This window comes from Zingiber officinale, chromosome 2B, assembly GCF_018446385.1.
Source record: "Zingiber officinale cultivar Zhangliang chromosome 2B, Zo_v1.1, whole genome shotgun sequence".
Classification (NCBI taxonomy): Eukaryota; Viridiplantae; Streptophyta; class Magnoliopsida; order Zingiberales; family Zingiberaceae; genus Zingiber; species Zingiber officinale.
The window spans coordinates 29,161,075-29,233,163 of record NC_055989.1 but is presented as its reverse complement, the minus strand read 5'-3'; the positions used below and the strand labels follow the sequence as shown (position 1 = coordinate 29,233,163).

Genomic DNA, 72,089 nt, shown 5'->3' with positions numbered 1-72,089 from the left:
CTTAGTCCGCTGTCCCAAAAGGATTTGGGGTGAAACCTTGCCGTTTCGGAAATATCTTCTCGGTAGTCGAAGCCTACAAGTGTCTAAACACTTGTGCTTCGCTTCTACGAGAAAATTACCCATAAAATCAATAAAAATCATAAAAATACAGAAACTTACAAATCTGTAGAATTTCATAAAATTCAAAATAAAACATGTATACGCTTCGCATATGGCTCTGATACCACCGTTGGATTTTTCGGGCCGCAAAAACCGCTTTTTGCGTTGCGGAAACCCCGAAACCCCCATGCCACGGATCCGTGCGAAGAAATAAAATTATGTAAAATTTTTATATACATGTTTTCTACTCCTAGATCTACATTAGATCGACAAAATAAAAAGGTTACCCTTGATGCGAAGCCCTTCGCAATCCCTCTCGTCCAAGGTTCGTCGCCGGATCTCGAGAGTATCAAAGTAGTTACTCCTCTATGTGTATCCACACGAACAACTCGATGGAGAGAACCTCTAAGGATGTGCTAGCAACCTTAGAAGATCAGTAATGGTGGAGGAGAGGGAGAGAAGAGAAGAGCTTGAGGAAGAAGAAGGAGTTACTCACCAAGCACACAAAATGCACTAACTACCTCATCTAAAGTGGTCGGCCACTTTAAGAGAGAATGTAACCTCCATGGGATGCCAAGAGTCACAACTCTTGGTAACTCCCATGAGGTGGCATCTCACTTAAGCAACCATGATGATGTGGAGCATCATCATTGGTCCACTTCTTGCCAATTCACCAATGAGGTGGCAAATGGTCAAGTCAAACTTGACTCTTCATCTTCCTCTCAAGTCAAATCAAACTTGACCACTTCTCTCCCATGGTTGATCAAATCTAACCATTGGTTCAAGTCAATTTTAATTTAATGAATACCTATTCATTGAATTAAATTGATTCAATGAGTCTAAGTCCAAATTAGACTCATTTAATACATGAACCAAATTGAGTCCAACTCAATTAGCCTAATTTGGATTACTCTTAATCCAATTTGGTTCATCACATGAACCTAATCCTTTAGGTTCATCAAATGAATCTAATCTCCATTTAATTGCCCTTTGTGTGTGACCCTATAGGTTCTTATAACGTTGGCAATGCTCCTAAACCCATTTAGAAGCATAAGTAATGAGCGGTATCTAGCAACACATCATTACTACCCAAGTTATAAGAATGTTGAGATCCAACATCACCTTGTGACTACTAATTGTGACTCTTCACAATATATGACAAGTGCCCTTCTATCCTTAACATCTAGATTGATCAATGTGAGGCATAGACCGTGTCATCCTCTAATCAATCTAAATCTTGAACTTCAAGTAGACTCACTCAATCAAATGAGCTCAATATCTCATATTGACTCATTTGGGCATGGCCATGCACTTAGTGGTCTCACTCTATCAAGAATATCGATGTCACTCCCGTCATATAGGAGGGATAGATCTCATCTACATCACTCACATCCCTCCGCATAATTTGTTACATACCCAGTAATCGCCTTTATAGTCCACCCAGTTACGGGTGACGTTTGACAAAGCCAAAGTACGTAACTCCTTATGTAGGGTACCATGGTGACTTCAGGTCCAAGGACTAGTAGTCATACTAATAGTCACATGAGAAAGTATATGACACTCATATAATGATCCATGATATTTTCTCATGGCGGGTCATTCAGTATGCATTCTCTAATGCATACCCATGTGTCAACTTGATATCTCCATATCCATGACTTGTGAGATCAAGTCATCGAGTTAACCTACATGCTAGTCTCGTCACATTAACATTGTCCTTGAATGTTAATACTCGACTAGGAATGATTAAGAGTAGTGTTCTCTATATCATCTCACTATCGGTTCAACTAACCGAATGATATAGGTAAGAACCCTCTACTCAAGGATGCTATTATACTTAGTTATTTGGCTCCAATACAAGTAAGTATAATAACCAAAACAAATGCCTTTATTTATATACAAGAATATGATACAATGAGTCCATACAACAATCATCAAATGATTGACTCTAGGGCTCTAACTAACAAAGCCTAGCATTCTTGTCAAAAGAAGATGAAATTTGGACATACCAGGGGGCAATTGCTTCTTCAGCCATAGACAGAAGTAAAGGTTAGCATAACAACAAGTTACTTACTGAAGTTAAGAAAGGAGATCACTAGAAAGCGGTGAGCGCGAGGATTGATCAAAGACTGCAGCAAAGGAAGAACGCTAAGACAAGACAAGAAAGGGACAAAGTCGACAAGAAGACGAAGGGTTTAGGGTTGAGAAGACACACAACCGTCGTTACATTCTCTTACCATTGAAAAGCCAATCATGATCAAGGAAATTCTGAAGAAAAAGGCATGGTTTACTGTGCGTAATAAAGAAGGATGGATTGAGTTTGACAGAACCCGGATCGAAGACAGAAAACAAAAAATAATGAGAGTCATTTAAGTGTAAAGCACTGTCTGAATTAACATTATTGCAAAGCATGAGTTAATATCGGTCGGGATAACCTTGTCTGCAATAGACAGGTTAATATCAGTCGGGATAACCTTGTCTACAATAAACAGGCTAACATCGGTCGGGATAACCTCGTCTGCAATAGGCAGGCTAATATCGGTCAGGACAACCTTATCTATAATATACAGGCTAACATCTGCCGGGATAACATGTCTACTATAGATGGGTCAGTACCGGCTAAGTTAATATGTTTATGAAGGATAGGTTAATATTAACCGAAGTCAAAAAGCATTATTTAATTTTAGTTTTAATGTTTTTTCAGAAAGTTAATTAAACATTTTATTTCAATATTTCAGCTTCCAGGTCATGGCGAGGCACTAGGCCTTCTTAGTTATTGGAGCAACAACCACTTCCTTAGATAAAGATTCATAAAGAAATTTTAACGTTTAATTTTTCTTCTAAAAGCCTTAAAAAAATTTTAATCTAGCAAGGATTTTAGAATCCAGTATAGATTCCTTCCTACTGGGTTATTCAAAAATTTAGGGGGTACATAATTTATGGGGACTTTCCTAAGTTATCCCTGATGTTTTCTAATATACCAATTCAATTTTCCATAAATTCTTAATTTTGATTTTGAAAATTTATTTAAGCATGCATCATTATTCTTCAATTTCTCAATTTCAACTTTTAATTTTTCATTTTCTAATTTTAGATTATCATACATTTCTAGTGGGCATGCTTTTGCTAAGTTCAATTTCAATTCAACATTTCTTTTTCTAATTTGAATAAATCTTTAGAAAGAGACTTAATAAATTGAAACGATTGAGTAGGGGTTAGATTACATACCTGACTTACCTGACTCGGTGATGCTCCCCCTTCATCGTTGCTTTCTTCATCTAAAGTTCCTCCCCCTTCATCTATGCTCATTTATGAGTTTGACTCTTCTTCCAGCTGATGGTTAGCCATTAGTGCTAACCCAGAGAAGGCTTCGACGTCTGATTCGGAAGAAGACGAATCTGACCAAGTGGCCTTCAGGTTCTTCTGCTTGGAGGATTTGGGTTTCTTGTACTTTGTCTTTTCCTTCTCTTTCTCCTTTTTCTTTAATTTTGGGCAGTCATCTTTGATGTGCCCTTCTTCGTTGCAGTTGTAACAACGAATCGTTCTTTTTCTTTGTTGATGCCTCTTTGTCTGTAACCTAAATTTATTAGAATTAAAAAACTTATTGAAACGCTTTACCAGTAGTGCTACTTCTGATTGGTCGATAGAGGCTTCAGAGTCAGAATCATTTGATCTTGCCTTTAGGGCAATGTTCTGACTAATCTTCACTACTCCATTGGGCTCTGCAACTCGTGATTCGTGAAGTTCAAAAGTTGAAAATAAATTTTCTAAAGTGCTTACCTTGAAGTCCTTGGAGATGTAGTATGCATCTACGGAGTTTGATTGAGTCTAACATATTGATTGCATTTAAAGTGTTTAGTCTCACATAGCTTGAAATATATCATCACTTAAGTAAAAGAACAAGATAGGATTTACATATACTCAATAGGCAAAGCCTGATTAAACACGTGATATTACCTAAACTAGGTAATTCAACTAAACATGAATTTATACACCTTCTTCAGATAGACTTGAATAGAAACTGGCTGAAGCAGGAGCTCTCATACTTCTTAGAAAACTTCAACCCAACTAAGGGTAAGCCCGACCAAGCTACAGAAGTGAAAATATTTTGCCTGGCACAAAGGAAGCTTGCCCAGGCTGCAGAAGTGGCAATATTTTACTTGGGACGAAGAAAACTATGAAGCAGGGTGGTCTCATGAACAAGGAAGGGCAAACTTATTTATACCCCGGTGGAAAGGTGACTGAAGAGTCCCTTTCCTACTTGAACCTTTGAGCCCTGCTTCCAAAGTATCCGCCTTAGCCGGTAGATAACCTGGGCTATGCCTTCGTCGGGACATCCATGGGCTATTTAGTTGACCCTCCATGATTAGTGTGAACCCCTCTGAAGCCTGTTGGGTCTGCGGAGCAGTAATGTCTTTAGCTTGAGACTCTAGATCTCGAGGAACTTTGTTCTTCAAGACAGTTTCTCGGATCAAAGAGTTAACTAAAGCCAAAGCCTGAGCAAACTCATATATAGATTTCACCTTGTTCAACAAGAATTACCCCCAGAAAGAGGGATCTAAAGCCATACTCTAGATAAGAAGAGGCGAACAAGAAGGAAGAAGAACTGAGACGAGTGGAGAATGAAGAGAGTGTCATAGCCCTATTTAAAGGATCAAAAGGGTTTACGGATCACTGTACTTGGGTTCACGGGATCACTGTACTTGGGTTCATGGGATTGCTGTACCAGAAGTCACGAGGGCTACTATAAAGAAGATCACGAGGCCACTACGATACCCATGGCAGAGTCACGGGTGAAGATATGCAAAGAGACAAAAATAGACTTGTGTCTAGTCAGTCGGCTACACCTCCTTTGACTAGACTTGAAGGGAAGGCTAGTGATATGGGTCAGGTTTAGTAGGTCCTGGTTAAAAGGAGAAAGAAGATAGCAGAATTAAGAAAATAGATCAGTATCGACCGGGATATACCTTAAGAGAGGTAAGTCAATCCTGACCGGGTAATACCTTGAGAAGTATAGTCCAATATCGGCCGGGATATACCTTGAGAGAGGTAAGCCAATCCCGAACGAGTAATACCTTGAGAAGCATAGTCCAATATCGGTCGGGATATACCTTGAGAGAGGTAAGCCAATCCCGACCGGGTAATACCTTGAGAAGTATAGTCCAATATCGGCCGGGATATACCTTGAGAGAGGTAGGCCAATCCCAACCGGGTAATACCTTGAGAGGTATAGGCCAATATCGGTCGGGATATAGCTTGAGAGAAGTAGGCCAATCCCGACCGGGTAATACCTTGAGAAATATAGGTCAACATAGACCAAGATAACACGCTTAAGAAAAGAAAGGCCAACATCGGGCGGGATTGTCTGAGCTAGCGCATGCGAATATAGATTAATATCGGGCGGATGTATATGATCGCCCGGGAATGAGCAAATACAAGACCATACGAGATTTATAATATATTATCGGACAATGAGGACCTGTGTTAAATAAAAATAATAACCCGCCTATACGAAATCTTGGATCAATCCCAACCAAAACAAAACATAGTATAATATCTGGTTGTCCATGACATAGTGAAGACAGGATAACCAGGCAAGGGTGATAAAATATAACTCATAGAATAGGGCAAGAATAAACATTTTGGGGATATTTATGAATAGCTTATGAAAATATCTGCTTCATACGATTGTATAACAGGTTGACTAATTTGGCGGGAAGAATGCTTCTAGAATTTTCTACAGATACTAGACGACAAAGAGGATACATCTGGGGTACCAAGAAGATTCCTTAAAAGTTATTTTATGCAAGTACATGGCTTACGTCATCTCATAACAAACTCTAAAAAATCGGGGTCCACTTCATGACTACGGAGGTTATATAAAGTGGTATAAAAAGGGGAATCCTCTCCGTTGGCCAGGTATGCACACATTGCTGCTCGCACTCACAACCCTAATTTTCAACTACTGTTCATCTTCTTCTTCCTTCTTCCACACTAAGAGAGATCACTGACTTGAGAGTTGGAGGGCCTAGCCAGGGATTCCCACCCCGATCTTAGGTCACTAACGACAGTGTTGGTTGGTCTCTTGTGCGCAGGAAGTCTTGGAAGCTCCAGATCTCGGTTTTCTTCATTCAAGCTCTTCTCTCGTCTTGGGATCTTCACACGAGAAGGGCATCCTGTGACTTTATTCTCTCGGATCGGTATTCTACAGGTATTATTCTTCATTAGTAGTAGGTTTTTCTCCTAGCTTTTCGTTTTGTCTAGCTTCTCAGATAGGATCAGTAGTTAAAAGAAAGATTTTAATTTTTTATAAAACTTTCCTTTTTTAACCATCCTCATAATTTTAAAAGAGAGTTTTAAAATTTAAATCTTTCCTTTTATAGTTTCTACAAAAGATTAAGAAAAGATTTGATATCTTTCCTTATTTGTAGATTGAAAGGAAGATTTTAATTTTAAAGAAAACTTTCCTTTTTGTAAATCATCCACATGTTTTAATAGAGAGATTTTAATTTATAAAAGTTTCCTTTTATGACCAACCATGAAGGGAATTTTTAAAAGATAAATTTTATTTAAAAATTTCCGGAAACAAATTAGGAAGTTTTAATTTTGTGTTTAAAACTTTCCTTCCTTGGAGGATTAGATATGGACGGCCACATTAATAGAGAAAAGGATTTTTAATTAGTTAAAAATTCCTTTTCAATGGCAAGGAAAATAAGGAAGTTTTTATTAAAACTTTCCTTATTTTCCAAGACCAAGGAATATAAAAGAGATGGTAGAGGTGTCTCACCCCATAAGAATATACATCTAGTATTCCTCTCTTTTCTTCCTTGGTGTGGTCGGCCCTCTTCCTTCCCCTCTCTTCTTCTTGTGGCCAAACCTCATCTTCTCTTAGAGTTCTTGTGGTGGCCGGATCTTGCTTGGAGAAGAAGGAGAGAAAGGAGACTTTGTTTCTAGCATCCCTTGGAGCTTAGTGGTGGTGGCCGAACCTCATCTTCTCTTGGAGTTCTTGTGGTGGTCGAAACTTGCTTGGAGAAGAAGGAAGCTTGGGTGGATTCTCGTCTCGATAGATCGTCGCCCACACGATGTCCGAGATAAGAAGAGGAATACGACAGAAGATCGTGAGGTCTATAAGCTATAAAAGGTATAACTAGTTATTAATTTCCGCATCATAACTAGTTCATCCTTTTATTTAGATCTTGAAATACCAAACACAAGAGGCTAATGAATCTAGGTAATCGAATTTATGTTTCTGATTTTATGTTTCTTTTGTTTTCTGAATTTGTGATTCGATTGTTCTTTTTGGTTAAACCTAGAGTTACTATAAGGAAATTAAATATTAAATTTCATTGAAAGACTTTGTCTAGGAAGTGGTGGATGCTCCCATACCCAAGAAGGCCTAGTGCCTCGCCATGTTTAACCTGGAAGCCAATCTCTGAAATTAATATTTAATTGAATTTGTAACATGGGTGGATTTGGATCAATAATGTTAAGCATCGTTTGCGATCCAATTCCAAACCACTAAGAACAGATAAGTTGAATTTGGAATCAATAATGTTAAGTTTTGTTTGCGATTCCAAATTTAATTTCTAAAGAACACAATAGGTTGTTAAGAATGGTTCAGGACTTGTATAAAATTTTTATACAGGGGAACCGGTATGATATTCCTAGTAGCAACCAACATTTCTAAAGATAGTTTATAATTTTTAACATCAATTAGTACTCCTGTAGTGACAAGGAAGGGTCTTCCAAGAATTATAGGAATCTTAGGGTCGTCTTCCATGTCTAGTGCAACAAAATCAGTAGGGATGATACATCCCTCTACTTCCACCAGTACATTCTCAATGATACTAAATGGGTATTGACATGAATGATCAGTAAGTTAAAGTGCCATGGTGCTCAATTTTAATTCACCAAGTTCCAGCTTATTACAAATTGATAATAAAATGAGACTAACATTAGCCCCTAAATCATAAAAAGCTTTAGTATAAAATATCATTCCTATCTTTTAAGGAATTGAAAAGCTTCCCAAATCCTTGAGCTATAGAGGTAATGAGTCCATCAGAAGGGCACTACACTCCTCAGTTAATACCACAGTCTCAAATCCATCCTTTTTTCATTTGTTTGGCATCAACTCCTTCATAAATTTTGTGAATTTTAGCATTTGTTATAACACATCCATCAAAGGGATCTCGATACAAAGTGACTTAACTTTCTCCAAAAACTTGCCAAATTCTTCATCTTTCTTTGTGTTGATTAGTATTTGAAGGAAAGTGATTGGCTATGTTGTTGGTTTAGTGGGAGAACGCCCTGTTGGAGTGTATACTGAAAGCCTAAGCTTTGTAAACATTCATTATGAATAAAGAATCACATTTGGTCAAATTGTCTACATTTGTTTGTAGTTGTTCATTTAATTTATATTGTAGATAACATAGTATGTGGTGTCACATACAGAAGATGATGTTATCAGTACCTTATAAATTATAAACAGTAGCTCACGACTAAAATGGAAAGGAACAAACCATTAGAAGGTCGTAGTGTAATTAGGTATTAGTTTATCTTGACTATATAATTACACTAGTACACTTAGAGTGTATTAAGTAGGACCATTAGAGGTCGTTTCTTTTATACTGACTTTATAAAGGAACAAAGACCTCAGTTATTATGGAAGTGTGTGCTCTTAATCCTAATATAATAACAAGCACATATGTTTGATATTTATTTCTTTAATTTATCAATGGGTGAGATTTAGTTCGATGAATCAATAAACTCGATAAGTTGGGAAATGGTATCACTTATAGTGTGTATTGTTGATTATAGAAGGAAACTGTGTCCTAGAGATACTAGGTTGATAATGTCCTCAAGAGGAACTCATAAAGATTGTCATGTTAAACCCTACAGGTGGACTTAGTCCGACATGATAATAAGGTTGAGTGGTACTACTCTTGGACTTAGATATTAATTAAATGAGTTGTCAGTAACTCACTTAATTAGTGGACATTCGATATCTTAAACACAGGGAGACTAACACACTCATAATAAGAAGGAGCCTAAAAATGTAATTTGGGATTGGTGCGGTAGTTCAATGATAGTTCTCTAGTGGAATGAATTATCATTGATAAAATTAAGTTGTGTGTTCAATGATAGATGCTTAATTTTATCGGGAGACCAAAATCAATTCCTCCTCTCGTTCCCTATCGTAGCCTCTTATTTATAGAGTTCTATACCCACCTATACCCACCTTCTATACCCACCCAATAGGGCCCGGCCAAGCTAGCTTGGGAACAAGCTAGGGCCGGCCTAGGTATAAGATTGGGTGGCCGACCCTAGCTTGAACCCAAGCTAGTAGGGCCGGCCAAAATAAATTTAAAAGAATTTTAATTTTAATTTTTATTATGTAGAAGAAATAATTTATTAAAGAGAATTTGAATTAAATTATCTCTCTTGTAAAATTTACAAAAGATTAAAGAAAGAGATTAGATCTCTTTCCTTATTTGTAGATTGGTGAGATATTTTATTTTCTCTTTAAAAATTATTCACATGTTGTAAAATTAAAATTATGGAAATTTCTTTTTATTAACCATGAAGAGATTTTTTGAAGAGAAATTTTATTTTTAAAATTTTCGGAAACAAATAAGGAAAGTTTTAATTGTTGATTGAAACTTGTCCAATTTGCTTCCCATTGATGTGGCCGGCCATTAGAGATTAATTGAGGAAATATTATTTTATTTTTCTCAATTAAATCATGTCAAGGGAATTAAGGAAATTTTATTGTAATTAAATTTCCTAATTTGCCTAGGCCAAGGAATATAAAAGAAGGGGTGAGGGTGCCTTCACAAGACACAACCTCTATTGTTTTCTCTCCCTCTTTTGTTCCTTGGTGTGGCCGGCCATCCTCTCTTTCTCTTCCTCTTGTGGTGTCCGAATCTCCTTCTTCCATTGGAGCTCTTGTGGTGGCCGGATACTATTCGGAGAAGAAGAAGAAGAAGAAGGAGAGAAAGTTAGCATCTCTTGGAGCTTGGTTAGTATTTTGGTTTTTCTTCTTGGTGAAGTTTTCCTTTGTGGCCGAACCTTGCTTGGAGGAGAAGAAGGTGGTTGGTGGTTTCTCATCTCGGTAGATCATTGCCCACACAACGTCCGAGGTTAGAAGAGGAATACGGTAGAAGATCAAGAGGTTTTTCTACAAGGTATAACTAGTAATTTTTCTTTCCGCATCATGCTAGTTATTTATGGAAATAATACCAAATACAAGAGGCTTACGTTCTAGAATTTCGAATATGTTTTTCGAAGTTGTGTTCTTTTGTTTTTTCTTTTCCTTGTGATTTGATTGTTCTCTTTGGTTAACCTAAAGTTATTTTAGGAAATTAAATATTATCTTTCTATAAAAGGTTTTGTCTAGTCGGTGGTGGTTGCTCCCATATCCAAGAAGGTCATGTGCCTCGCCACGTCAGTACTGGGAACCAATTATGGAAAATAATATTTAATGGAATTAATAACTTAAGGAGACTTGGGTCGAACGTGTTAAGTTCCGCAGGAGATCCAAGTCAAAACCTAAAAGAACAAATAGATTAAGTTTTGGATCAAACGTGTTAAGTTCCGCAGGCGATCCAAAATTTAATTTAAAAGAACACATGGTAGCTAGGAAAAGGTTCAGACCTTTGTACAAAATTTTTGTACAGTGGAACCTATAGGTTTTCCGAGTAGCAACCAACACGCCCTTCAACCACAATGGTACTCTCCTCCTCCTCTTGGGTTCCACCATTATGAGAGGAGGATGGAGAAGGATCTTCATTAATTTCTAGTCCCTTTCTTGAAATAGTCACTTGGGGTTTTTGAGCTCAACTCTATTGCAATGCTCAACTGGGTTTACATCCGATTTTCTTGGAAATGACCGTGGTGCTCTAGAGGATGATGTAGCTATTTGGGCAACTTATCTATCCAACATCTTCATATATTTCTCAAAGTTCTCCATCCTTTGGCTTAGTTGCTTGATGTAGTTCTTCATTTCAAGTTGATTTGCTAAGATCTTGTCAAGAAACTTTTCGGTCCTTGATGGTAGGTAACTCTATTATTGTTGTGGCTAGAAGCTTTGTTGTTGCCCCGCTTGATAACTCATTTGTTGGCCTAGTTGATAGCTTTACTCTTGATTATTCTTATAGGAGAAGTTAGGATTATTTCTCCACCCAGGATTGTAGGTGTTAGAGTAAGGATTGTTTTACCTCAAATTGAAGTTTCCTATTGTGTCGCACTATTCAATTTAAGCTAGTTGTGCTGTAATAGCTCCAAGAAGGCAAACTTCTTGAGTATGTTTCATCCCTCCACAGGAGTTACAAACTCCCATAATTGTGTTCACCAAGTTGGAACCCATTAATTCAAACTTTTTAGAGAAAGCATCAACCTTCACAGATATCAAATTCAAAGTATCAAGGTCATATTTATCGGGCATTTTGAATTGTAATCGAATTTCTAGGATAAATAGTTCCACTTCTTTCTGATGCCCATTGATGGTGATTAAACACCACACTCTCTATTATCTCTTCCGCTTCATCTAGACTTTTGTTTATAAGTGCTCCACCAGATGCGAAGTCAAGAGACACTTTAGTCTGATAATTGATTCCATTGTAGAAAGTGTGGATTACTAACCATTTTTCCAATCGATGATGTGGACACGATCTAAGCATACTTTGGAATCTATCCCACACTTCATAAAGAGATTCCATATTAGTCTGTTTAAAGTTAATAATCTGATTTTTCATGTACGATGTTTTGCTCGGTGGGTAAAATTTGTCTAGAAATACTTGCTCACATTACACCCAAAATGTAATACTATTTGTTGGTAAAGAAGTGAGCCAGAGTTTTGCTATATCTCTCAAAGAAAAACTACATAGGAGTAGTCTTACTACATCATCTAGTAAGACCTTCAAGTGTTGGTTCGGATCCTCATGTATACCTCCACTAAATTGATGTTGTTGGACCATTGTGATCAATACAAACTTAATCTTAAAATTGTTGGCTCCAATGGTTGATCTAGTGATACTAGATTATTGACCTCAAGCATATGGTGTTGCGTAATCTTTGAGATGTTTATTTTCCATGTTTTGTTTTGTTTACTCTTCTTGTTGCTTTTGTAGAATTTTCCTTCTTCTGAAAATCCTTTCAATCTCAGGGTCTATAGGTAATAGTTCTCCTATAGAATTAGACCTTCACATACAAGAGCAAGATAATTCAAGATAAGTTTGTTTGTAGTTTTTGAATATAAAAGAATATAGGCACAGAAATTATAATTGCAAGAATTAAATGTGTAGAAATTAAAGGAATAAAAGTGCAACCTATATACAAAAAGAAAATGAAATGCAAAAAGAAATATTTATAATGTCTAGTCTAACTTAAGCGTTTGTCACTAATGTCAAATAATCTTTGGTAATAGTGTCAAAAACTTGTTGCAAAATTACAAGTGCATGATTACATCATCAGTAATAAAATATTGATCCCATAGGAATTGATGAGCACTAGTGAGTTCACACGACTAGCTATCTAGATGATTGAAATATTGGTCGAAGTCTTACGAACTAAAGTTGAGAAAGAAAAAGAGAGAGAAAGAGAGTTTTGAGGAAAACAGGTAAAGATGAGTGTTCTAGGTGTTCGGTTTTATTGTAATATTAATCAATGTGTTATGGATTGCTTATTTTCTATCCTCTATCCTTATGTTACATAGGAAGTCTAACTAAATCCTGACACTCTCATGCGATGGTCATGTCAAAGTGTTGCTCCCTTGATTACCCGATGTCCCTAGGTAGTAAAGATGACCTATGATGTCCGATTTAAGGATTACCCTTTGTCACCTAGGGTTCCTTGATCATACAATCCTAGATGATACAATACACCTATTAACATAGAATAAGAAACAACTCATTAAGCCTAATCAGGATCTTCTATGTATAGAATTACCTTCCCTTTCAAGGTGATACCCTTGAAAGCCCAATTAAAGGGATACCCTTATCACACCCCCCTCCCCCGGTCATACAATTTAGGGTACTCCCTCTATGGGCCAAGCGATCTATACATTCAATTAATTAAACATGGAAATTAAGCACAAACACATTACACACATATTTAATCAAATTGATACAAGGCATAAACATGTCATTATAAGGGAAATTGACAAATCCATAGAGTTCACATCAATCTTACATTATAATTAATCCTAGAACAAGTGGATCTACTCCATGACAAGGGCAATTGAATCTAAATGCATTAAGATTATAAGCTTCCTAAGCAATTCAAGAGAGAAGGAAAGCTTATCCAAGCGTGATGTCGGATCTTCAGATCCAATCCTTGTGTCCAAAGAAGATAGAAACATCGGAAAATGGCCGCGGATCAACAAGTGTGCCATAGATGAAGCATAGATCTTGACCTTGAGCCCCCCCCCCCGGCAAAGGGAGAAAAACTCCCCTATTTATAGGTGAGGCATGGCCATATGAGACATGGGTTGTGTCATGGTTGTGCCAACTTAGCACGACCGAGTCTCAGGAGTTCAGATTTGCAGAAGTATGATCATGTCCCTAAACACAACCTTGTCTTAAAATTTTGGGCTAGAGAAGGCACGGCCATGCCTTTGGCACGACCGTGCCTTTGACCACAGTCATGCCCTCATTCTTCAGGAAAAGGGAGGCATGACCATGTAGATCCACATGGCCACCTCCCTACTGGCTTCTGTTAGGTCTAGTTCTTTACTCATTGAGAGACACGGTTGTGCCATGGGGCATGACTATGTTATGTCTTCTTCACAGCATGGGAGGCACAACCATATAAATCCACATGATCATGCCCCTTTTGGAATCTAGATGGTATAGGACTCACGGATGTAGGGGATACAGTCATGCTGGGGGGCATGACCATGTCTTAGCTTCTGACTCTAGGGAGGCATGGTCATGTCAAGAGGTATGGCCAGCTTGTACTTCTTCTTGGTGTAGCTCTGAGGTGCGTTTTGTCTCTGTTTCTTCTCCAAATCATAACTTATCAATCAAAAAATGGTAAAGAGCAAATCTTTAACAAAGAGAGCAATAATACTAAAATAATGATAAAATAGGGTATAACAACATAAAATATAATCAAGAAATATAAGTAGATGTGTATTAAAATATGGATAAAAATGTATACAAACTACACACATCACACTTCTTAATACAAAGATAACTTAAGAATCTAGAGCTAAATTAACTTTAATACAATATCTTGGTCTAACTGGTTTAGAGTGAGGTGAGATAACTTCTACTAGTTCCACTTGACTAGATACACCAGGTAGGGTAACCCAGCTAGACATGTCACTATCCAAGCTTTTCTAGTTTTTATCAGCTCAACCCCCTCTGATACCAATTTATAAGATCAAACTAGACACTAGAGGGGGTGAATGGTATTATAAATTTGAAAAATGAGCATATAGTAATTAAAGTAGCTGAATCAATTAGAGTAAGCATAGCGAAAATAAATTAAATTTAGACTAATTCAATCAAATAAGATAAAGACAATAAAAACATGCAATAGATTTAGCTAATAGTTTAAGCATACAAGTTGATCAATCAAACTAGAAATATAGATACATTCTAGTTATAAAATATGATCATTATTTCTAATTTCTCTTAGGTGGAAAACTTTACAGAAAAAGAATTTAAAAAGTTTAAGCACAATAAAACAAATAAGACAATACTAAAATAAATAAAAATATTACTCTTAGTGTTACAATTAGAAATGAAACACATGTTGTAGGGTGTCGCAGAACAAAAGACAAAGGAGTACTTAGAGCACGAGAACAAGAATGAATTTGTGTGAATGAGTGATTTTCAAGATCTACCTCAAAACTCCTTATATAGGACTCTTCCGATCACCTAGAGCCTTCCTAGTACCTATAGATGTGTTGATGTGGTTACACCTTCTATTTGTAAGATAACGTTAACGAATCTCTCTGATCACTCGTACGCCTTCCAATCGGCTAGATAAATGGCAAACTTCATCTTGATCGTCTTGTTTAGATTATTGATAACATCATCTCCTGGAAACTGCTCTAATCGCCTGTACCTTATACAATCTCATGGACCCTTCGAAATCCCTTTTTCGAGATTTATCACCAGCCAGTCATCCCTGGACTCCATCTGGTTTCCTAAAATCATTGAACATGCTTCCTTGTAATTGTTACATGTAATGCGTAGGATATTAAATGTAAAGTTACTCACACTTACGTTGGGTCGAGATGTTCATCCTCCAGCTAACTCATCTAAATTGAGGTGTCAAGTAGTAATTCTCAACTGCTTCTACTTGGACTTATTTGTCAAACTTTTAACTCCCAACTGACTCCACTTGGACATGATTCACTTAATATCGAGCTAGGAATTTGTTTGTCAAGTCTTAATCACTTGAACTTGATTCACCTAGCCTCTAGCTAGGAATTATCTACCAAGCCTTAATCACTTGGACTTGATTATCTACCAAGCCTTAATCCTTCTAGCCAAGAATTTATCTGCCAAATCTTAATTACTTGGACTTGATGTACCTAGCCTCTAACTAGAAATTTATTGCTTGATCCAACTAAGACTTAGCTCATGCCTGATTTCTAATTAGGACTTTAGATGCCTAGATCCACTAGGACTTAGTCACTGTCTGGTTCACAACCAAGACTTTAACACATGTCAAGTATCTTGCACCTACAAACTCGACACAATTGGTAGATCACAACTAACCTAACTTTAACCTTAATCATATATCAAAATTTTGGATTAAATATTGTGCACCCAACACCAACACTAAACATTATAGACAATGTATCTATGATGATGATTTGAGAACATTCAAACCAAGTGATACCTATGGGATGAGTGTCAACATCCAATTTCAAGGTTTGATGATGAGCCTATAATAATGTTTGATAAAAACTATGTTTTATTGAAGGAAATATAGGTTTACTTGGGTTGTGGTGTGATTGAACCATCATCTCACATTATGTCTAATTTTCAAAACTTAGGTTTCAAGCACTAGTACCCTCTACCCTACTTTACATGAGCTCCTCTCTACGTGTAGTCGTATCTTCAAATATTTATTCGTACAATCTACCTCTAGAGTTTTAAGGTTTGTTTGTGAATATGTTTAATGGAGTTTGGTCAAGGTTTACCTAACCAAGAAGAAGTCCTAATTGGAGATTAGGCAAGGAAAAGTGCTAATTAGAGGTTTAGTAGTAGTGAGTAGTCTACCGAGTGAATAGCAAGTCTAAGTGGTCAAGATGATTGAAGGCGTGCAGTGATGAAAAGTCTACTGATTGACTAGTCTTAACTAGAGGTTAGGCAGATGAGAAATCTTGGAGGAGTAAACTCCAAGCAAATGTAATTGAATGGTTTTTGATCAGTCACACACAGTCAACCGGACCAACTAATCTTGAATGTTACTAACATTTCTTTACTTTACTATTTTATATCTATTGTGCTAACTCAATGTTGCAGTAAAGTCTTAGTCGATCAGGTTGATTAGACAATAAGTAGGACCAGAGAAAGTCTAAACAGGTCTAGAGTAGCAGGTAAGTTAAGGTAAACTCCTAGAGAAGAGTGCAGTGATGTCATGTCCTGGTTGGGCAAACTTTAGGCATTGATCTGAATGAAGAAACCAAAGGTCATTTTAAAGTCGAGATTAGACAGTCTCATCTGTCTCTTTCTTATACTTGCATATTACATCTAACTCTATTTTGCAAGATCATCATTATTATTATACTATGCTAACTTTATTTTACAAAAAAATAAAGTTCGGCATTATCCAAATATTTGGTCGACCGAACCAAGTGGTTCAGTCGACCAATCCCCAGTGATGAGATCAGATCATATTCAAATTGGGCAGAAGAAGGAAATGTTGTCTCAGTAGACCAATCCTATTTTCGTAACCGAAGTTCAAATAAAATTGGATCAAACAACAAAGAAAAAAAACAAAGTTCAATCGACCGAACATAGGGGCAGTTGATCAAACACATTTGGTAAGAGCAGATTGGATAAGATCAAGTCGAGAAGCAAAAGGAAATTTAGAGGTTTAGTTTACCAAACAAGGAGTCGGTCGACTGATAAAGACAGATTTCATGAAAGATACAATCTAGGCAAATTGTGAACTTGGACATGATGTCAGGTAAATTCTGGAGATTAGTCGACCGAAAAAGGATTAGTCGATCGAATAAAAAGACTATAAAAGGAGCCTCGAAATCAAAGATTGTACAATAATTATCTCCACATCTCATACTCTTCCTATTGATCAAATTGTACAAGTGCTACTGTTACGACATTGAGAGGCTCTCTAACAATCAACACTTAATCTTCTACTTCTTTTATTGTCGGTACATTTTTTTATTACTTTGTATTTATTTAAGATGATAGTACTTTGTTATTATCCACCTTCATTCATTATATGAGTTTACTTCGTCTCTGAATGTTTTCAAAGAGAAGAACTATATTGGATTGACCATCGAAGCGGTCAAAGATCATGGGTCTTGGACTAATAGTCGGCTGGGCTACGAACTAAGTAAAAATGATTATATTTTTGTCTTTTATTTTTATTCCGTTGCTAATATACTTTGATTCAGTTTTATGAAGATAAAGGGAAAAAAAATAAATCAAATGAACGATACACCCCCCCCCCCCCCCCCCGCATCCTTCTATTATGTTTTTCGATTCTACAATATTATCATCTATCCCCACGAATAGCATAATTGGTAGTTGGGTGGTAGATTTGTTGGGTTGGGTATGGGTAGATTCTCGAGGATTTTATCACCCTGAGTTATACCCTCCCACCTAGGAGACCGCTACGTACCGTAATATACTTATTTATATTTTACCATAAAATTAATGATATTAGATCATTTGGAATGAACAAAATCATCTTTTGCCATATTCAAATATGATCATCCACTAGAAAACACTTTCAGTGATTCTCCTTTATATGGTATTCAATATGTTATTATTAGCTCTAACTATTTATGGTACTCTATATAATATCATTTGCAATTTTTTCTCCATAAATAATATTTCATCGGGAGTAAGTTATACTATGGTACTGAAAGGTGAAATTCGTCACCTTAGTGGTCCTATACAAACGATCCTAGATCATATGTAAAAAAATAAATCAAAAAATTATAATTAAAAGAAGACTTTTATCCTCAATTTTATCGAGATTCAAACTCTTACTTATTATAATAATTCTATCCTACACTAACTGAAGTCCGAGTAAGTTATGCTATCTCATACACAATATTGCTAGCTCTAGCTATTTAATGAATTTATTGCACTCTGATATTAAAAACAAGTGATCATGTAATCAGTGAGCTTGGTATCCACACCTTTTTATTTAGGGAAAAAAAAAACATATTAAGAACCACTTGAGGAAGCAAACAGGCGTCCAGCTCTCCCGTGTCCAACCCGACCCCGAAGAATAAAGTATAGGATACAACAGCCGTCGGCTTCGGCGGGCCCACTACTTTCTTCAAATTCTAGCCCTCCAATCGACCGACAGCTGCAAGAGAAGAAATCGAAGGAGTGTTAATCGCTTCCCGTCCCTCTCTGCCTTTCTTCTTGTTTGCTTCTCCCGAACTTTCCCAAACTCCCTCCCTCCCTCCAATCGCTCATCGATCCAAGTTCATGGCACGCACGTCTTCCTCTGGAAGGTCGATCTGAGCGCAAAACGCAGGTGTTGTTTTGTCCTGGCAGCGCTTTGTTTCCTTCGTCTGAGCATCAAATGTCTCTCTGTTCCTTCTTCTTCTGCGGGCGGTGTTCTAACTGGTACGCCTTCTCCCTTAATTTGATGTGACTTGCGGTTTGTATAAGATATAGAACACTTTGTTTGGGAGACGAGCAAAAAGCTTGAACCTTTGTTGGTTTCGTTAGAATCAGTTTTCGGGTTTTGTAGGGCGGAGCAGAGGAGGAAGGATTCGAGCTCGTGGAGAATTTTCTCTCTGAAAGAACTACGATCTGCAACGAACAACTTCAATTACGATAACAAGCTCGGGGAAGGGGGCTTTGGCAGCGTCTATTGGGGCCAACTCTGGGATGGTTCTCAGGTGTCGTTTTGCCTTCCATCTTATATTATTTATTAGTATTTATGCTCTTATCTTGAATTCATAGATATGGAGGATTATAGGGAGTATCTATCTACGCATCTCTTTTTGGTTCCTTCTTTCCTCCTGCGTATGTCCTATGATCTTCAATTATAATATTAGCAAAGATAATTCCCAATGCTCTATATACAACTTAGAATATGCACAGGTGGGATTGATCCGATGATCTTCCTTATTCATTAACAAGGAAGGCATTTACCAATTGAGCTAGTTGACACATGTTATACAGTATATATTGGAAATAGCCCAACTCAGTGGTATAGTTTCCAGGGCATCTCCTCAATTTAACTTTCATGTTTTATTTGTTTTTCTGATACGTTTGGTGTTAGTTTTGACTATTAATTTCTTTTAGAGCTATAATTAAATGCTTAGCTTCTTTCTATGACAGTCCTTTTCAGTTTGAATGGTGAACTGAACTGTAACTAGCGGTTCTCGACCTTGAACATAATCAGATTAACAGGTAAGGCTAAGGGTTGAAATTTTTTAAACTTGCAAATTGACGGTTCCAAATTATCATCGATTCTGAACCAAGGTTAGATCTACTAACAAGTCTAACATTTTTTTCTAAAAAAAAAATTTATAGAAACTAGCAATGCTATTATATCTCATAATTTACAAAATAATGATCGATGATTTATATAATAATTTTAGGGATATATGCAAATACAAAATCTTTTCCCACATATTTTATGAAGTGGATAAAATGACATTAAAGTTGGAAATGATAACCAAGAGTGTATTCGGTGGAATGAGAAAGTGAAAAAAAAAAAACGAACAACCTATAGTTATTATACACTTGTAAGAATGGGAAAATTTTAAAAAATATATAGGAGCCAAGAAATAAGCAAAAAAAAAAGGTGAGTAAAGTCAAAAATGAAACTTTTTAATGCTTATATCGATAGCTAGATACTAAAGAATGAAAAAATGACATTTATAGAATATCTAACGTTAAATAGAGGAAGACGGGAGATCTTGTTGGTGCAGCGGAGACCGGCAAGAGGGGGATGAATTGCTTAAAACAAAAACGAAAATACCCTCCTCGGATTTCAACTCAGAATAAAATGCAGTAGTAAAATAATAAAGACAGAAACTAAAAGCAGAAACAGGAATTTAACCGTGTTACAACCAAGGAGGTTGTTAATCCAGGGCAGTGAAAAGCGCACTAAGAAAACTCTCCTTCTTTGAAGGCGGAGAAGCCTTTTACACTCTAATTGCTCAGAACTACTGCTAGGAATTGCTTACAGATTGATTGCTTGAGTTGTTTAATTCCTAGCTCCAGGGGCCTTTAAATAGCCTTTGGAAATTCTATCTCGAGGGTCCAAGGCGCCTCCAACAAGGTTCAAGGCGCCTCCACAGCTCGATCAGTGGATAGAACTCTATCCGAACGCAAACGGTCATTTTGACCTGTTGAAGGCGCCTCCAATCAGGCTGAAGGCGCCTCCAGCCTGGCTGAAGGCGCCTCCAGCCTGGCTGAAGGCGCCTTCAACCTGGTTGAAGGCGCCTTCAAGCTGGAGGCGCCTCCAGTCAGGTTGGAGGCGCCTCCAAGCTGGCAGCTCAGCTCTTTTGACTTCGTTTCCAGCTTGTTGCGACTTCCGATGCTCCGATCTTTTGGGTGATTTTGGCCAACCGAAATAGGGCTCACCCGAACCCAATTTCCGGCCTTCCTCGAGCAGCCTTCCGTCCCGGCTTAACTTCCCTCGAACGCCGCGCACGCTCTTCACGCCGCGCACGCTCTTCACGCCCACCGGAGTACTCTTCCGCAGCTCTCTCGTCCTTCGGACGCACCGAGCCCGTCGGCTCTTTTCCCGTGCCGTCCTTCTCGCTAGCTGCGTCTTCCGCTCGACTTCCTGTGCTCCTAAGCTCCTGCACACTCAGACACAGATCAAATACAACGCAGGACCTAACCAACTTGGTTGATCACATCAAAACTACCACGGGGTCCAACAATCTCCCCCTTTTTGATGTGCATCAACCCAAGTTTAAGTTAGGGTTAAAATAGACATAAAAAGTAATTTTTAAAGAAAAATTACTAAACTAACAAGTTAAGCATAATTTTTGCAATTAGTAAAATTGCAACACTTTTTATAAAAGAAATTTTAAATTTTTCTAACTCCCCTTAAACATTTATAAAAATAATAAAAGAAATTTTAAATTTGTCTTACTCCCCCTAAACTTGTACTTGTCTCTCCCCCTTTGATCACAGCAAAAATGGGGTCTTTACTTGAAAAAAAATTTCTAAGTAAAAATTTCTAAGTTAAACTGAATTTTTTAAAATAAAATTCTAAGCAAGAATGAATATTTAGAAAAAATTTCTAACTTAAACTGAATTTTTAAAATAAAATTCTAAGCAAGAATGAATTTTTAGAAATTAAAAAAAAACAATTTCTAAGTTAACATGGATTTTCAGTATTTTAAAAAAAAATGAATTTTTGAATTTTCCAAAAAAAATTAAAAAAAAAAATTTCTAAGGAACTGTTTAATAACTTTTCAAAGCATTATTTTATTCTTGATTTTAATGCTTTTTCAGAAAATTAATTAAATATTTTCTTTCAATATTTTAGCTTCCAGGTCGTGGCGAGGCACTAGACCTTCTTGGTTATTGGAGCAACAACCACTTCCTTAGACAAAGCTTCTATAAAGAATTTCAATGTTTAATTTTCTCACTGTAAGCTTTTAATTTTTGAAAAATTAATTAAGCACAGATTTTGGAACCCAATAGAGGTTCCTCCCTACAGGATTATTCAAAAATCTAGGGGGTACATAGTTTTTTGGTATTTTCCTAAGTTGTCCTTGATGCTTCCTTATATACCAATTTAATTTACCATAAATTCTAATTTTTTACTTTGGAAATTTCTTTAAGCATGCATCATTTTTCAATTTTTCAATTTCTAATTTTAAATTTTCATTTTCTGATTTCAAATTTTCATTTTCTTTTTCTAATTTATCTAATTCTCTAGAAAGAGCTTTAATAAATCTAAAAGATTGATTCGGGGTAAGATTGCGTACCTTACTTACCTGTTCTGGTGACGCTCCCCCTCTTTCTTCTGACGTTCCTTCCCCTTCGTCGATGCTCATCACTGAGCTGGACGTTTCTTCTTGCTGATGGTTGGCCATCAGTGCTAGTCCCGAGAATTCTTCGACTTCCGATTCGGAGGATGACGAATCATCCCACGTAGCCTTTAGGTTCTTGTGTTTGGAGGGTTCTGGCTTCTTGTATTTTGACTTTTCCCTTTCTTTCTCTTTTCTCTTTAGTTTTGGGCAGTCATCTTTGATGTGCCCCTCTTCGTTGCAGTTGTAGCAGCGAACCATCCTCTTCTTTCGATGATGCCTCTGCGATTTAAATTTATTAGTACTGAAAAACTTATTGAAGCGTCTTACCAGTAGTGCCGCTTCGGATTCATCGACTGAGGCTTCGGAGTCAGAACTGTTCATCTTTGCCTTTAAGGCAATGTTCTGACTTGTCTTTTCTGCTCCGTTGGGTTCTAAAACTCGAGATTCGTGAAGTTCAAAAGGTGAAAATAATTGTTCTAAAGTACTTACCTCGAGGTCCTTAGAGATGTAATACGCATCTACTAAGGAGGCCCATTCTGGAGTTCTCGGGAAGGCATTGAGCGCGCATCGGATGGAATCCCGGTTGGTTACCTCTTCTCCAAGGTTCGTTAGTTGCGTTATCAGCTCCTTGATTCTCGCTTGGAGTTACGCTACCTTCTCGCCTTGGTTCATCCGGAGGTTCGTTAACTGGTTCCGGAGGATATCGCGCTTCGCCAGCTTCGCTTCGGAAGTACCTTCGTGAAGCTCCAGGAATTTTTCCCAGAGATCTTTCGCGGAGTCGTAGCTTCCGATCCGATTTACCTCCTGCGGTGGTAGAACGCTGAGTAGGTGGAACTCAGCCTTTCCGTTGGCGACGAAATCTGCTTGCTCCTTTTTCGTCCAGGTATTTTTCTCCTTATCTTTTGGAACTGTATAGTCATATTTCATTATTAAAAGAATATCAAATTCGATTTTAAAAAATACCTCCATTTTGCGCTTCCATGTGGCGAAGTCTCCGTCGAACTTCGGGGGATGAATGTTCGCTCCGGCCATCGTCTTGATCGTAGTGCTTCAGTTGGCGATTAGTCCTTCTGAGGCGATCAGGCTCTGATACCACTTGTTGGTGCAGCGGAGACCGGCAAGAGGGGGGTGAATTGCTGAAAACAAAAACGAAAATACCCTCCTCGTATTTCAACTCAGAATAAAACGCAGTAGTAAAATAATAAAGACAGAAACTAAAAGCAGAAACAGGAATTTAACCTGGTTACAACCAAGGAGGTTGTTAATCCAGGGCAGTGAAAAGCGCACTAAGAAAATTCTCCTTCTTTGAAGGCGGAGAAGCCTTTTACACTCTAATTGCTCAGAACTACTGCTAGGAATTGCTTACAGATTGATTGCTTGAGTTGTTGTTTAATTCCTAGCTCCAGGGGCCTTTAAATAGCCTCTGGAAATTCTATCCCGAGGGTCCAAGGCGCCTCCAACAAGGTTCAAGGCGCCTCCACAGCTCGGTCAGCGGATAGAACTCTATCCGAACGCAAACGGTCATTTTGACCTGTTGAAGGCACCTCCAATCAGGTTGGAGGCGCCTCCAAGCTGGCAGCTCAGCTCTTTTGACTTCGTTTCCAGCTTGTTGCGACTTCCGATGCTCCGATCTTTTGGGTGATTGTGGCCAACCGAAATAGGGCTCACCCGAACCCAATTTCCTGCCTTCCTCGAGCAGCCTTCCGTCCCGGCTTAACGTCCCTCGAACGCCGCGCACGCTCTTCACGCCCACCGGAGTACTCTTCCGCAGCTCTCTCGTCCTTCGGACGCACCGAGCCCATCGGCTCCCTTCCCGTGCCGTCCTTCTCGCTAGCTGCGTCTTCCGCTCGACTTCCTGTGCTCCTAAGCTCCTGCACACTCAGACACAGGGATCAAATACAACGCTGGACCTAACCAACTTGGTTGATCACATCAAAACTACCACGGGCTCCAACAGATCTTACTCAAATAAGATACATTAAAGATGAATATAATATGATACTATTGAAGAATGAGGAAATAAAAAAGTGATGGAAAGAATATTTTTATTAACTTTTTAATGAAGGTTTAAGGGACCAATTTAACTTAAGTAATTTAAATAGGTTAGAGGAGTATACAAATTTATATTTTATTATATAATTCAAACTTCATAAGTAGAAATGACTTTAAATGGAATGCAAAATGACAAAGTAGTTGGATATTCCGATAAATGTATGGAAGTACCTATGAAACTAGGGTATTGAAGGACTTATGAAGTTATTCAACTTGAAATTAAAAATGAAAAAAAAATATATAATTAGTGGAGGGTTAGTATTCTCTAGTCTTCTTATATAAAAACAAAAGAGGTGTATAAAATTGTGTGAATTATAGGGGGTATTAAGCTAATGAGTCATACTATGAAACTTTGAAAGAGTGATAGAAAAAAGACTAAGAAAGGAGACCATACATACAAATCAATTTGGATTCATGCTTGAAAGGTCAACAATAGAAGCTATACATCTTCTTAGATGTATCGTCGACCTTGAACATGAAAAATTAATTGAAAAATATCAAGAATAAAAGTAAACTTATACATGGTATTCGTCGACTTAGAAAAAAACTTATGATAGAGTTATTAAGAAAATTATGTGAAGAATTTTAGAAAAGAAAGGTATTAGCACAACATATATTGAAACAATTAGGATATGTATAAAAATGTAATGATAAGAGTGAAAACTCCAAACAGACTAACAGAAGTGTTTCTCATAAAGATAGGGTTACATCAACGATCAATTATGATCTCTATCTTTTTTCACTAATTATAGATGAACTCACAAGACACATTCAAGATATTGTACCATGGTGCATATTGTTTGCGGGTGATATTGTTTTAGTAAATGCTAAACTTAAATCTTGGCCTGAAAGTGAAAGGTTTTAAGCTTAGCAGAGTAAAGACAAAATATATATCGAATTTAAGTTTAGAGATATTAAACATAATGAGATAATTGTTAAAATAGGAGATGATGAGTTGTCTATAATTGAGAGATTTAAGTATTTATGATTATTTTTGTAAAATGATGAAGGAATTGAGAGATGTTTTAAATAGAATACAAGAAGAATAGTTGAAAAGGAGGAGAGTGTAAGTGCTCTTTGTAATCGTAAAGCACCTCAAAAACTTAAAGGAAGGTTCCACAAAATGATGATTAGACCTGATATATTATATAGAGTTAAATGTTGGGCTATGATTCAAATACAAAAGCAGAAGATGAGAGTTGTTGAGATGAAGATGTTAAGGTGGAGGTGTGGACATACGAGGATGGATAGAATAAGAAATGAGAACATTATAGAGAAAGTTGGAGTTTCACCTATTAAGGGAAAACTCCGAGAGATGCATTTAAAATGGTACAGATATGTACTTAAACGACCAATAAATGTGTACAAATGATGATGTGAAATTATCATAAATAGGAAGAAACCTTAGTTAGTAATAATAAAATAAAATAAAATTTAATTAAATATAGATAATGTTGTAGTAGAGGATAGAGTCTAATGGTGTAGAAGGATCCATATAGCCAACCCTACCTAGTGAGATAAGGCTTGGTTGATATTCTATGATATTATTTCTCTTGTGTATCATTTGTTTTAATAATTATGTCAAACTTGTGCACACATTGATTTTTTAACATTGCCAAAAAAAAAAGGGTAGGATTGTAATCTTCGATTAGGCCTCAGGCATTCAATTCTTTCATAATGGTTTTGTTATTGTGATCCCAACTAAAGAATGCAAGACTAAGGAAATTTATATTAGAGAAAATTATCTTGAAGTGCTCCGAAGTTCTTATTAATTCAAATAAGGGAGTTGACAAGCCCGTGTATGGCCACTTCATTGTGGAACCCACCTTTACCACCCAATAGAAGTCTAGTGGATTGGTTCAACAAAACAAGAAATATAAACAATACACCTTGTGTGTTCAGCATGTATCTGATCAAGTTGTCAAAGTGTGAAAAATATACAATGGAAATAAATAAACAATTAACCACAACGTTAACATGACGATGTAGCGTAGTTTTGAGGTTCTTGCCTTTATTTTCATGACCCTCATCATTATAAGGAACTATGGTGCTAAATACGTTGAAGCACAGTGGAAAACTTCTAGTTCCTCCAAGAGATTCATGCGAAAGGAAAGAAAATAACTTATATTAGGTTGTATGATAATGGTTATACCTTTGATGTGTGCTCACGAACTCCAGACAGCTTGGATCTCAGCACGATCACACGTTCGCGCCTCTACAGTATCCACACGAACAAGTCTTGCCTTCGTTTGTCTCACAAACTCACAAGATAGAGATGGAAACCACCTAAGGTTGTGCTAGCAACCACAAGAAGGGGTTTTGGCCAAGAGAGGGAAGGAAGAAGAAGAAGAAGACTAAAGGTTTTTCACATGATGAAAATATCATCCAAAATGATATATATATCCATCTCATGAATACCAAAGGGTTTTACCCTTTCATCTTCCAATCCAATGGCTCAAAATTGACCATTCAATCCAATGGTTCAATTTTGACCATTCAACTTCCTTGGTGAACTCCAGTCCACCCAATGAGTCTAACTCATTGATTCTCATGTAATTTCGAATTCAATGAATCACTATTCCAATCATTCGAATTGATTCAATGAGTCTAGTTTGAATTAGACTTAATCTAATAATTAGATCCAATTGAGTCTTACTCAATAAGTCCAATTCGGATTAGACTTAATCCAATGATTCATTATATGAACTCATCTCCATATCTACTTGTTCTTTGTGTGTGACCCAATGATTCTCGTAACGTTGGTAATGTACCCAAATCAACATTTATATACATAAGCAATGAGTGGCATCTAGCAAGGCATCATTGCTACCCAAGTGACAAGAAAGTCGAGATCCGACCTAACCTGTCCATGGCTATTATCTTGTATGACTTGGTCCCTCTATCCTTGATATCTGGATTGATCAATGAGGCATAGATCGTGTCATCCTCTTATCAACCTTTATGTTTCTCGATCTCTAAGTAGACACACTCAATCAAATAAGCTCAATATCTCATATTGACTCATTTGCGCATGGTTATGCTTTCTTGTGTTCTACTAATCAAGGGGCCCACAGATATCGCTTCCGTCATATGAAAGGGATAGATCTCATCTACATCACTCACATCCCTCTGCATAATTCATTACATACCCAGTGATCGACTTTATTGTCCACCTTGTTACAGGTGACGTTTGTTAGACCCCGTGATTGTTTTGATGTGATCAACCAAGTTTAGGTTAGGTCCTGTTTGTCTAATCCCTGTGTCTAAGTGTGCAGGAACTTAGGAGCGCAGGAAGTCGAACGAAATACGCAGCTAGCGAGAAGGACGGCGCGGGAAGGGAGCCGACGGGTTCGGTGTGTCCGAAGGATGAGAGGCTACGGAAGAGTACATCGGTGGGTGAGAAGAACTTACGCGGCGTTCGAGGAGCGTAAAGCCGGGATGGAAGACTGCTCGAGGAGAAGGCCGGGAACTGGGTTCGAGTGAGCCCTATTCCGGATGGCCGAAATCACCCAAGTGAGCAGAACCAGAGCAAGTCAACCTGGACGTTGACTTGACAAGTGTTCGGTCGACCGAATGCCCTTATCGGTCGATCGAACCCCTATCATCAGAAAGCCAGCTGTTGGTGACACGTTAGAAGCCACGACAAGCAGCCAGCCGTTGGTGAAGTGATCGGTCAACCGAACTTTCTGATCGGTCGACCGAACCGAAGATAATCAGAGACTTGGTCGAGCAATTTGATAGGGTAAGATCGAGTAGAGATTGTTAGCTGATCGGTCGACCGAACACAAGGATCAGTCGACTGAACTTAAGCTCGATCCACAGAGCTTGCATCCAAATGGAAAACTGGGAAAGTTCATCAGGTTCGGTCGACCAAACCTGGGGATCGGTCGACCGATCCCTCTCGAGTCAAATCCTGATCCCGAAGATCAGGTGATCTGGATAAGTGTTGGAACCCCTATATAAAGGGGTCTCGAACAACTATTTGTGGACAACGAAAAGAAACTCTGTACTTTCATTCTTAGCAACTTCTGTGCTCTCAAAGTGTAAAAGGCTTCTCCGCCTTCAAAGAAGGAGATGTTTCTAGTGTGCTTTCCAACCGCCTTGGATTAACAACCGTCTCGGTTGTAACCAAGTCAAATAGATGAGTCGTCTCTCTTTTTGTTTCTGTTATTTAATTTATAATACTCTTGTTGCTCTTATTTTGAGTTAAAGTTCTTTGAGGAGGGTATACTCTTTGATTGCAGGCAATTCACCCCCCTCTTACCGGCCCCGCTGCACCAACAAATGGTATCAGAGCCCAATAGCCTCAGAAGGACTAACCGCCGTCTGAAGCACAAAGATAAGGACAATGGCCGGCGCGAACATTCATCCCCCAAAGTTCGACGGAGACTTCTCTACATGGAAGCGAAAAATGGAGATATATTTTAAAACTGAATTTGATATACTCTTAATAATGAAATATGGATATGAAGTGCCAAAAGACAAAGAAGAGTACAATTGCACGAAGAAGGAACAAGCAGACTTCGTCGCCAATGGAAAGGCTGAGTTCCACTTGCTCAGTGTTCTGCCGCATCAGGAGGTAAGTCGGATCGGAAGCTACGACTCCGCGAAAGACCTTTGGGAAAAATTCCTGGAGCTTCATGAAGGTACCTCCGAAGCGAAGCTTGCAAGATGCGACATCCTCCGGACTCAGCTTACGAACCTCCGGATGAACAATGGCGAGAAGGTAGCGCAACTCCAAGCAAAGATTAAGGAGCTAATAACTCAACTAAGCAACCTTGGAGAAGAAGTAACGAACCAGGACTCGATTCGGTACACACTCAACGCCTTCCCTAGAACTCCAGAATGGGCGTCCTTAGTAGATGCATACTACATCTCTAAGGACTTGAAGGTAAGTACTTTAGAAATTTTGTTTTCTACTTTTGAACTTCACGAATCTCGAGTTGCAGAGCCCAATGGAGTAGAGAAGACAAGTCAGAATATTGCCTTAAAGGAAAGAATAAACGGTTTTGACTCCGAAGTCTCGATCGACGAATCCAAAGCGGCTCTATTGGTAAGTCGTTTCAATAAATTTTTTAATACTAATAAATTTAGATCGCAGACAAAGAGGCTTCAGCGAAATAAAAGGGCGATTCGTTGCTACAACTGCAACGAAGAAGGGCACATCAAAGATGACTGTCCAAAATTGAAGAAAAGGGAAAAAGGAAAGGAAAAGCGACAATCTTCCTCCAAACAGAAGAACCTGAAGGCCACATGGTCAGACTCATCCTCCGAATTAGACGTCGAAGAATTCTCGGGGCTAGCGCTAATAGCTAACCATCAGCTGGAAGAAGAGTCGAGCTCAGAAATGAGCATAGATGAAGGGGGAGGAACATCAGAAGAAGAAAGCTGCGATGATAATCTAACTCTCAAGTTATCCTTTAAGTTTATTAAATCTCTTTCTAAAGATTTACTTAAATTAGAAAATGAGAACACTGATAAGTAAATTGCTAGATAATTTAAAATCAAAAAATGATCATTTAAAAATGCAAATTGAAAAGTTGAAATCTGTTGCATGTTCAAATGTTTTTCAAAAATCTAAATTAAGAATTTTTGGTAAATTAAACTGGTATATTAGAAAGCATCAAGGTCAACTTAGGAAAATTCCTAAAACTTATGTACCTCCCAAATTTTTGATTAATCCTGTAGGAAAGAACCTCTATTGGGTTCCAAAATTTGTGCTAAATTAAAATTGTTATTAAGGCTGTCAGAAAAGAAATTAAATGTTTACAATTTCTTTATGAAGCTTTGTCTAAGGAAGTGGTTGTTGCTCCAAAACCAAGAAGGCCTAGTGCCTCGCCACGACCTGGAAGCCGAAATATCGAAATAAAATGTTTAATTTCTGATAAAATCATTAAAATTAAAATTATATAATGCTTTGAAAAGTTTTTAAACATTTCCTTGGAAAATCATTTTCTTTACTTAGAAAATTTCTTTTCCCCGTTTTTGCTGTGATCAAAGGGGGAGAGTTAAGTAACAAGTTTAGGGAGAGTCAGGAAAATTAATTTTTTTTTGTTTTTTGTGCTTAAAATGTTAGTTTAGTAATTTTCTTAAAATTACTATTTGTTTGTTTTTACCCTAACTTAAACTTGGATTAATGCACATCATCAAAAAGGCAGAGATTGTTGGACCCCGTGGTTGTTTTGATGTGATCAACCAAGTTTAGGTTAGGTCATGTTTGTCTGATCCCTGTGTTTAAGTGTGCAGGAGCTTAGGAGCGTAGGAATCCGAGCGGAAGACGCAGCTAGCGAGAAGGACGGCACGGGAAGGGAGCCGACGGCTCGGTACGTCCGAAGGACGAGAGAGCTGCGGAAGAGTACACCGGTGGGCGAGAAGAACGTGCGCGGCGTTCGAGGGACGTAAAGCCGGGATGGAAGACTGCTCGAGGAGAAGGCTGGGAACTAGGTTCAGGTGAGCCCTATTCCGGATGGCCGAAATCACCCAAGTGAGCAGAACCAAAGCAAGTCAACCCGGACGTTGACTTGATAAGTGTTCGGTCGACCAAACACTGTTATCGGTCGACCAAACCCCTATCATCAGAAAGCCAGCTGTTGGTGACACGTCAGAAGCCACGACAAGCAGCCAGTCGTTGGTGAAGTGATTGGTCGACCGAACCTTCTGATCGGTTGACCGAACCGAAGATAATCAGAGACTTGGTCGAGCGATTTGATCGGGTCAGATCGAGTAGGGACCGTTGGCTGATCGGTCGACCGAACACAAGGATCGGTCGACCGAACCTAAGCTCGATCCACAGAGCCTGCATCTAGATGGAAAACTGGGAAAGTTCATCAGATTCGGTCGACCGAACCTAGGGATCGGTCGACCGATCCCTCTCAAGTTAAATCCTGATCCTGAAGATCAGGTGATCTGGATAAGTGTTGGAACCTCTATATGAAGGGGTCTCGAACAGCTATTTGTGGACAACGAAAAGAAACTCTGTACTTTTATTCTTAGCAACTTCTGTACTCTCAAAGTGTAAAATGCTTCTTCGCCTTCAAAGAAGGAGATGTTTCTAGCGCGCTTTCCAACCGCCTTGGATTAACAACCATCTCGGTTGTAACCAAGTCAAATAGGAGTCGTCTCTCTTTTTGTTTCTGTTATTTAATTTATAACACTCTTGTTGCTTTTATTTTGAGTTAAAGTTCTTAGAGGAGGGTATACTCTTTGATTGCAGGCAATTCACCCCCCTCTTGCCAGCCCTGCTGCACCAACAACGTTTGCCAATACCAAATATACAACTTCTTATGTAGGGAACCGTAGTGACTTCAGGTCTAAAGACTATTCATACCAATAGTAACATGAGAATGTTTATGACACTCATATAACGATCCATGAAACATTCTCATGACGAGTCATTCAGTATATATTCTCTAATATATACTCATGTGTCAACCTGATATCTCATATCCATGACTTGTGAGATTAAGGGGGTGTTTGGTTCTCTCTTAGGAATCGGAATGGGAATGAGTATCATAGTATTATGGAATGGGAATGAGTATGAGCTTGGGTATCATTCTTAAAAATGATGTTTGGTTAGTTAAATATTTTCAATCGGAATGAACCTAAATTTCCTTTTATACCCTTATAGGAAAATAAGAGAAAAAATTAGATGGGAAAGAAAGTTGAATGTGAGAGAAACATATGATGAGAGAAAATGATGAGAGATAAAGTGTGATGAGAGAGAGTATGTTGGGAAAAAATAAAGAGAGAGAAAGTATAATGAGAGAAAATGAGGAGAGAGTGCATGATAGGAGAGATTGAGAAGAGAAAAAGTATAATGAGAGAGAAAGTGTGCTGAAAGAGAAAAAGTGATGGGAAAAAATAAAGAGAGAGAAAGTATTATGAGAGAAAATGAAAGAGTGAGGAGAGAGAAAGTACGATGAGAGAGAAAGTGGATTGAGAGAGAGAGTGATCGAAAAAAATGAAGAGAGAGAAAGTTTAATGAGAGAAAATGAGAGACTGGGAGAGAGAAAGTATGTTGAGAGAGAAAGAGTGATGGAAAAAATAAAGAGAGAGAAAGTATTATGAGAGAAAATGAAAAAGTGAGGAGAGAGAAAGTGTGATGAGAGAAAAAGTGAGTTGAGAGAGAAAGAGTGATAGGGAAAAATGAAGAGAGAGAAAGTGTGATTAGAGAAAATGAGAGACTGGGGAGAGAGAAAGTATGATGAGAGAGAAAGTGCGCTGAGAGAGAAAGTATGATTAGAGAAAATAAAGAGAGAGTCTGTGATGAGAGAGAATAAAGAGAGAGAAAATGTGATAAGAGAAAATGAGGAGAGAGTATGATAAGAGAGATTGAGGAGAGAGAAAGCGCGATGAGAGAGAACACATGATGAGAGAGAAAGTGCGATGAAAAAATAAGGAGAAAATGTGTAATGGGAGAGAAAGTGTGATGGAAGAGAATGAAGAGAGAGAAAATGAGGAGAGAGAGTGTATGATGGGAGAGAATATAGAGGGAAAATGGTAGAGAATGTGTGATGAGAGAGAATGAGGAGAGAGAAAGTGTGATGATAAAATAAGGAGAGAGAAAATATGATGAGAGAAAACAAAGAGAGAGAGTGTGAAATTTAAAAAAAATTGAACAAATATACTAAGGGTATTTTTATCTTAAATTTAATTCACATTCCTATTTCATCAAAACCCAAGGGAGGGGGTGGTTTCATCCATACCCAAATTTTTGGATTTTATTCCAAAATCTTGATTCTATTCCCATCAATCAAACACAAGGTTTGGGAATAAATCCTTTCTCTTATTCCCAAACTCATAAACCAAACGCCACCTAAGTCATCCGTTGACCTACATGCTAGTCTCAACGCATTAATATTGTCCTTATATATTAATGCTTGATTAGGAATAATTAAGAGTAGTGTTCTATGTATATTTACAATATCTCATTATCAATTCAACTAATTGATATGTTGTAGATAAGAATCTACTATCCAAGGACATTATTATACTTATTCATTCGACACTGAATTGAAATAAATATAATAACCAACTTTGCCTTTTATTAGTAATGAAATATAATACAAAATGAGCCCTTTACAATTATCTTATAATTGATACTATGGCTAATACTGACAATCATGTCTGATGCAACACTACCAAAATAAATCCACTAAACACTCCTTTAAATAAGGTAAGGGAGTAAATTGCTAGGAATATGAATATGATGCTATTGTCTTCTCACAACAATCAGGCTTTGAGCTACTGAATGCAACCTTCTTTGACTTGACTTCCTAGTTGAGACATCCTTTGATATATACTTTCCCAAATCAAGACATGCCTTTAGTCTAGACTTTTTATGGTCGATCTAACCGTTGAGTTTTCTTTTTCGATAAAGGTAAATATATATCCGAGTAAAACTTTACAATCATGATTGAGCTAGCTCAATCAAGTTCATACAGCCATACAATCCATCACCCACAACTAATGCACCTTAACCTCTTCATATACACTCAACCACTTATCCAAACAAAGCAAACAGAAGTGTCATGTGGTGTGTTCATGAATTGTAGCACCTTCGGCTTCAATCTAGATTGGGTAGCCTAGTTTGTGATATAGTAGGTAAGGCTCATCAACATCCAAGGCCCATCAGCCTAGCTTGAAACTGAACTATTAATGACCCCCAAAGGGAGAGCAAGTCATTCCTTAGCAGCCCGATCTTCTTTGGGCTTTTGTCACAGCCTAGCCTGATCAAATCTAGCAAGCATTCAGACATTGAATCAATGCCCCTAAATCTAAGCAAATCTTAAAGCTCCAATTCGATATGGTCGACCCAAAACTGTAGTCCACAATCCACTGGTTTTAGTTCCAAGAATGCAGCTGTTGTGGAGTTTCAATTTTGAATTTGAAATTAGAATTTACTTGCTTCCCCGACCTGTCTTGTTGTCCGTGCGTGTGCTCAACATATTGTTGGAACAATCTCAATGGTCCGTGCGACCATGTGTTTTGGTGTTTGTACAAAGGGGTTAAGTTAGGTTCACCCTTATTATTTGATATGTGTATATGAGTGTGCAGGTTTGCAGGATACACATGTGACTCAGGTTGATGGCTTCAAGTCTGGTGAAGGATGGAGCATCCGAGGGACCGTGGACAAGGCATCAAGGATAAGGGCTGAGGGAAGCGACTTTGAGGTATAGGCGAAGAATGGCATTGGGGACGATCCGTGGGCTTGAATGCATCTGAGGGACAAGAGCCAAAGGAAGTAGGTTTGAAGGCAAGAGGTCAAGGCTGCAAAGAAGCGTCAAGTGAGTCGTAAGGGAGAGGGTCCGAGTGCTGAGTGAATATACTCGGGTACCAGTCGACTGATGGTTTCACCAGTCAACTGGTGTAGTTGACTGTATAGTCGATTGGGAGCGAACAGAATGCTTCTGTTCGCTCAGTCAGTGTGGAGCAGTCGACTGATACTTTTACCAGTCAACTGGTAAATAGTCGTTGGGATGTAACGGTCGAATTTCCACAGAGGACAGTCGACTGGTAGGCCGGGTTTTCCATCCCATGACCTATATAACCAAGGCTTGGGAGCTTGGTTATAGTTGACGAAATTAGTGGTGGTAAACCCTAATTAGTAGTCTACTAGTTCTCAAGTGTTTGTGAGTATTGTGGCGAGGTTTCTCCATCCACAAGGAGGGACTTGAGATAACCGGAGTTTGTCGGGTTTAGGGTTTAGGGTTTAGGGTTTAGGGTTTAGGGTTTAGGGTTTAGGGTTTCCCCCGACGGATAAGGATCATCCACCTTACGGACAACAGTGGAGTAGGAGCCTTAATCTCCGAACCACGTTAAACGTCGCGTATTGGCGTGCTTGTTCTCTTTCATTGTCTTTAGCTTTCGTATTTATATTAGTATTTGTATTTTCGCTTGCGCACTAACGAATACGTAGGAAGAGATTATTTGGAGGTGTCGTCTATCCAACCCCCCTTCAAGTCGGCCACCGATCCCTTACAAGTGGTATCAAAGCCGAGGTCGCACTTCATTGGACTAATCATCGAGAACAGCAAATATGAGAAGATGACCGGCTTGATTGAACCGCCGAAGTTTGAAGGCGGAGGCTTATGGGACATCACGTATTGGATGATGAAGATGGAGGTCTTCTTCAATACGAATTGGGACACCATGATGCTGATCAAGGAGTCGTTCGAAGTCTCGAAAGACAAGAAAGGGAAGAAGCTCCGACCACGATATTAGACGGAGGAGCAAACCGCACGATCGAAGGTAAATGATAAGGTAATATCAATTTTAATATATATGTTGCCTTCTAATGTGATGAGTTGTGTAGGTCAATACGAGAACACCCACGATTTATGGAGCAAGATAAAGAAGGTCTCTTGGGAAGAACCTATGTCTACACAAGAAGAAGAAGAGCCCAAGGAAATGGGTCTAATTGCTCAAGGAGAGGAGATGGGGCAACCGGAAGTCGACTCATGCTCAACTTCCGAGGAGGAGAAGGATGAAGAAAGGTCATCTACAAGTGTGGATGAGGAAGATAAGACATCATCTACATCCTCAAGGATTGAAGAAGAATCCAAGACAAGTAAAGAGAATGAAGAAGAGGTCTTGGAAGTGGTCAACCTAGCAAGCACATCCACCGAAGTGAAGTCAAAGGACCACATAATATGCTTCGGATGCAATGCGAAGGGGCACTACAAGAGTAAATGTCCTATGGGTAAGAAAAAGGTAACTCCTAAACTCAATCAAGTTATTTTAGATACTAATGTGGGTTGTAAGAATGATGGTGCCAAGAAGAAGAAGGAGAAGAAATGGCACATAGTGTGCTTCACATGTGGTGAGAGGGGTCATTATCACACCAAATGCCCAAAGAAGAAAGAAATCAAGAAGTTGGTGCATTTGAAGGAGGAGAAGAAGTGGAAGAAGAATGGAGTCTCATGTCAAGGGGGAGCTCCAAAGGTAAAGGGTAAGGTAAACCCTAGTTTAAATTTGAAGTCAAATTTAAATTCCTCCCTGCACGCTAGGAAAAATAATGATAATCATTATGTAGCAATGAAAAATTTCGAATTTAGATACAATGATAGAAGTAGGGTTAATGTAGATCAAAACCCTAAGGTATCTATTCATGATAACTCTAGAAATGGTATATCTAAAGAGACCCAAGACATTAATCCCAAGAAGGGGAGACATATGCCTAGAAAGGGTAGGTCTAGGAATGTCCATGATGGACATGTTGACTCTAGGGTTAGGAACCTAGAAAAGGAAAATCAAGCTTTGAAGTCAAAGCTTGATAAGTTGGAGAAAACCCTAGAAAAATTCAAGGTTGGATCTAAGGGTTTAGGTATGGTGTTGGGTAGCTAAACACCCAACAATGATAGATCGGGTTTAGGATATTGATCTAGTGTCTCCAAAGATAAGAGAAAGTCGTATGCTAGAGTTGCATATAACTATAGCAAGGAGAAGTCAATAAATGGCAAGGGAAAGTCATTTAAATATAAGAAGAAGTTAACCAAGGATAAGGTGTCCAAGGTTAAGAAGGTTAGGTTTGTAGGCCAAGTGTCACCGGAGGTGCACCGATGTGGCCTAGCCATTGTGGATGAGTCACCTAGGGAGATGGCTAAGGTTAAGAGCTCTAGGGGGAGCTCAAAGAGTCAAGTTGGGACCCATGGCAAATGGATCTCAAGTGGGTTTTTCTTGGGAGTCTAGATTGGGTCGTGGAGTGTGCCAAATGGTTTGGAGACAGACTTGAGTCTCAAACTTAGGGTTTTGGCTCAATTGGCTTGAGTTTCATGCTTAAAAATATGACATTGGGGTCATATATCATGATAATTGATTTTGGATGTATAGATGTCATATAAACCAATGCTAGAGATGCATTGTGGGTTAGTATGGGCAAATACATCAAGAGGAGGCCAAAACTAGGACTTTAAGTCAAGGTTCAATTAAACCATTTAGCTAGTTTTGGGTTTTATGTCAATCTTGAGATTGATGATAGATACATTTTTTAATGTATTTTTCCCAAGTAGATATGGGTAAAACAGACCTCTCCATAAAATTTGAAGATTTTTGGATGTTTGTGGAATTATTGGCGCATTTCTAAAATTGGGTTCAGAATGCAAGATAGACTGAAAACAGTGTGTCAGTCGGCTGGTAACAGTGTGTATCGAACACAGAATAGTTCTGTGTGTTGATTTCGATAAGGGCAATCGACTGATGTCAGTCTGAATTTGTTTTCAGCATTGGTTTGGGACCGGGTTAGCTCATGTAAGTGTATGAGATCCATGAGGGATTAATACACGAGTTTAGGGTCATCTTGGATGATAAGTTTTCAGCAATAGGGATATTGTTGGAGAACGTTTTGGATGTTAGCCAAAGGGGAAGAAGTAACATTTAGTTGGGAAAACCTTAGTGTCTTTGCGTAGGGGGAGCATTGTGATAGGTTCTTAAATATCCCTGTAGGAAAATCCTAGCTCATTGGGGAGCATAGGTGTAGGGGGAGCCTTGGGATAGGTTCAAATGCATGTTTCATTGTTTTCCATTTGGCAGTGTAAGTCCAAGTGTGTAGCCTTGGAAACGTAAGTCAATTCGGCAGTGTAAGTCCAAGTGTGTAGCTTTGGCAACGTAAGTCCATTCGACGGTGTAAGTCCAAGTGTGTAGCCTTGGCAACGTAAGTCCATTTGTTTTAGCATGTTTATTTGCTATTATGTTTTTCCTAACTTAAACGTATTACCAAACATCAAAAAGGAGGAGATTGTTGGATCAATCCCAATGGTCCGTGTGACCATGTGTTTTGGTGTTTGTGCAAAGGGTTTAAGTTAGGTTCACCCTTGTTATTTGATATATGTATATGAGTGTGCAGGTTTGCAGGATACACATGTAACTCAGGTTGATGGCTTCAGGTCCGGTGAAGGATGGAGCATCCGAGGGACCGTGGACAAGGCAGCGAGGACAAGGGCCGAGGGAAGCGACTTCGAGGCATACGCGAAGGAAGGCATTGGGGACGAGCCGCGAGCTTGAATGCATCCGAGGGATGAGAGCCAAAGGAAGTAGGCTTGAAGGCAAGAAGTCAAGGCTGCAAAGAAGCGTCAAGTGAGTCGTAAGGATGAGGGTCTGAGTGCTGAGTGAATATACTTAGGTACCAGTCAACTTGTGTAGTCGACTGTGCAGTCGACTGGGAGCGAACAGAATGCTTCTATTCGCTCGGCCAGTGTGGAGCAGTCGATTGGTACTTTTACTAGTCGACTGGTAATAGCCGTTGGGATGTAACGATCGAATTTTCACAGAGGGTAGTTGACTGATGGTTTTGGCAGTCAACTGGTAGGCGGAGTTTTCCAACCCGTAGCCTATATATCCAAGGCTTGGGAGCTTGGTTATAGTTGACGAAATTAGTGGTAGTAAACCCTAATTAGTAGTCTACTAGTTCTCAAGTGTTTGTGAGTATTATAGTGAGGTTTCTCCATCCACAAGGAGCGACTTGAGATAACCGGAGTTTGTCGAGGGCTAATCCGCCAACGGATAGGGATCGTCCACCTTACGGACAACCGTGGAGTGGGAGCCCTAATCTCTGAACCACGTTAAACGACATGTATTGGTTTGCTTGTTCTCTTTCATTGTCTTTAGCTTTCGTATTCATATTAGTATTTGTATTTCCGCTTGCGCACTAATGAATACGTAGGAAGCGATTATTTGGGGGCGCCGTCTATCCAACCCCCATTCAAGCCGTCCACCGATCCCTTACACATATGATAGTCATCTTTCTCAACTCTGACAAGCTATCAAAGCTCTGATCACCGTCCGACAAGCAAGGTAGCAGCCTGGGCATCACTAGGCCACACTGGCAGTCCCCAGTTGTTGCACCTTACTTCCCCTCTAATCGACAAACTCTCAGGACACCCTAACTAGAGTTCTCCTCTCCTTACTACCAGTCACGGGGGCTCCCCGACAATCTCGGAGCAATTAGAGAGGCTCTCGTCAACATCAGCATGGCAGGTCAACCAACAACAGCAGTGGCTGACAGTAGTAACCTAGGGAAGAAGAACAAGCTGAGTTGGTTTCCACTCCTCTATTCCTTTCGTCCAACAGAAGACTCTGACATCTTCATCACTGAAGCTTGCTACTAGGTTGTTGTGTCCAGACTAGAGGCCATGGGGGAGGCAAGGAACCCCCATGCTACTTCTTCACGCTATTGTCCATGACAGACCGTTGGCGTGTGGCTATCCATCTCCCCCGCCGACCGGAGATGGCAATTGTTTATAGTTCCTAGTTCCAGGTAGGTCGGCTAAGGGAGGGAGGTGAATAGCCCTGAAAAGAAAGTTAACAATCCTCTCGCTATATAACTTAGCAAGGACAAAAAGATTAGTTAACAAATATAATTAACATAAAAACAATAATGTAAAAGAAAGTAAGAAGGCTAAGGATTTTCTTGGTTACAACCTAGATGATTGTTAATCCAAGACAGTTTAAAGCTTCATTAAAAGAATCTCCTTCAAGCAAGAGGAGTAGCATCTTATAGACGTTAATAGTGCAGACTTGAAAATAGAAAAGAAATTCAAGTACGATGATTGTTGTATTGAACTTCGAGAACCAGGGCTCTATTTATAGTCTATTGGTCGAAGTTAGTCATTGACTGACATGACACCTCCTTGGCTCCTAAACCTGGTCGACTCGATCCACTCTACAACGACTTCTTTCCAAAGGTTATCGGCTTCCAAGCGCCTGGACTCGGCCTGAGCACATGGAGTCAGCTGATGTGGACTCCGTGCTGATCCTCTTTGCCATAATGGCTCGATGATATGGCGGTACAGTCTGGGTGCCTAGACTTGGTCCAGGCACCTGGACACGATTAACTCAGAGTTGATCTTGGGTGATTCTTCGGTAGTCCAGAGTTGAGCTCACTCAAATCCAACTATGGTCTTCTCCTCGAGTAGTCTTCCTCCTTGGCTTCTCGTTCCTCGGAAGCGCCGCGTACGTTCTTCTCGTCCGCCGGTGTACTCTTTCGTAACTCCTCTTTCCTTGGATGCACCGAGCCCATCAACTTGCCTCTCCTGCCATCCTTCTCGCTCCTTACATCTTCTGCTAGACTTCTTGTGTTCATAAGTCCCTACACACTTAGACACAAGACATCAAAACAATACAAGACCTAACTTAACTCGGTTGATCACATCAAAAACAACCTGGAGTACTTACAATCTCTCCCTTTTTAATATGTATCAACCCGAATTAAGGTTAGGGTTAAACAAATGATAAAATAATGTATGTTTAAAAACAAACATGAAATATTGCAATTTAGTACAATCAAATAATGCAAACACAATTTTTATACTTCTATCTCCCCTTAATTTAATCCCTAATTCCTTAATTTCTCCCCCTTTAATCACATAAAAAAATATTAGAAAAAATATGCAAAATGTTAGAAAAATATTAGGAAAGTTTTCCTGGGGTTTTAAACAGAGTATTCTAAAATATGTCTTTTTACTAAAATTATTTTTCAAAGATAGTAATTGTTACCAATTAATTCTCTTTTTTTCCAAAAATAATTTGATAATTATTTTTAAGTTTTGAAAAATCATTAAAATTTTTGTCAACATTAAGCATAAGCATTCAAACTAAGAGAAAATTTTTCACAAACATATTATTTTTCTTTTATCTAGAATAAATAACTTTTTAACAGAATAGTGATTTTCAAATTTAAATGCTTTTCTTGTTGATTTTTTAAAACATCCAAAATATAATAATCTTCAGTAAAAAAAAAATCAAGTTTTTCAAAATTACTCTCCAAAAAAAAAATTAAATTTAAAAATTACATTTTTTGATAAAAATTCATAAAAAATTATATAAGTGTCGAGAAATCTTGAAAAGTTTTAATCTAACCGAAAATATGATTCAATTATGACAAAAAAAAAAAAAATTAAGTTTCCCAACCATTAATTTTGGAAACATTTTTGATCATTAAAATTCATTCGAAAGAAAAAAAATTAGAAAATAATATATTGGTCAAAAAATTATGAAAATTTTTCTGTTAGCAGATAATAGCTTCATTTTTCATAAAAAAAAATAAAAAAAATATGAACAAAAGGTTTACGAAATAATTACTTTTACCAAAAATGATATTAAATCAAAACAATTTAAATTCCTAACAAAATATATAAAAATCTAACATGTCAGGATTTCATAACCCAAAATAGGTCCCTACCTATTGGATTTCTCAAGTATTTTTTAGGAATGTAATTTCTAGCCAGTTTTGCAATTTGACCCTTATGATTTTTCAAATAACAACTAAGTCCTTGATAATTTCTAAAATTTGACCCATAACCAAAGTGAATTTCCACATGCAGAATTCTTTTCTAATAGTTCTATTTTGTCTTTTAATTTTGCATTTTTTATTTGAATTTTATCAATGCGTTCTAGTGGGCATGCATTGATTAAGTTAACTTTTAATTCAATGTTATTCTTTTTTAAATTAACATATTTGGTTCGTAATTGACATAAAGATCTAGATAACATCTATATTACATCATAAAGTTGATCAAGAGGTAAGAGCCATACCTCACTGTGTCAGACTCATAGTTTCCGCCCCCGCCCTCATCAATTCTCTCGATGCTCATCTCAGGCGAGCTTTTGTCGTTTTCTTCTTCTTAGTGACTTACGATTAATGCAAGTCTGGCGTATTCTTCGACTTCGAATTCTGACGACATTTCATCCCACGTAGCTTTTAGGTTCCTGCTTTGATCATTTTGGTCCTTTGCTTTTTTTTCTTTTGCCTTACTTTTCAATTTTGGCTAGTAGTCTTTAATATGTCCTTCTTCTTGGCAATTGTAGCATCGAACATTCCTTTTGCTTCTTTATCCTATACATCGAGACTCATGTAATTCAAAAGTAGAGAATAAATTTTCTAAACTACTTACCTCAAGGTCCTTGGAAATATAGTAGTAGTCTACTATAGACGTCCATTCCGATTTTCTCGGGAACCCATTTAACGCATACTTTAGCGAATCCTAATTTCTTACCGATTCTTCGAGGTTCATGAGTTCGTTGATTAGCTCCTTAATCCTTGCATATAAAAGAGCTACGATCTCTTCCTTTTCCATCCGGAGATTGCTAAGTTGGTTCCGGAGCAGGTCTCGTCTTACGAGTTTAACCTCCGAGCTTCCGTAGTATAGTTCCAAGAACTTCTCACAAAGCTCTTTTGCGGAGTCGTAGGCGTAGATCCAGTTAACTTCTTGAGGTGGAAGTACGCTTAATAGATGAAACTCTGCTTTACCATTGGTTACGAAGTCACTCTGCTTTTTCTTGTTCCAGAGGTGTTCTTCCATTTTATCTCCGTTATGATCTTTGGGTGCTACAACCCCGTATTTAATAGTTAGAAGAATTTCAAAATCAGTTTTAAAAAATACCTCGATTTTCTTTTTCCAAATCGCAAAATCCCCTTTGAACTTCGGTGGGTGAATGCTCAATCCGACCATCATCTTCTTGCTTTAGCTAGCGGTTAGTCCTTCTAAAATGGTTTGGCTTTGATACCATTTATAGGTTCAGATAGGGCCAACTAGGGGGGAGTGAATAGCCTTAAAAAGAAAGTTAACAATTCTCTCGCTATAGAACTTAGCAAGGACACAAAGATTAGTTAACAGATATAATTAACATAAAAACAATAATATAAAAGAAAGTAAGAAGGCTAAGGATTTACTTGGTTATAACATATAAGGTTGTTAATCCAAGGCAGTTTAAAGCTCCACTAAAAGAATCTCCTTCGAGTAGGCAGAGTAGTCTCTTACAGACGTTGACGGTGCAAACTTGAAAATAGAAAACAAATTCGAGTATATTGATTGTTGTATTGAACTTTGAGCACCAGGACTCTATTTATAGCCTACTGATTGAAGTTAGCCGTTGGCTGGAGTGAGATCTCCTGAGCGCCTGGACTTGGTCAACTTCATTCACTTTGTAACTGCTTCTTTCCAAAGTTTATCGACTTTTCGGGCACCTAGACTCGGTCCGGGTGCCTAGAGTCGGCTGATGTGGACTCTGTGCTAATCCTCTTCGTCACAATGGCTCACTGATGTGGCGATACATTCCAGGTGACAAGAGATGGTCCGGGTGCCTAGAGTCCGGGTGCCTGGACCAGGAGCTTGGACACGGTCAACTCAGAGTTGACCTTAGATGATTCTCTGGCCATCCGGAGTTGAGCTCACCCAAACCTAACTCCAGTCTTCTCCTCAAGCAGTCTTCCTTCTCAGCTTCTTGTCCCTTTAAAGTGCCACGTGCATCCTTCTTGTCCGTCGGTGTACTCTTTCGTAGCTCCTCGTCCCTCGGATGCACAAATTTCGTTGACTCGCTTCTCGTGCCATCCTTCTATTCGCTGTGTCTTCCTCTCTACTTCTTGTATTCCTAAGTCCTACACACTTAGACACAAGATATCAAAATGACACAGGACCTAACTTAACTCGATTGATTACATCAAAATCAATTTGGGTACTTACACTGTTGTAGTCTCATACTACAACGTCTCTTAGCTAAGGTTTAGTTGTTGCCAAGGCCTCACACCTTAGTGTTTCCCAACAACCTTTCCTATAAACTCCATCATCATATTCGCAGCAGCCATGGAAAGGATTTGGAACTCCTTGCAGTGACAACACAATCCTAGAACTCCAACAATGTAACTGGACAACTGCACACTCTCTCCCTCGGCGGGGTTGTGCTCCTATAGGCCCTTCGCCATCACTAGTGGCAGTGCCTCCTTCAAGGTCTCCACTTTCCCACCAGAGAGGCTACCTCCCCTTGTCGATTCTGAGTTCTCGCTACAAAGATCACCGGCGAAGGAGCTCCGACAACCCTCCTTCATAGCCTATTCACCTTCTCTAGAGAGAAGGGAGAATTTCTCTCTCTAAACGGGCAGCAAGAGAACTGTAGCCACTGAGTTTCCTAGCTTGAACCTCCCATGGCCCTCCTTAGTCATTCTGAACAAACTATCATTGCTAGAGGCTTTCTAGTGAAGGATACAACATATACTGATTGCCTATAGATCCATGTGGAAGCAATCTCAAGATGATATGCAATAAGTGTAAGATAAGTTATATCTCTATCTTACCTTATGGATGAAAATTTAACCTTTAGTTGAGAAGAGGGTTACCAATATAGCTTCCAAAAATAACTATAAAATCTTGAATTTTTCTTCTCCAAGCTTTCTGTGATTTTTTGGCACTTCAACAATAATACAGAAATAATAAAGATATTTCTTGTGAGCTTTAATTGCAAAAGAACCACCAAATTCACTTTTCAATAAAACTCTAGTTCGGCCTACAAAAATTTGTGGGCTGGCCTTACCTAGATTTATGACTTTGAAATCCAACAGATACTTTAGGCCGACCTAGAAAAAAATCTTAGATCGTCTCACCTAACCTAGGTCGACCAACCAACACTTGTAGGTCAACATAACTTATGTTTTGTAAGTTAGGTTGTTAGACTATCATCTTAGATCAATGTAGACTTTTTCTTAGGTCAACATAGTTGTAGGTGGAAGGGGAGCTTTGGCGCAATGGTAATATTGTTGTCATGTGACCAAAAAGGTCACGGGTTCGAGTCCTGGAAACAACCTCTTGCAAAAAAACAAGATAAGACTGCGTGCAATGGATCCTTCCCCGGGACCCCGTATGACGGGAGCTTCGTGCACCGAGCTGCCCCTTTTTTTTTTAACATAGTTGTAGGTGGCCTAACAATAAGTACTAAAATGAAGCTCACTGGATAACTCTCCCTATCTAAAATCTTAATCCAGTCTTTACATTCATCTTACATCAACAAACTTAAAATCCATTACAATTATAGCACAATGGGTCTTCAGGTCCAATTGGTGTACCTTAAGCTTGATGTCAATCCTTGAGCCTAAGGCTCGCTCTACACAACTTCACTCTTGATCCACTAAGCACATCATCTAAGCTTGATCACTCCAATCTCCTGAATCAACATGGATGATCTGCATGCTAACCAACATGAGTGATCGGCATGCTTGAGGAGATTATCAAATACAAACTCTTAAAACATTTTGCCAAAAAAACAAAACTCTATGGATAAACGTAAAGGAACCAATGTCCTAACCAATGACACATGCATTTGTCCCTATTATTTAAAAAACCCATATTTAACTACAAATATTTAAAAATAAACGATATTCAAATAGAAAAAAAAAACCATGATTTTTTATTTTAGATAAAATATAAAAATAACAAACTGTTGTTGACTGTTAATTAAATTGGGAAAATGAGGTAAATGTTGTATTTTTAACTGGAGACTAATTCAGTTCGATTATGGTCGATTAAATCAAAATTCATTTGCAAAGTCACAAGTAAGCAACGAGGATGTAGGGTTGTATTGTATAAGAGGGGTGATTGATAAGACTACTAGTGGTAGGACTTGGAGCACTTGGAAGAAGAGAATCTGGTGAAAGATGGCTCCACATGGTTGTTACTGGGGTGTGGAGCCTTAGATGTTGAGGTGCCACAAGTTTCCCTACATGTGGTAGAGTTTCCATTGGGATCGACAAGGCCAGGAAGTGCCTTGTGGGCAATGGTTTTGTTGAAGCAGGAAGATGGCCCATTAGCTGCAGGGGAGGGTGCTGTCGAACTGATACAATTAAAGTGGTGGAAGATGCATTTGCGTCTTCTTAGTTCTGCAGACTGTTAGCTCTATGCTGGGGCTGGACCTACATGGGTGCAGGACTAGCCATCGATCTCGAAGCTGATACTGAAAGAGCTAATGACTCCACTGATCAAAGGGTCTTGCTGGTACAGGAGGTGGTGGGTATTGTGCTGGATGGTTGTCGGAGACTTCAGTCTGTAGGTGTTGTGGCTGGTGGAGAGTTTACTTTGTAGTGTGTAGGTGGTTTCATTCAGGAAGGTTTGTAGTGGCTGTGAAGATTGTGGTCCAGGACCATTGGAAAAAGTTCATGGTGGAGATGGTGTGGAAGGAACCGGGAGCCTCTTTTCCTCCTGGTTGAACTGAAAGGAACATACTTGGGACTATCAAATGACTGATTATTTACTTTTGAAAATAGTTATTACAAAGTTGGTTTATATTTTTACTACAAAGTTTGTTTCTAAACTGACTGTCACATTTCTTTCTGAAATGTGCTTGAGACTCCTAGTGCTGCCATCTTTTGAGCTGCACAGGACATGACTTTTTGGTTTTACTATTGATTCCCATTTTAATTTAAAAAAAAAATTGCTCATTCCTTGTTCAGATTGCTGTCAAGAGATTGAAAGTCTGGAGTAACTCTGAGCAAGAAAAATTTGCTGCAGAAGTTGAAAAATTGGGTGCAGTGAGGCATAAAAACCTTTTAAGTTTCCGAGGATATTGTGCTGAAGGGCAGGAGCATCTCATTGTGTATGACTATATGCCAAACTTGAGTTTGCATTCACATCTTCATGGCTATCACTCAGATGAATGCTTCCTCGACTGGGGCAGGCGAATGTCAATTGTCATTGGAACATCTGAGGGAATCACGTATGTTTATGAAATTAACTAGATTGCTCTTGAAATCTCTGTACATTTCAATTGATACGTAAAACTCTACTTTTTTCAGACATCTTCACCAACAGACAACACCTCCGATCATCCACCAGGACATTAAAGCAAGCAATGTTCTGTTAGACTCTGACTTCCAGGCTCGAGTTGCTGACTTTGGATTTGTGAAGATAATTCCTGGTGGCTTGAATCTTCAGACAACTACTGCTAAGAGTACTCTTGGCTATCTCACACCTGAGTACATCAAATCTGGTAAAGCCTCAGAGAGTTGCGATGTATATAGTTTTGGAATACTCCTTTTAGAGCTTGTCTCTGGAAAAAGACCAATACATAAAAATCTGCCAATCACAGATTGGGCTTTACCTCTTGTGAGGGAGGAGAAATATGAAGAGATTGCAGATCCCAAGCTCAATGGAGACTATATACAAGAAGAATTGAAGAGCGTTGTGATTATTGCGCTTATTTGTGCAGAGAAAAACCCTGAAAGAAGACCCAAGATGCCTGAGGTTACTGGTTTACTTAAAGGAGTCTCTAAAGAGAAGTTATCAAGTCTGGAAAATGAAGTGTGCAGACTAGAACCAACTGTTAGCTATCAAGGAACATCTACTCCCATTGAAGTATCTGAGGATGTTGCACAACGGGAAACTGTTTTATGATAGAAGATCAAGTTATGAGTGCACCCACAATAAAATCATTGGTAATGCTCTTTTACGAGTGCCAATACTTGCCCTTTTTTCAACTTCATTTGAGGTCAAGATTTGCTGTCAAAAGGGTAGTGGTAGACTATGATTGTTTAATACATAGAATTCAATTTTTTATGTACGTCGGAGCCATAAATGATTGAGCTTGGTTAAAGATGTAAAAAAGATTGTTTGTAAATCAGTCGCACAGCGGTGAGATTAAATTCAAGAGGATGTCAGGTTTTGTATCAATTGCAAGTTTGATGATGTATTTTGCACAAGGCCGTGTGATTAAATATTCTAGAGATTGTGATTTTTTGTATCAATATTGCATGTTTGATAATGAAATGGCAATGATGTTGTAGCAGTCATTGTTACATATGGCTGCTATGCTTGCTATTGTATTGTGATCCTTTTTGTAAATTTGATTAGGGTTGCCATTTGCTTCTAGACTTTAACGTTAAAATATCCTTTATTGTGAAAGTAACTTGATTCCTTTGAATCATCAAATTGCTTCGTGAGCACGTTAGTGATAGAAAATGAGAGATAAATAACCATTTAATTTTATGAGTAAAAATAATTTTAATTTTAAAAGTTAATTTTAGCTAGTTAAATTATTTAGTGAAACATCATTGTTATTTGTGATAATACATTTTTTAAAAAAATAAAATAATTGATTAAGATGTTCTAATTTTTTATAAAAATAAAAATATTTATTTTAATATACAATAATAATCAAGTTTTATCCCACTAAATGATGTTGACTATATGAATACTTCTATGTTATTAGACTTTATTTCCCACTATATCATCAGTTATGCATTCATAAATTTTATCTTATGTTATTATTACATATAAAAAAAAAATTGCCTTCATCTTTCTCATTTGATATGTGTATTTGTCATAGTTTCACATCATTTAACTGGAGTATTTATTGATCGTCTAAGTATATATCTGCATCATCTTAAACATGTAGTCTTTCGGAGTTTTCTCTTAATAGATGTAATTCCGATTTTTTTTTCTAATTCTCTCATTTTTATTCTGTCTCTTCTCGTACGTCTACACATCTACCTTAACATCTTTATCTCTGCAATGTTCATCTTCTACTCATGTGTTTGAATCATAACCCAACATTCAGCATCATATACATAGTAGGTTTAACCGCTATTTTTAGAACTTCTTAAGTTTTAGAGGTGTTTTACGACCACATAAAATATTAGACAGACTCCTCCATTTCAACCATCATGCTTGAATTTTACATAAGACATTTCTCTCAATTCCTCCATCATTTTATAAAAATAATCCTAAATAATTAAAGCTCTCAGATCCAAACAATTCGTCATCTCTTATATCTTAACAATTATCTCATTACGTCTAATATTGCTAAACTTAAATTCTATATATTTCAATCTTTACTTTATTAAATATAAAATCTTTCACTTCTAGTATTTACTACCAAAATTCTAGTTTAGCATTTACTCCTCACATGTCTCATTTACCAAAATAATATCATTTGTAAAAAACATACACCACAGTACTGTCTTAAATGTATCTAGTGAGTTTGTCCATGATTAGTTTAAAAAGATAAGAACTTAGAGTTGATCCTTAATATAACCATATTTTTATTGAAAATGCTTTAATTAATCCATCTGAAGTTATCACTCTGATCATTACATCCTCATACATATTATTAATTAGTTCAATATATTTATGCTAATACCTCTCTTTTTTAGTCTTCATATAATTTGTCTTACAATTCTATCATAAGTTTTTTTCAAAGTCAATGATAATGAATATCATGTATAGATCTTGCTTTTGCTCCCAATACTTTTCAACTAGTTTCCTAAGAAAATATATGGCATCCATCGTCGACATTTGATGTGTGTGTTTCTTAGATTTTTTTGTTTTTTAGCATTGTTTAGCATGCATTATGTGGCATTTCATTAGCATATTTCACATTTTCACATTTTCCTTTTTGTTTGTTTTACTCTTTACTTTTTTAGTTTGGAAAACTATTGTTTGCTTATTTTCATTAAAATACGTGTTTTATGAGAAAAATCAAGTCATTTAGGCCTTGGAATGAGAAGTTACAATAAGGAACATGTTCTGGTCGTGTCCTATGACATGGGTGTGTTCCTTGGACAAAAATAACTAAAGAATGGAGCAGAAACAGAGCTTTTGGCACTTAACACACTTCGATTGTGCCTCCTAGGAAATGTTGTGCCTCAACTAGAGTCTCCAACAGCCATGTCTCCTTCTACCGAGCCGAACATGCCCCGATCAAACTTGGGAGGCACGGTCATGTCCGACCCAAACTCATCACAGAACTAAATAGATAGGGATGGTTGTGCCTCCATCATCCGACCAGACAAGCCCAAATCGTGCCTCTAAGGCACGAGCATTTATGTCCTTGACTCAATAGCTAAGCTAGGCACGATGAGGTTGTGCCTCCTAAGCCTTGTCGTGTCTAGTCCCGAGAGCAACACAACCATGTGACATGGATTGTTTCCCGACAACTTGAGGTCCCCAACAAATTTTGATAGTCGGGAGAGATATAAAAGCCCAAAAAGCCTCCTAACTCAGGGGTTTCCCTATCTAGGGAAACCCTAGAGTAGCCTGATGTGAGCCCGTAAGTATACATATATCATCAAGTAATAAAAATATCGATCCCACAAGAACTAGACATAAGCACTAGAATCTAAGCACAGTGAATTAGCTAAACTGTTGAAAGGTTGAAAATCGTAATCATAAATGTAAAGGAAAGTACTAAGAGAAAGAGAAATAGTGTTGAGGAACTTGGTTAGGGAAATATTCTAGGGGTTCGATTTTATTATGATGCTAAGCAATGTATCATGGATCACCTATCATCCATCCTCTATTCCTATGCACTTGTAGGAAGTTAGATTCATTATCAACTCTTTCCCGTGGAGATCAAGCCGGAATGCTATCTTAATCCATATCCTATGCTACTAAATTGAAGTGATTCCTATGAAGTTCGATAATAGGATACTCCTGTCACTAGAGCTCCTTGATCATATATCACAAAAACACACTAACACTCAATAACATAGAGATAGAAATAATAATTATATCTAATTCCCTACTTTCTTGTGGAGAATTACTTTTCCTTTCAAGACAATGCCTTAGATATCCGAAAACGGGATACCCTTGTCACTAGGGTCCCTCAGTCATATGATCTAGGACATTCACCCAACAAGATTTGCAATTCAACATAAACATTCAATCAAATATGAAAATTAAGCTCAAGCACACTACACACACATAAGATCAAATAGATATAAGGTATAGCAATATCATATAGATAGGAAATTAGTAAATCCATGAGTTTTACATCAATTCACATTACAATTACTCCTTTAATTCTAGAACAAGAGATTTACTCCATAACTAGGAGAATTGAATCATAAGAAATCAAGATCTAAGCCAAAAACATCAAAACTCAAGAAGAGAAAGGGAAGAAGGCTTATACTATACGAAAAGTGATCTTCGAATCCAATCCAAGTTTCCAGAATGATGGAGACACTGAATTTAGCTATAGATCATCCAAAAAAGTGTTGAAGAAGTCTAGATCTCATCCAAGTTGGATCTCCCAAAGGAGAGAACCCTCCTCCCTTAAAGAAGAGGAAGAACTCTCCTTAAATAGAGCTAGGCACGGGCCTGACATGGCTCATGCCATGGCCATGTGGGATCCACATGGCCGAAAGCTACCATGACTCTAGTCCGATGGCACGACGGTGTGGATTCCACATGGTTGGAAGCTGCTTCATCTCTAGAAATTTTACATGGCTGAAGCTTGCTTCATCTCTGGTTAGTTGACACGGTAGTGTAGATTCCATGCGGCCGAGGATTGATTGCTCTACCTTGTGGCACAACCATGTGGGTTCACACTGTCGGAGCCTTCTCCTCCTCTAGGCATGTGGCACGGCTGTGTGGATTCCACATGGTCGGACCCTTTTTCTTTATTCGTTCTCTGAGTCATCTACCAGCGTCGTTTTCACTCCGAAGGCGCATCATGTTAACAAGAAAACACACAAAGAGTGGATATGTAATAAAGAAGAGTAATTATACTAAAAATATGATAAGATGTGTAAAACTACATAGATCAAGCGCAAAAAAAATACGTGAATATGTGTCAAAACATACATAAAAGTTTATATAATCTATGAACATCACACCTCCAGACTTGAACCTTTGTTTATCCTCAAGTAAAATGTCACAATCTAAATTCATGTGCTCCTATAATGCATCATAATCCCTAGTGCACTTGTCTAACTCTATCAACTAATTTCATTTGTGAGCATGATTATGGAGTAACTTAAGTATGGCCTAAGCATAAGTTCTTATGCATAGTGTGATAGGTGACCCAAGTTTTTCAAGTTTCAATCTCTATCCTAGTCAATTCCTCATCCAATTGAGTTTCTTATGTTCCTAGTGATAAATACTTACTTACCACACACTTGGTTTATATTTCTTAGACTACACAAGGTCTCAAAGGACTTAGAATCAAGAAAAATATAATATTTATTTCTCCAGTAACTTAACTCGGTCTCAAAGGGATAAATTGTTAGTTTTCACTCATGACAACTATTTTTTTTATCCCTTATTCAAATGAATTTTTTTTTGTGCTTTATAAGGTGAAGCACTAACACATATGCATATATAATGCAAATGTAGGGATATTAATTTTTTTAAGTGAGTTGTCATAATTCGAGGTCATCTAGTAACAAAATATAATCCAAGAAATTATCATGGAAGCCCAAGTACTAAACAATTCAAATGAATTATGACTATTCCAAAGTTATCTATTATTCAAGCTTAAGTGAAGTGAAGGTAAGATCCTTAAGATTAAGCCAAAACTCAATTTTATTTCCTTACAATACTTAGCTCACTTCATGCTACTAAAGATAGAGAAAAAGAATCCACTAAACATACTAGCACTATCTCCACAATAACATGAATGAAGAAATGAATGTGCTAACCACTTTACTATTGGCAAATCAGTAGTAATGTGAGGATTGATATTCTCAATATGTCATAAAATAACAAGCAAGAATGCTACAAATGCAAAGAAAAGAAATGCAAAGAAAGAAAATCATACTATGTACAACACCCCCCTCCCCACCCTGGACTTAAAACTTTTCATCGTCCTAATGAAATCAATATGGTGGGGGAGGTGGGGGAGGGAGGACCTAGCCTTATCGGCCGAAAGGAAAACTAGGCATACCAGGGAGTCGGCCAATGTACTCATAGTAGTGGAAAAGAGTATCCACCTGATGTCTAGTGATATCCATGGCATCCATAAATTCTCTCATCCTTGCCTAGTCAATATCATAGTCTTGAATAAATTCAGCCACCTGGCCTTGAAAATTTCTCTGAAATTAAAAATGATCCCGTAGCTCATAGAATTGACTGGTAGATAATCCGACGTGACCGTCTAGCATGTGTTGTTGGAAGTCTTGCTTCTCATGAAGTGATTTCAAAGAGGCACGAAAATCTAAGAAATTGAATCAAGAGGGACCCGTACCATAGGAAAAATAGTGTCTAGTAGGTTTCGGATGTCCGAACTGCTGCGAATGTCTAAATGTTAGAGTTTCAAGGATTTTCAAAAGGGGAGGAAGAACCTTGTAGTAATAACCCAGTTGGGGGGTTGTGAAAGTTAGAATGTAAGGGATGTCCTAAGACAATCATCTTATGTCTTTTGTCTATTTATTTGATAACTATAGATTCACTATTTGAGTGCATATTATATGTTTGATTGTCTTAAACTCATTTGCTGAATGCTCGTAATATAATTCATAGCATGAGAGAATTTGTGATTGGATCGTAACTAGTGATTCTCTACATATAAAACTATGAATATATTGAAATTTTTCTAGTCATCGAATTGATGCATTCGGACATCATCAATTCTGTAAGACTAGCATGGGTTATACTCCTTGGTTCAGCCAAGCAGCTATTTTCTCACTGGCTGGAGACATTGGGATGTCGAGAGTTAAACGTGGATACTGGTTATGGTAACTAGTTTATTGGAGTGACTCACTGTAAGACTTCATATGATTCTCTACACATATATAGATATGTTTGTCAAGTTTTTACTGCAGCATGAGTGCAAGTTTCATTCGACTTGAGGTATACAAGTCATCTTGGTCATGGAGACTTATACTTTGACATCTTAAGCAAGCATCTCATTGAGGTGTGGACCCAGGATGATTGGGTATAAGTTGAAGTACCCAAAGGTATTTGGATAGCTCACATAGGATTCGCCACTCCTTGCGAGGAGGCGTATACCCTATGGTCACTCGTTAGGATTATTACTCAAAGTCTTTGGCCAAAGTATCACATGTTAAGAGTGAGAGACTCTTGTACACATGTACGAGTAATTTGAATTTGCAAAACGAGGAAGTATTACTTGGGCTAAGTGGATGTAGTCAGCCTAGTGGGGACAAGACACATAGACCATGTCCTGAACCAAGTGGGTATAAGACGAGTGAAAGGAACGAGGCACGACTCACTGTAGCTGCTGAAGGGTTTAGAATTAATTATAAGATCAACTATGATTTTCTAACTAATTGAGGATTATGATGTACTACTAGGTTCCACTCATGATAGTGGCAAAAGGCGAATACGCTTGCCCTCAGCACCCCCGCCATCCCGTCCAAGGGCCAATACAGAGGAGGTAAATCACGGACGTCTACTAGCCTTTGGAATAGTGACTAGCACATAAGGAAGATATTTACCTCAGCTTTGCTGAGATTCGAACCCCAGACCTTATGATGGCAACACCTCATGCGCTAGCCACTAGACTCATCCGAGGGGACAGGTTCCACTCATGATGGTTCTATAATTAAGTAGTTAATTATGAATGACCGAGATAAACTAGGAATCTATTGGGTCACATGCACTAATGAGTCTCTAAAAGATGTAAAATAAATTAAAGAATAGGATTCTTAGATCAAGAGATAAATGTTTGGTTGGACCATACATAAGACAAATATGGAAATATTTATCGCAATGGAAGCGTGAATGAGTCACATCTCTTATGGAAGAGTTGGACCATATTTGGTTTAATCATGAATTAGTCATGAACTAACTTGGTTTAGTTGTGAACCAAACAAAGGGGTTAATGGACTAATTTTTGGTTAAGGAATAATGGTTTGAATTTGGGCTTTCTAATCCAACTTATTAATGAGGGTTATATTTGATATGGTTAAGAGAAAATTATACACATGAGATCATTAATTGGCTTGTAAGGTTTTTGGAAAACTGTAACACAATTTCTCTTCTCCTCTCCCTCTCCCCTCTCTCTTTACCACTGCCAACAAGGGGATGCCCTTCCCCTTGTTGTCGTGACCACCACAAGGATGAAATCTCTTCCTTGTGTGCTTCTCTTCCTCTTCCTCTTGATCCCTCTTCTTTGTTCGTGGCTAGTAACTTCTGAAGGAGATGCTTGTACTCAAGGAGTTGGTTTGAGGAGCTCGACGTGGATACGAATAGAGGCGAGGTTCGACAATATCGCTACGATTGATGCCCTTCTCGTTATAGGTCATACGTAAGGTACACCTAGTGTAAATTTACTTTCCGTAAAAATTTAATTATACGATCATGTTTGGCATGTTGTATCCTTATATGTGTGTAGTGCATGTGATGTAATAATTTATGAATTATTAATATTTTATTTTCCGCTACGCATATTTATGAAACGTATTTTAGCACACACCACATCAAGCATATCCCAACAGCGGTATCAGAGTCTGATCGTACTTTGACATGTTCATAAAATTATTTTACGGTTCATAATTTGTGTTGTAATTAATTTTGGAATTTCTCTAGAATTATTAAGATTTTTCTATTTCTGGAAAGTTTCCTAAATTGTTAGGAAATTCAATTTTTAAAAAGTTTCTCATATAATTTTGGAAAATTAAATTTAAAAATATTATGTTAATTTAGAAATTATCATTTTTAAAATTTTATAAAATTTTAAGAAATATTCTATTTTTAGAAAAAATCTTAATTTAAATATGGAAATATTATGAAATTTAAAAAAAAATCCAAATCTGAGATATTATAAATTAAATTGTAGAATTAATTTTTATGAAAATTTTAGATTTATTAAATATTCTATTTTTAGAAAGTTTCCTAAATTGTAAGGAAATATCAAATTTAGAAAGATTTAAAAAATCATAAAAAAAAACTAAATTTGAGATATTCTAAATTAAATTATAGAATTAATATTTTCTAAAATGTTTGAAAATTTTCCTAAATTGTTAGGAAATACCAAATTCAGAAAGATTTAAAAAATCACAAAAAATCCTGATTTGAATTATTCTGTAATAAATTAAGAAATATTAATTATTTATTTCCTAAATAGTTAGAAAATTAATTTATAAATTTGTTTCCAAAATTATTAAAGATTCTTGATTGATAGAAAGATTCTAGATGAGATATGTTAATTAAATTTATAAATTGGTTTCCTAATTTGATTAGATAAATCTTGATTTATTAAAATCAGATTTATAACATATTTTTATTTCTAAAATAGAATTATAAGATATGTAAATTTATGCCATTAACATACTATATTGTATGCCATGTAGATGCATTAATTATAACTTGATTAGATTTTGTCATGCGTGTGATGTGATTAGATCTTACCATATGTATGATGTATCGTGCTATGTCATGCGTGTGATGTGTCATGTCATCATTTATGTCATATGTGTGACGAGCCAAGTCATCATTTATGTCATGCGTGTAATGTCATGTACATAGAATTTTGCATGATGTAGATGAGACCAAAATCCCTTACTCAATATTAAAACCTACACCTTTCGTTAATATGGTAAGAACCAGAGTTTAAGTTCTTGTTTGAGTTGTTGGTCAAAGTCAAGCTCAACTTGAAATTAAACATGTTCAAGCCATAGAGATGCAATCTCATGATTAATGGGTTGTTTTTAAACTTGAAGCATTGATTTCTTGTGCCAAAGTCATGATCAATGTGGATAGAGGTGAAGTTGGGTGATATGCATTTGATGTATACTTGTTAATGTATTAACAACCCGATGTTTATATAAAGATCAATTAGTTGCTAGCATAATATGATAGTTACATATAAGTGATATGCAATCGATAAATATGTTATCTACCGCTATAGCTAAGAATGGCTTGTTGGCCAAAGTCAATGTTATTCTTATTTATGGTGGATATCAACCCACTTGGAGAAAGCCTACCATCTCCCGAATTCAAAATAAGGGTATTTGAATTTGATAAATAAGAGGGCTTTTATATAAATTGTATACATAATTAAAATCATGGCCCTTATACATTCTCATTTTTGTATTTCTGGGTTAATCATTTAATTATAACTTTTGTTAATCTGCGTTCGATTTTGGACTCGAACAAACTGACTGGGTCGAACTTCTTGGACTAGTTTCGAAATTTGAGAATTGTTCTCAAAGCTGAGAAGCTAGCTTATGTCCTTGATCAGCCCCTTCCCACCAGTCTTGATGTCGATACAACTGTGGACCAACTGTTGGCCCTTCAGAAATATAAGAATGATTCTGTACTTGCTAGTTGCATCATGCTAGCTGCTATGACTCCTGAATTACAGAAACAATATGAGCATTTGGATGCTTATGATATTGTCTATCATCTTTTTGAGATATTTGATGAGCAAGCTAGATTTGAAAGGTTCGAGGTCTCCAAGCTTCTCTTTTGCTCAAAGATGCAGGAGGGTTCGTTTGCAGTACAATACATAGTAAAGATGAATGGCTATATAGAGTGTTTAGCATCACTCGATTTTATGATGGATCATGAGTTAAGTATTGACTTAATTCTATATAGTTTACCGAAAGTCATTCACAATTTGTGATGAACTATCGGATGAACAATTTGGAATCGACCATCCCTGAGATGAAAAATATGCTCAAGACTATGAATGTAACGCCCGAAAATTCTCAAAATTATTTTAGAAATATTCTACGATTTTTCTGGAATTTTAGGATATTTTTATAGAATTTTTAGAGCAGCGGAAGTAGCAAAAACAAATAGAACCGTAAAATAGCGTACGCGGGAATTGAACCCGAGACCTATTTGGTCCTATAACTTATGGTGAACCATGGTAACCAAGTGAACCCAGCAGGGCCGTACTGAAAGGAAAGGGGAACAATTTTATTTAAGTTAGAGTTAGGCCGAAATTACCACTTAATATAAATAGGGAATTATTAAGTGAGGTTTTATTTTTGATCGGGAATTTTCTTCTCCTCAAACCCTCACCGCCGCCCACCTCTTCTTCCTCTCTCTCTCTCGGCGCACCAAGCCAAGGGTTCTAGGAGCACCTCCCGGCAACATCAAGGATACGGGGACGCTCCTCTCCGCGAGAAGAACGCGTAGACGCGAGGAGATCGTCGAAGAGATCTCTCCTCCGGAAAACCTAGAGATTAGAATCGTAAGAAACTTCGAGCAGGAGGTAAGAAACCCCTCACCTGCAGTATAAGTAGCTCTCGTGTGAATTTCATGTATTAGTTTAGTAATATGTAGACTACCGACACAAAGGATGCGAATTAGCGCATACCAAGTGTTCGATTTAAATTGTTTAGCACAGAAAAATGCAACTTAGGCATTTTAGTGGCTTAGATAAATGCAATAGAAGCATTTCATAGCTTATTGAGTCTTGCTCCAGCTTTTACAGGACCAGATGTCCAATGGGTGGGCTCCCACAGTCGCCTCTAGGTTTAGATAACCTAGTTCTGGGTTTAGACAACCTAGTAAAAGCAAGACAAGAATTTATTAGCTTATGTTCAGTATTTTACTTTCTCAGTGGCACTGTACTGGATTAGATATCCATTGGGTTGGACTCCCATAGTCGTCCCTAGGTTCAGCTAGCCTAGTAACCCTACTATATTCGGAATTTTTCAACCCCGGGTTTAGTTAGGGATGCGCGCATAGCAAGTACAGTTGCCGGGCCCAAACAGTAGCTTGATTATTATTTTAATCTATTATGAATATAGTTTTCAAATATCACAAAATAGTTATGTGAACTCAGTACAGCTTCAGCATCAGATTAGTATTAGCTTAGCTCAGTTTTATATCGGTGTAGCTTTCTGTTGATACAACATGATAGTTTATGATTAGCTCTATTACTATGATCAGTTTTGCTTTCTATGTGTTGTATGTCATGCCATGCTTAGCATATTCAGTATGTATTTCAAGTAGCATGTTTTAACAACATAATATTGCATCGAATGCATGTTTTAGTGAGGTAGATGGTTTCTTACTAAGCTCTCAAGCTTACAGATACTATTTTCCTTGTACTGCAGATAAAGGTAAAGGGAAGATGGACTAGCGGAGGCTGGAGGACAATGCTGCAAAGATGTGTGTGGATGGAACTTGGAATAAAGATCTTAGGGATCTAGCAAGTTTTGTTAAATTATTGGAACTTTTTAGCATTTTACCATGTTTCGCACTTTAGTATGTTTAAATGCCATGAACTAGTAAATTATGCACTCTACCATGCTTAAAACCTTAGTTATATGATGTTAGAATGTTTTCCAGTCATTTTAGAACTTGTATGTGTGATTGAGGCACGAAACAGTGCTGAAATCAGACTTCTGGTACGAAATCAGAAACCCCAATCGATCGGCTGATCGATTGGAGGCTTCTCAATCGATCAGCCGATTAATTGAGAAGTTCGTACCGCCAACAGTAGGCCTCTGGATCGATCAGCCGATCGATCCAGCAAATTCTGTCGCGAACAGAAGGCTCTGGGATCGATCACTGGATCGATTGGCCAGTCTGGATCGATCAACCGATCGATCCAGAATATTGCCCGAGCACAGTAGCGTGCTGGATCGATCACTGGATCGATCCAACCTAAGCCCCACATACAGTAGCCACCTGGATCGATCAATGGATCGATCCGGCCATTCCAATCGATCCGTGGATCGATTGGGAGGCCTGATATCAGCAAGAAACTCTTAGTTAAGTTTCTTGACCATTGGGGGATGTAATATATGTCATGAATAGTTTAGATTACACCCCTTAGCACATGTAGAACCAAGAAATGATAATAGTTTAGCAAAATTTTAATTAGTACAGTTTCCGCACTTAGATTTAATGATGGTCATGGAATAGTTAACACAGCATAATGTAACGATCGGCCTCACAACCTAGTTAGTAGGAGGCGAGTCGTTACAATGAAGCCTTCTGTTAAGGGTAAACAAAAAACTGTGATGTTAGTAGACTCCTCCAAGAAAGGTTCTAAAAGGAAGCTAAAATATCAGGCTAAAGGGAAGAGCAAAAAGGACAAATAGCAGAACCGACACAAAAGGATCCATGCTATAATTGTGGCAAGATGGGGCACTGGCGAAGAAAATACAAGATCTATCTTGAGTCTATGAAGAAAAATAAGGCATCTGATGTCCCATCCTCTTCAGGTACTTTCATCATTGATTGCCATGCTATTTCCTCAAACAATTGGATATTGGATGCCAGGTGTGGCTCACATATATGTAATGACATACAGGGGCTAAGGAATAGCAAATAAGGGTATCAATTCGGGTGGGTTGGGTCGGGTTGAGTTTTTTTTTAACCCAACCTGAACTCGTTCAACCTAAAACCCCTAAACTCGAACCCGAACCCGACTAACCCAAACCCGACCCGGATAACCCGAAAATATGATTCAAACTGAGTTTTTTTTTTGCTATTTTCCCTATAATTCTTTACTTTTATCCCAATACTCTATCATTATCATACAAACATGATATTAATATACATTAAAATATTTTAATTTTCAAAATAAAATTTGATTGAACCTAAAAAAATCTACTAAACCCTATATTTAGGTCAACCGGGGTCAACCCAAACCCGACCTGACCCAACCCAAAAATTTTTAACCCTCCAACTCTCCAAACTGAACCAAACCCGAACCCGAAAATACCCAACCCGAATTTGATTTTTTTCAGGTAGACTCAGATTGGGTCGTTGGGTCGAGTTCATTTTTGATCCCTAATAGCAGAAGACTCATCAAGGGAGAAACAAGTCTATGAGTTGGGAATGGAGCAAAGGTTGCTGCAGTCGCCATCGGAACATACTTGTTAAGCTTCCTAGTGGACTTGTCTTATAACTAGATAATTGTTATTTTGTTCCAGCATTAATAAAGAACATTGTTTCTATTTCTTGCTTAAATAGAAAATGTTTCTATTAACTTTTAGTAATAATTATTGTTATATAACTTTAAATGGTGTTCTTTATAGCACTGAAACTTTATGCAATGACATCTACACGTTAGATATATCTAGTAACACACTCAATATCAAAAAGATCAATAAACGCGCCCGAATAGATAATCAATTAACCTCTTATTCGTGTGGCATTGTCGCCTTGGCCATATAAGCAAGAAACGCATGTTCGAATTACAAAGATTGTAGTTCTTGAATCATTTGAATTAGATACATGTGATTCATGTTTAAAAGGCAAGATGACAAAGTTACCTTTTTCTCGAAAGGGTGAACGAGTTGATGAGTTACTTAGGCTCGTACATACCGATGTATGTGGACTAATGACAACTCATGCATTAGGAGGTTATACCTACTTTATTAATTTTATTGAGGATCACTCTCATTATGAGTATATATATCTAATGAAACATAAATCTGAAGCCTTTGAAAAGTTTAGAGAATTCAGAAGTGAAGTGGAGATATAACTTGGTAAAAATATTAAGATACTTCGATCCGATCGAGGTGGTCAATATTTAAGTCAAGAGTTTCTAAATTATCTAAGGGATAATGGTATATTGTCTCAGTAGACTTCACCTTATACACCACAACATAATGGTGCATCAGAAAGGCGTAATCAAATCTTATTAGACATGGTTAGATCAATGATGGATTATGCAGACCTTTCCAAGACCTTTTGTGGTTATGCACTCATGACAACTATTTACTTGCTAAACAAAGTCCCGACAAAGGCAATCTCAACTACTCCATATGAGGTATGGACTAGCAAGAAACCTCTCATATCTTATTTAAAGATATGGGGATGTCTTGCTTATGTGAAGAGGACTATATCAGACAAGTTGAATGTCAAATCTGATAAGTGTTTATTTATTGGATACCCTAAGAAAACTAAGGATTACCAATTCTATCAGCCCTTGGAACAAAAAGTGTTTGTTTCAAGGCATGCTACCTTCCTAGAGAAAGAATTTCTCTTACAAGAAGAAAGTGAGAGTATGGTTGAACTTGATGAAGTTCAAGAGACTCTAATAAACACTAATGAAATGAATAAATCATTTAATTAAATTTATCTAGCAGTTTAACTATTTACCTTAAGGTACTTCATGTTAAGGGATCTTGAGCATTATAGTAATATTAGCAATGAAACTCAATTAATTAAAATAGAATCCATCATCACACTAATTAATAGCATGCAAGTAGAGCATTCAATCATGTCCATTGACCTAAAAATTGATGGTCAAACATAAAAAACTTTTACGATTCTCAAGGTATTACTAAAAACACACATAGAGAATTTTATTCAAAATTAAATACTATGTAGACCAAACAAAATATAAAATATGAAAGAAAAATATGAGAGCAAGTGTGAAAGTAAAGAAAATATGCAGTAAAAAGAAAAACAAAGAATGAACTCCCCTTATTCTAGGTGGCTAAAGAAGATTTAGAAGCAAGAGTCATGTCGATGGTAGAATGGTCCTTCTTGGTGGTTGGAGACAGTTTAGATCAAAAATCCACTCTTGAAGTGGAATATTTCGAGATGACGTGAGTGTCACTTTCTCTACCATTTTCTCTTTAGTTCTTGATGGTTGAAGGAAGTTCAATAGAAGTATCCAATCTAGGGTCCTGTGAAAACCTACAAGGTCAGGGAAAGAATGCACCTCCCACACGCATATGAGGTAAAGAAGAGATGAAACAATATGTTAGGATGTATACTAAAAGTCTAGCTTTTGGTATAAGCATTTATCTAGAAATAAGAATCACATTGGTCAAATGTCTACATTTATGATAAATGTAGTTGTTCAATTAATTTATATTGTAGATAACATGGTGTGTGGTGTCACACACAGAGGATCATGTTATCAGTACCTTATAAATTATAAACAGTAGCTCACGACCAAGATGGAAAGGAACAAACCATTGGAAGGTCGTAGTGTAATTAGGTATTAGTTTATCTTAACTATATAATTACACTAGTACACTTAGAGTGTATTGAGTAGGACCATTATGTTGGAGCAATCCCGATGGTCCGCGGGACCATGTGTTTTGGTGTTTGGGCAAAAGGTTTAAGTTAGGTTCACCCTTGTATTTGATATGTGTATTTGAGTTGTGCAGGTTTGCAGGATACACATGTGACTCAGGTTGATGGCTTTAGGTCCGGTGAAGGATGGAGCATCCGAGGGACCGTGGACAAGGCAGCGAGGACAAGGGTCGAGGGAAGCGACTTCGAGGCATACGCGAAGGATGGCATTGGGGACGAGCCACGGGCTTGAATGCATCCGAGGGACGAGAGCCAAAGGAAGTAGGCTTGAAGGCAAGAGGTCAAAGATGCAAATGAAGCGTCAAAGGAGTCATAAGGATGAGGGTACGAGTGCATGAGAGATTGTACTCGAAGTAAAATCCTAGTTTTAGGGTTTTACTGTAGCAGTACTGTAGCGTCACTACAGCAGTACTGTAGCGCTACTGTAGCAGTACTGTAGCAGTCGACTGCATGTTTTAGCAGTCGACTGGTGTAGTCGACTGGGGCAGTCGACTGGCAGTGAAAAGAATGTCTCTATTCGCTCGGTTAGTGTGGAATCGAGCCGTTGGGATGTAACGGTCGAATTTCCATAGAGGGCAGTCGACTGCATGTTTTATCAGTCGATTGGTAGGCGGGGTTTTCCAACCCGTGGCCTATATAACCAAGTCTTAGAAGCTTGGTTATCCCTGACAAAATTAGACTTGGTTAAGGTCTAATTAGTAGTCTACACGTGCTCAAGAGTTTCCCTTGTGTCCAAGAGGTCTTGGTTTGTTTGTGGTGAGGTTTCTCCACCCACAAGGAGGTTTGAGCTAGCCGGAGATCTTCCGGGGAGTTATCCACCGACGGATAGGGATCGTCCACCTTACAGACACGCCGTGGAGTAGGAGCTTTATCTCCGAACCACGTAAATAATCGTGTAGCTTGGTTTGCATTCTTTCCTTTAGTATTTAGCTTTCTACTTGTTTTGTTTGCATTTCCGCTTGCGCACTAACGTTGTAGAAAGAAGCGAGTATTTGGGGGCGCCGTCTATCCAACCCCCCTTCAAGCCGGTCGTCCGATCCCCAACAAGTGGTATCAGAGCGAGGCCGCTCTCCATTGGATTAACCGCCAAGGAAGCAAAGATGACCGGCTTGATTGAACCGCCAAAGCTTGAAGGTAGAGGCTTATGGGACATCACATATTGGGTGATGAAGATGGAGGTCTTCTTCAACACGGTTTGGAACACCATGATGGTGGTCAAAGAGCCGTTTGAAGTCCCGAAGGACAAGAAAGGGAAGAATCTCCGACCACGACATTGGACGGAGGAGCAAACCTCTCGGTCAAAGACAAACGACAAGGTAATATCTATATTAATTGATATTTTACCTAATGACGTAATGAGCCTTGTAGGTAAATACGAGAATGCTCACGATTTGTGGAGCAAGATAAAGAAGGCTCAATGGGAAGAACCTATGCCTACACAAGAAGAAGAAAAATCCGAAGAAAGTGACGAAGTGGTCCAAAAGGAGAAGAAGGACCAATCGGATGTGGAGGCCAAGGAGATGGGCTTAGTAGCTCAAGAAGAGGAGGTGAAGCAAACGGAAGTTGAGTCACGCTCAACATCTGAGGAGGAGAAGGAAGATGAGGCATCATCTACATCCTCAAGAATTGAAGAAGATTCCAAGACAAGTGAAGAAGAAGAAGTCTTGGAAGCCAACATAGCAAGCACCTCCACCGAAGTGAAGTCAAAGAACAACATAATTTGCTTCGGTTGCAATGAGAAGGGACACTACAAGAGTAGATGTTCATTGGGTAAGAAGAAGGTAACTCCTAAACCCAATCAAGGTATTTTGAATAGTTACATGGGTTGTAGGAATGAAGAAGCTCAAAAGAGGAGAATGTGCATTACATGCTTCACGTGTGGGGAGAAGGGACACTACCACACCAAATGCCCCAAGAAGAGAGAAATCAAGAAGCTGGCACATTTAAAGAAATGGGAGAAGAAGAAGAGGAGCTTGAGTCAAGGGGGAGCTTCAAGGGTAAGGGAGGTATACCCTAATTTGAATCGTAATTCAAATTCAAATTCTTATGTTCCCATGCATGCTAGGAAAAATAATGATTATCATTATGTAGCAATGAAAAATTTTGGTTTTAGATATCTTGATAGGAATAGGGTAAATGTCGATCAAAACCCTAGGAGACCTATGCATGATAGACCTAAGCAAGTTAAATTCTCATTACCTAAGGAGAAGAAGGTAATAGAGAACCAAGACATTAATCCCAAGAAGGGGAGGCACATGCCTAGAAATGGTAGGTCTAGGAATGTCCAAGGTGGACATGTTGACTCTAGGGTTAGGAACCTAGAAAGGGAAAATCAAGCTTTGAAGTCAAAGCTTGATAATTTGGAGAAATTCCTTAAGAGATTCACTATTGGATCTAAGGGATTAAATATGGTGTTGGGTAGTCAAAGACCCAATAATGATAGATCAGGTTTGGGATACCGATCTAGCACCTCAAAGGCCAAAGAGAGATCATATGCTAGGGTGGCAAATGATCATGGCAAGGGAGGATCATCCAAGGCTAAGGGAAAGTCTTATGCTAGGGTTGCATATGACTATAGCAAGGATGATGTGTCCAAGGTCAAGAAGATAAGGAAATCTTCTAAGAGACATCATTGTGGTTTAGCCACAATAGATGAGTCACCTAAGGAGGTGGCTAAGGTTAAGAGTTCTAAGGGGAGCTCAAAGAGTTAAATTGGGACTCATGGCAAATGGATCTCAGGTGGGTACTACTTGGGAGTCTAGATGAGCCATGCAGTGTGCCAAATGGTTTGGAGACGGACTTGAGTCTCAAACCTAGGGAATTGGCACACATGGGTTGTGTTTCATGCTTGAAAATATGACATTGGGGTCATATAGCATGATAATTGATTTTGGATGTATAGATGTCATATAAACCAATGCTAGGGATGCATTGTGGGTTAGTATGGGCAAATACATCAAGAGGAAGCCAAAACTAAGACTTTAGGTCAAGGTTCAATTGAACTTTTTAGCTAGTTTTGTGTTTTGTGTCAATCCTGGGATTGGTGATAGATATATTTTTATATATATTTTTCCCAAGTATATATTGATATAATAGACCTCTCCACAAAATTTGGAGATTTTTGGAGGTCTGTGGAATTTCTGGCGCATATCTGAAGTTGGCCAGAAAAGGTTGATTTTTTCATGAATAGTGTACCAGTCGACTGGTACAGTTACCAGTCGACTGGTAACACTGTTCACGAGCACAGAATGTCTCTGTAAGCTCGTTTTCATCGGGGCAGTCGACTGGTACTTCTTGCAGTCGACTGATACCAGTCTGAAAGTGTTTTCAGCACTGGATTTTGATCGGGTCAGCTCATATAGATGTATGGGTTCCATGGGGGATACATACATGAGTTTAGGGTCATTTGTATGACAAGTTTTCAATAATTAGGATATTGTTGGAGAACTTTTTGGATGTTAGGCAAAGGAGGAGAAGTAAGGTTTAGTTGGGAAAACCTGAAAGTACCTTTGTGTAGGGGGAGCCTTGGGATAGGTTCTTAAAAAACCCGTTATAAAAATCCTAGCTCATGGGGAGCGTAGGTGTAGGGGGAGCCTTGGGATAGGTTCAAATGCATGATGCATTGTTACGGCGGTTGCCAAGTGTGTAACCTTGGCAACGTAAGTCCATTCGGCAGTGTAAGTCCAAGTGTGTAGCTTTGGCAACGTAAGTCCATTCGGTAGTGTAAGTCCAAGTGTGTAGCCTTGGCAACGTAAGTCCATTTGTTTTAGCATGTTTATTTGCTATATGTTTTCCCTAACTTAAACGTATTGTCAAACACCAAAAAGGGGGAGATTGTTGGAGCAATCCCGATGGTCCGCGGGACCATGTGTTTTGGTGTTTGGGCAAAAGGTTTAAGTTAGGTTCACCCTTGTATTTGATATGTGTATTTGAGTTGTGCAGGTTTGCAGGATACACATGTGACTCAGGTTGATGGCTTCGGGTCCAGTGAAGGATGGAGCATCCAAGGGACCGTGGACAAGGCAGCGAGGACAAGGGTCGAGGGAAGCGACTTCGAGGCATACGCGAAGGATGGCATTGGGGACGAGCCGCGGGCTTGAATGCATCCGAGGGACGAGAGCCAAAGGAAGTAGGCTTGAAGGCAAGAGGTCAAAGCTGCAAATGAAGCTTCAAATGAGTCATAAGGGTGAGGGTACGAGTGCATGAGAGATTGTACTCGGAGTAAAATCCTAGTTTTAGGGTTTTACTGTAGCAGTACTGTAGCGCTACTATAGCAGTCGACTGCATGTTTTAGCAGTCGACTGGTGCAGTCGACTGGGGCAGTCGACTGGCAGCAAACAGAATGTCTCTGTTCGCTCGGTTAGTGTGGAATCAAGTCGTTGGGATGTAACGGTCGAATTTCCATAGAAGGCAGTCGACTGCATGTTTTAGCAGTCGACTGGTAGGCGGGATCCAACCCGCGGCCTATATAACCAAGGCTTGGAAGCTTGGTTATCCCTGACGAAATTAGACTTGGTTAAGGTCTAATTAGTAGTCTACACGTGCTCAAGAGTTTCCCTTGTGTCCAAGAGGTCTTGGTGAGTTTGTGGTGAGGTTTCTCCACCCACAAGGAGGTTTGAGCTAGCCGGAGATCTTCCGGGGAGTAATCCACCGACGGATAGGAATCGTCCACCTTACGAACACGCCGTGGAGTAGGAGCTTTATCTCCGAACCACGTAAATAATCGTGTAGCTTGGTTTGCATTCTTTCCTTTAGTATTTAGCTTTCTACTTGCTTTGTTTGCATTTCCGCTTGCGCACTAACGTTGTAGAAAGAAGCGAGTATTTGGGGGCGCCGTCTATCCAACCCCCCTTCAAGCCGACCGTCCGATCCCGGGATCCCGGGATCCAACGCCCCTTCTTTAGTGGAATAAATTATTATTGATGAAATTAAGTTGTGTGTTCTGGGCGAACACAGGATGCTTAATTTCATCAGGAGACCAAAACCAGTTCCTCCTCTCGGTCTCTATCATAGCCTCTTAATTATAGAGTACTACACCCACCTATACCCACCTTCGTACCCATCTAAAAGGGGTCGGCCAAGCCTTGCTTGGAGCCCAAGCAAGGGCAGGCCGAACCATGTTTAGATGGGTTTGATTGTGGCCGGCCCTAGCATGGGTTCAAGTTAGGGGTGGCCGACCATTAAAAATAGAAAAGGAATTTTAATTTAAAATTTTTTTTCTTATGTGGAATACATGTTTAAAAGAGAGTTTAAAAATTAAAATATTTCCTTTTATAAGATTCTACAAAAGATTAAGAGAAGAGTTAAATCTCTTTCTTTATTTGTAGATTAAAAGGTTGATTTTAATTTTTAGTAAAAACTTTCCATATTTGAAAATCATCCACATGTTAAAAAGATAAATTTTAAATTATAGAAATTTCATTTTATAAACATCAACCATGAAGGGATTATTAAAGAGAATTTTTTTAAAAAAATTTCTGGAAACAAATAAGGAAGTTTTAATTTGTTGATTGAAACTTGCCTTATTTGGTGGAACTTGATAGGGTCGGCCATAGCATGGTTTTAAAGGAGATTAAATTAATTTTTCCTTAATAGCTATTGTCAAAGAAAGTTAAGGAAATTTTATTGTAATTAGATTTCCTTATCTGCTAAGGCCAAGGATTATAAAAGAGGGGGTTGGGGTGCCTTCATGAGACACAACCTCTATTTTATTTCTCCCTCTTTTCTTCCTTGGTGTGGCCGGCCTCTTCCTTTTCTCTTCTCTCCATCTTTGTGGCCGAACCTCCTCTTCCTCTTGAAGATCAAGTGGTGGTCGGATCTTAGCTTGGAGAAGAAGAAGAGGAAGCTTGCATCCCTTGGAGCTTGGTTGGTGGAAAAGGTTCTTAATCCTTAGGAGGTTTTGTGCTTGGCCGAAACTTGACGGGAGAAGAAGAAGGTGCTAGGTGGTTCTCATCTCGAAAGATCGTTGCCCACACAACGTTCGAGATTAGAAGAGGAATACGGTAGAAGATCAAGAGGTCATTATCTTTAAAGAAAGGTATAACTAATAATTATTTTCTGCATCATGTTAGTTTTGTTTCTTTGTAAAAATACCAAATACAAGAGGCATGCGATTCTAGTTTTTCGAATTAGTTTTCGAAGTTGTGTTCTTTTATTTTTTTTTTCTTTTCCTTGTGATTTGATTGTTCTTAGTGGTTAACCTAGGGTTACTATGGGAAGGTTAAATATTTAATTTCCTTAAAAGGCTTTGTCTAGTCGGTGGTGGTTGCTCCTATATCCAAGAAGGCCAAGTGCCTCGCCATGCAGTACTGGAAGCCGATTTTGGAAATAGATATTTAATTGTCTTCGTGACCTAGGTGATTTAGATCGAACGTGTTAAGTTCTGCAGGAGATCCAAGTCTAAACCTAAAAGAACAAATAAGTTAAACTTAGGATCAAACGTGTTAAGTTCCGCAGGTGATCCAAGTTTAATTTAAAAGAACACATGGTAGCTAGGAAAAGGTTCAGACCTTTGTACAAAATTTTTGTACAGTGGAACTGTTAGGCTTTCCGAGTAGCAACCAACACAATATCCATCTTACCTAAACATGTATCTAAATATGAGTCACATTCAATGAAATCAATTATAGGCACCTCCATGGAATTTTCTAGACTATAACAAAAGATACTAACCTTGTTATACTAAAAGATACCTAAAGGATCTAGACAAATGAATGTGACTTCCTCTTAGAGTTCTAGCTCTACCTCTAGCTCAAGTGGTGCATCTATGAGAAGTGATTTTTAGGGTTCTACACCTACACTTTCATCATCAGGTGGTTGTGCAACTAAAAGAGATGATTCTTGGAGCATTACTTCTATCGTGCAAGCCCCTATACTTTTATCATCAAGAATGCATGCTTCATTTACAATATTTGCAACAATAATATTAAAAAATTTAGGATCAACAACAACTATATCATCACAAGATAAAAAACTAGAGGAGTCCTATAGAGCAGTTGAATTAGGATCTATACTATCAGTAGCTCTACAATCCCTCTCCTCAAACATATCTACCTGGAATGGCTATAGCCAAGTAGGCATCGAGTTATCCTGGAATCTACGTGAAGTCTGATATGTTGGAAGAGACTGAGTATTCTGCTGTTGCGTGTCCCCACACCTAATTTGTCTACTTCCAAATTGATGAGAATTGACGACCATGTTTTCTAATAATTACCTAGCTTCATCAGGAGTCTTGTCAATCAAGGCGCCTCCACTAGCTATATCCACCATGTACTTGCCCATCGACAATAATTCATCATAGAAAGATTGGATAAGTAATCACTCACTATAATATGATGTTGGGGACAACTAAAGCAAAGTTGATACACCTTATGGAAAGTTTTGTCCTCAACTCTCAAAACCACGATTTTAGCTACACCTTAATGAGAATATGAAGAGTTGATATTTATCTCCACCTTAATGAGAATGTGAATAATTGATATTTATCTCCACCTTAATAAGAAGGTGAAGAGATGAGAAGGTGAAGAGTTGATATTTATCTCCATCTTAATGAGCAGGTGAAGAGATAAGAAGTTGAACAATTGATATTTATCTCCACTTTAATGAAAAGTTGAAGAGTTGATATTTATCTTCACCTTAATGAGAAGGCGAAGAGTTGATATTCATCTCTATAAATACCCATACACCTAAGAGAAGGAGAAGTATAATTTAAAAAAGGAGAAGGAAGGAGAAGAGTAGATATTCATCTCTATTTTGGCAAGGAAAGAGAAGTATATTTTAAGAATTCAATTGTTCTCATCACTTCTTCAATTTTTAAGGATTACTATAAGTGGACTTATTATTCAAATATTATTGATTCAAAAATCATTTCTCTTAAGTACTACTGTTTTACTACTATTATTATCAATTACTGTTTATTACCGATTACTATCATTATTGAATTTTGAGGTACTAAATTGATTATGAACTAAATGGTAGGGATATATATTCTGAACACTACTAATTACTGAATTACTACTAATTATCAATCTCTCCGCTAGGAGGAATAATTCTAGAGGACTGATATTAGTTTAGACTATAAGGAATATGATTTTATCTCAGTGTTTGCATTAATTTTTGTTTTGAGATTACTATTATTTTACTACTAAAAAGCTACTGTATTTATATTTTTACCCTTCACTTGTTAAGTGACTTCCAAATTACTCATCCATTATAACCTATTTCAGTTAGAGATAAAATGGGAATCAAGAATGAAATATTTAGTTAGAGACGAAATGGGAACTGAGAATGAAATTGAGGATAAAGAGCTTTGGGGATGGAGAATTCGCTCTAATTACTGACAGGAAGACTAGGAGTTCACTACAATAATGAACTATTAGATTCAAATGAATGTAATTCAATTAGTTTTGAATTATGTAAAGACTGGTTTGTTCACAATTCCTGTACAACTGAGGTTGATTGTTCTTAAATTTTATATTTAAAAGCAACACCGATGTCAATCGTCAATCACTAGGGTGTGATATAATGCTTCAATTTAAAACTAACTTATTAATCAAGAGATCATATCTCCATGGTCCGAACATGTTCAATGTCAAGTTAGGTCAGAGAGAGTCCAAAAACTTTAACAAGATATTAAACTCTATTTCTTACCATATTAATGGAAGATGTAGGTTTTAAAATTTAAACAAGGGATTTATGTTATTAAGGTCTCATTAATTCCATATAAGACATAACATGACATAGTTGTCATGATATAAATATGACACAGTTGTCATGGTATGAACATGACATAATTATCATATATTAAACCATATATATATATATGACATTAAAAATTTGATTTTCAACAACTAAAATTCCTTAATTAGATTATGAAACAATTTTAAAAAATTTCTAAATTTGAAAGTTCCTAATCAGATTAAGAAACAACCTTTAAATTTCAAAAATTCTCAAAATTTGGAAATTCCTAATCCAATTAGGAAACAACGTTTAAATTTAGAAAATTTCCAAATTTTAGAAGTTCCTAATCAGATTAGGAAACAACTTTCAAATTTTAGAAATTCCTAATCAAATTAGGAAATATTTTTCAAATTTGAAAGTTCCTAACCAGATTACGATATACTTTATAAAATTTAAAAATTTCTAAATGGATTAGGAAATAATTTTTATATTTAGAAGCTTCAAATTTAATTAGGAAATACTTTTCAAAATTCAAAAATTCCAAGTACCAAATAAATAGGATGAATCAGGATTATTTTAATGATATCAACTATTCAAGCTCAAGTTAAGTGAAGTGA

General features: G+C 37.9%; 1 protein-coding gene and 1 non-coding gene across 3 annotated transcripts; both read left to right on the top strand.

The window, feature by feature from the left end:
- The first annotated feature begins 11,748 nt into the window (after positions 1–11,748).
- Positions 11,749–11,855, top strand: LOC122049840. The gene has a single exon (XR_006131095.1). It is a non-coding gene; the product is annotated as a small nucleolar RNA R71 (small nucleolar RNA).
- A 6,767-nt stretch (positions 11,856–18,622) lies between these two features.
- Positions 18,623–47,905, top strand: LOC122045545 (PTI1-like tyrosine-protein kinase At3g15890). Of its 2 annotated transcripts, XM_042605812.1 has the most exons (5): positions 18,623–18,893; positions 19,021–19,171; positions 46,542–46,804; positions 46,884–47,077; positions 47,177–47,905. In XM_042605812.1, exons 1-5 carry the CDS (start codon positions 18,850–18,852, stop codon positions 47,479–47,481), a joined length of 957 nt encoding a protein of 318 aa, XP_042461746.1. In that variant the 5' UTR covers positions 18,623–18,849; the 3' UTR covers positions 47,482–47,905. The 2 variants fall into 2 exon arrangements, with proteins under 2 accessions (XP_042461746.1, XP_042461745.1); XM_042605811.1 differs by having other exon boundaries at positions 46,884–47,905.
- Positions 47,906–72,089: the final 24,184 nt, after the last annotated feature.

Excerpts from the sequence above, each read along its gene's own strand:
- LOC122045545 (XM_042605811.1), top strand. The coding sequence starts at position 18,850 with ATGTCTCTCTGTTCCTTCTTCTTCTGCGGGCGGTGTTCTAACTG. Across the intron at positions 18,894-19,020 it reads TGCGGGCGGTGTTCTAACTG|GGCGGAGCAGAGGAGGAAGG; the intron begins GTACGCCTTCTC and ends CGGGTTTTGTAG. Across the intron at positions 46,805-46,883 it reads GGAACATCTGAGGGAATCAC|ACATCTTCACCAACAGACAA; the intron begins GTATGTTTATGA and ends TACTTTTTTCAG.